Genomic DNA, 70,785 nt, shown 5'->3' on the forward strand with positions numbered 1-70,785 from the left:
GGCGGACCTTTTAAATATTTATTCTTGCATTTTTATGCTTTATGATTGAGTGAAATAGGCAGGAAGGGATGGGAAATATTGAGGAGGACATGCTGCAAAGGACCACGGGCTGGATTCAAACCCAAGTCGCTGCGTGCGAACAGGACTGAGCCCCAGCCCCGGCATGGCGCAATAAGCCTGAGTTGATATCTGTGCCGTGCTTTTAACGGCTTTCCCTCCAGCGAGCTACCTCTGCCATTTTGAACGCTCTCTTTTCATGTAGCCTATTCCGTTGGTGTTTTTCCACATTCAGCAGATCTTTGAATCTGTAGCGGCAGAATTCAGAGTCCTCCACTCTCTACTTCATGTTTAGAACATACACTTCATTCCTTTTCGTGCTGACATTTTCAGGGGTGAAATTCGCCTTGTATATCTGCATGCCCTTCTGCGTTAAATGCCACGGATATGGTGAATCTAATGCACACAAATAAATTGTTTACATTAAGAAGATATATGAAATAAATAAAAAAATTCTATGCCATATTGTATAACTGACTTGTCCTTGATTTGGTAATGGACGCAATTACTTGCATTGTTGTTCAAGCGGCACTTAATTGCAGCTTTGATGTGGCCACATTAGATGACTAGATGAATGTATCGTGTGTGTGTGTGTGTGTGTGTGTGTGTGTGTGTGTGTGTGTGTGTGTGTGTGTGTGTGTGTGTGTGTGTGTGTGTGTGTGTGTGAGAGAGAGAGTATGTGTGTTAGTGTGTCTACTTTCATTTACAGCTCCTATCTTAAATCGCTGCAGGTAAACTATGTGGTTATGGATTTATAAATAAGTAAAAGGTCAATCTGTATTTTTGTGTGTGTGTGTATTGTTTCTACATAGACCTCAGGCTAGACTGTCTTCCTGTTTGTTTACGTGTTGAATTTATCAAATTTTACCAGGAATACCCCTGTCACCGAAATGTCCTTCCTCCTATGAATAAACGTTCCTTTAACTCTCGGGGACAAGGACAGAGAGAGCGTGCGAATGTGACTCAGAAATTTCCCAGAAGATGCAAACATCGTTTTATGTCCTCTGCTATGCAGTTACCGTACATGGTCAAGTATGGCGACACAGGTCAAGTATGGCGTCAGACAGTGACGTGCACCGACTCTCCACGCATTAGAGGGTTTAAAAGAAGTGGAGAGCCACTGGAGAGAACAAAATTAATTAAGGATATTTTATAGCTAATAGATTTGGTCGAGGGACTTGGGTTCTGAATATCACCTGCGGGTCGAAATCCTGTCTTGCGAGCTGCCATTGGCCATGCGACTCCGCCTCATCACTTCAGAGCTGTCTTTGTGAAGCAAGACAACCCCACAGGGTGACTGTTCCACAATCACCGCTGAGGTTCAATGTCTGCAGTTCCTTTGAGCCAGGCACTCACAAGGTAAAATGTCAGAAAATCATATCCTGTTTTGGCCAGAGGATGTTTACAAAAAAATCCATGTAGGCCTACAGAGGGATTACTTGTAAAACAGGAATAGTATTTATTATAACATAACGGTTATTAATAGCTCAGCATGACCAACTGAATACCTGAGGAGAGAGTGATGCCCATGCAAGTACGGTGGCTGCTATCGGAGTACATAATGGCCTGTTGTGATTGCTCTACGTCCTCTCTCTTTAGCTTGAAGCCCTTGTGCAAAATAGAACATGGCTAACCTGATCAATGACCATCCAAAGAATGTTTGGATACATGCCTATAGATATGGAAAATAATTAAGGAATGGCATGTCATATAACCCAATATAACACAGTGGTTCTTATTTATAAAGCATTTTCCCCAACAAAATTTGAACTACAACATTTTATAGCCCTGCATCATGTACAGTAATGATGAGCAATGAGGCCTGACACGCTCAGTCTTTGTATTTGCGATTCAGCATACTAGCGCGACATGAGTGTGTTAGCATTGTCTGAGATGAGTTCAGTTTATGTGGTGACCCGTGGGCCAAGCAATGTCGTTTCAGTTTTGCGATGATTGATGTTGCTGTGATGTCCTTGAGTTGGTCCGGGATTTGATACCGCAAGCACTTGATAATGTTTACCGTTCCCTTCCAGGATGTCTGTGGCCACTCTAGACCACGTAGATCTGTAACTGCGTGGTTCTGTTGCTGGTTTTTGTTGCTGTTTCACACAGAGCATGAGAGTGTTGCATTGTCACTGTCTCTGATGGTGGACGAAAGCGCTTTGCCTCGGCCTCCGACTTAGGCTCTACACATTGGTATCCTCTGTGAATCATGTTTGCGTGCTTACTCTGTAGCGACTGGGGAATAACTGTTTAGGGAGCCCTCATAATACCCATTCAGTTGGTTCAGAAACAGCACTGATAGGTCCTTCATCCTGTCTAGCTCCGCCCGTTACTCTGTCCTGCAGGGCCGGACATGGGCGTGCTGGACAGACGACATGCTGTATGGATCAAGTTTCAGTATGAGAGTATGTGGTTGGTAGCCTACCAAGTTTGACCTTGAAGAGATCAGCATATTCCATGAAAATCTGGTGAGGCAGGTTGGCATTGTCATTCGTTGTTCAGTGTTACTAAGCCCATGTGTTTGAACGCTGCTTTCTCTCCGCCATGTAGAACTGTAGTGCAATTGGCTGGCCTGCTAGGTGACATGACAGGACAACTGAAGCCACAGTGTTAATCTGATTTCCTCCACATGCCAACAAGTTGGTGATTCTTCAACAGTCTATTTCCTCTCTTTTCGTTTGAATGCAGTTTGAATGCATCATATGCTATGACGTTGCATTTGCTCTATCGACATTCATTTTGTCGGGCTTGCCGTTGAAGTGGACAGTGGTGAGTGCTTCACTTTTCTCCTTTTTATGAGAGTCTGCTGTGTCAACCTCCTCCATTGTGATTTCGTCAAAATGGATTGACTCACCCAGTGTTCAGGTGGGTTTCCTCAAGGTGCTCAAAAAACACATCTACGTTAGGTTAATGCTCCTGCGGGTGCCAAGGGCCGTCCACTGTTCCTAGTGGAGCTAGTGATGGGTTTAATGCAGAGTCCTCCATTTCGTTCAGGATCAATGACGCATTTAAAAATAAAATGAATATGTAAAAGTCTCTGTGTGCTATGGTGCTGCTATGTAGATCTGCAACATGTTTTGTAATGGTTCCATTTCTTACATCTGTGACACTGTTTGCAATTTTCTCTGTTTGCTGTGAGGCTGGCCCAATTTTTACCAAAACCAGTAAAAATGTCCTTATGATTTGCAAGAGATTGTATTGATTGTCGTTCATCTGTGAAACATGATTCCACCATCAGTCATGATAATTCTCATGATCGCCATGTGATTCAAATCTTTTAAACAGCAATTGAATGTGATATGTTCTCCATAAAATGTAATGCAGACTGGTTTACTGCCAATATATGATCTGAAAACCCATCAGTAGATTTCTCCCATTTTTGTTGATTAAGGCCTTGGCCAGAGCTCTGACGAGCTATTCACATGGGCTGTACTCACACCACACTGCTCGTGGCCTGGTGTGTTGGCTGAGCCATAACTCTCACCTCGAGTGAACGGCTTCTTCGCTCCTGTCACAACATGTCAGGACGGATATCTTTGGAATGAGAGGAGAGACTTTGGCGTGAGCGTTCCGTCGTCTGTCCCCTGCTTCCTTTGACCCTCCCGCTAAAAACAAAAGAGTAGCAGACGCTTGCCTGTCGTTCTGCTCGACGTTTCGATAGAGACGGTCTGTGTGTCGTGTGTTGAACGGTAGCGTGAAGCGCGGTTAGAGTGTAGATACGTAGTAGTGCTGTGACAGTCCATGGGAGTTCAAGCTCAGTTCATCCGTGTGTGTGTGTGTGTCGAGAGGGGGCCAGAGGCTCTGGTTTTTGTCTCCAGTCATTCCGGAGCTCGTGTGGATAAATACAGGCCACTGCTGCTCTGCTTTAGATGAAAGTAAGTGGCAATGATCTGCCTGTGGCCAGTACGATTAAAAAGATTATCCGGTTGAGTTAAGATCTGGAAATGCTGCGTGGATGAGTCTGATTTGGATTGCAGTTAATAATAATAATAATCATACATTTAATTTAGAGGCGCCTTTCAAGACACCCAAGGTCACCTTACAGAGCATATAGTCATCATACATTTTTTAAAAAACAAGACATTGTGGAAAAAATAAATAAATAAATAAATAAACATAAGCAATAAGAAATAACTAAAACAAAAACAAGACAAAACAAAACAAAAAAAAACAATCAAAACATAGATCAGTTAGACGTTGTGTGCGAGTTTGAACAGGTGAGTTTTGAGTTGTGACTTGAAGGTTGTAATGGTGTCTGACTGTTTTATGTGTGGGGGGAGGGAGTTCCAGAGCCTGGGTGCTGAACAGCTGAATGACCGGGCACCCATTGAAGTGAGTCGTGATGTGGGGATACATAGTAGTCCAGCAGAGGTTGAGCGGAGGGAGCGGGAGGGAGTGTATTCTTGGAGGAGGTCGCAGAGGTAACTGGGGGCTAGGTTGTGGAGAGCTTTGTAGGTGTAGGAGTAGGGTTTTGTATTGGATGCGGTAGTGTACTGGGAGCCAGTGGAGTTGGATGAGGACAGGGGTGATGTGGTCAGATGATTTGGTGCGGGTGATGATCCGGGCGGCTGAGTTCTGAATGATCTGCAGTCTGTTGATGAGTTTGGTGGGGAGTCCGGTGAGGAGGGCGTTGCAGTAGTCTATGCGTGATGTGACAAATGAGTGAACTAGGATTTTAGTGCCGGATTGGGTCAGTGATGGGCGGAGTCTGGCGATGTTGCGGAGGTGGAAGAATGCAGTCCGGGTGATGTTGTGAACATGGGGTGCGAATGAGAGGGTGTTGTCCAGGATGACGCCGAGGCTCTTGACTTTGGAGGAGAAGGGTACTGGGAATCCATCGATAATTATGAGTGGAGCTGGGGTGTGTTGTGATTTAGTGAGGGTGGATTTGGATCCGATGAGCAGGGCCTCGGTCTTGTTTCCATTGAGTTTCAGGAAGTTCCTGCTCAACCAGCTCCAGATCTCAGTTGTGACAGTGACAGTTAACTGTCACTATTGGTAGCCTAGTGTGTTATAACTTTTTTAATCGACGTGATTTATGTTGAGACGACAGCACAAATTCACATTCAGGGAAGTATATCAAACCAGACTTTTAACGTCAACACTTATTGTACTTTGCTATTTTGTGTGTGCGTGCGTGTGTCTGCGTCTCACACACACCGTAACACTTTGTGTGTTACAATGTCAAATTGTCATTTAGCTGTAATATTATTGTCTCTTTACCCTTTCAATATTCAGGAGGAGCAATTTAAAAAAGTAATTGTGTTTCTATTTACTGGTGTTGGGATGGTTACACAATTTATAGATATTTTTTAAAGCACACATAATGTTAGCCTGTAGATAATATGCAATTAAACATCATCCACACTAAACCCATATATGTATGTATAAATATATAAATAAACACATATATATATATATATATATATATATATATAGATATAGCTAAAGAGGCTGTGTAGTTAAGTGTGGCAGATGTGACCTGTCGTTTCCGTTAGAGGTTCAGTCCTCGTCTCTTCCCATCCTTCCTCCCATCGCGGTACCCTGGTCCTGGTCGTCAGGGCGATGCCAGGATGAGAGACAGACTCATCGGCCTGCTGGCTTTGAGATGACGGCTCTGGCCAGGCAGACTCCAGGCTTCTGGCACCTGTCCCTGAATGCAATTACTTTCCAAATGGACCAATTTAGTTAAACTAAGCAGAGCCTGTCTGCTTGTTCCTGGCAACCCCCCCACCCCCCCCACACCCCCCACACACCCTGAGCTCCGATCGACCGGCAGCGGAGGCTTGGTGGATCCGTCGCTCGGACGCTGACACACGAGACACTGGACACTGGATTGTCAAATGAATTCATCAGTAAGTAATTGCGCCAGAACTATCCAATTGTTGTGCGGTTTCCTTCTGGTCGAGTGGGTTCCTGAGTCAGTGGGATGTGAACTTGTTGTTGTTGGTCTGGTTGCACGATTGCCTTGGCACAGACAGGCGTGACAAGTCCGTTTGAATGGGCAGGAATGCGTAATGTTCAACGGAAGTCACCCTGACACAGTGACGATGATACACGTTTGTTGAGTTTGAGATCACTGCAGGGTCAAGACCCGTTTCAGTTCCAACAGGCCTACAGTCTGGTAGCAAAGCAATGAAAGAACTTAGAGGTTCAATTCCCCCAAAGAAGTGCCATGTCTTTTGGCATTATGTTGCTGTTCCTAATATAATGGATGTTGACTTATTTTTCCTGAGGCATCGCTACTAATAGATTTCATTAATCCTAATCTAGAAGGTTGAATAAGGACTTGGTTGTTGCCTGTGACTAATGGCACACATGCAGCAACGAGGTCCCTTGCTGTGATAAATCACAGGAAACTTTCTCCTTTTTTGTCCAGTGTTTTTTTTTAACGGTTTAAAGAGAGCGGGGGGTTGAAGTTGGGAAGTTCCGCGGTTTCTCCTGGACAGTTAAGCTCCTGTCCCGCGTCTGATATACAGCAGCCTCTGAATCATCATCCATGTACTTACAAACAAATGGAAAGCAGCTGGGCGGGAATATTGGGATTTGCTCAGTGACCAGAGGGGATACCAAGTCCCCAGGCATCCCAATGTTCTGCCCCCAGATTCTCTGGCCATTAGGCTGCGTGAAAAGCCGAAGCAGCACTTCACATTAGAGTATTCCGGTAAAACGGGATGTCCGTGTGATAATGTTGACGGCCGAGTGGTTGTTGACAGCGGACTGAATAATTCAGTAATCGGCCATTGATGGATAGAAACCATCCTGCCAAAGGAAGCAGCCTTATTAGCTGTAACAATTAGCGTTCTGTCTGGAGGTGTTTGGCAGGTGAATGAAATGTAGTGATGGAGATGGATGGGCAAAGGAGAAAAATAGGAAAGGTGCAAGGACAATATTGTCTATAACCTCTTCTGCATGCAAACTGTAAACAGCAGGTAACGGTAATCGAGGGATCTTTAAGCTCAATTGAATGGCTCTTTAATGCTGAAAAACAGTGTAGGCAGTGTAGGTGTTTGTGTTTACGATAGTTAAGCCTACTTCCAAATGATGAGATTCCAAATGAGATTGCTCTTTCTTTTGTTGCAGCCTTTTTAGATCATGGATGGCCCGATGAATATCAAAAACAGAATTTTTGAGAAGGCTGTAGTTAGTTAAGTGTTTTATTTCGTCTCCGATTAGGGCTTTGTCTATTTACGAAAATTGTGTGGGATAAATATGAAAATATTTGGTCACTTTCAACTTCGGGTTTGTAGACCTGAATCTGCTTTGCAGATGTTTAATCAATTAAGTACTTCAGACGAGCACGATAATAACTCTGTATTGAGGAGAAATGATCTTATCCCATACGTTGACATAAAAAGCTTTTTGAACGAGAGCCAGCAGCATCAGGCTGCTTTATTCTTAGACCTACTACTTAACTTTCGTCTGGTCTAGTCTCTTCCTCGTCCCCTGCGTATGCGTGTAAATACCTCTTCCTCCTGTTATTTTGGGGGAGTGTTCAAACTCCTGCAACAAGCCTTTTTTTTAAGACTGGGACAAATCAGCAACCGTGCAGATGCGTGTAGACAGCAAGGCGCGTGTCCGCGGCGGTCACAACACACAAGGGCTTCGGTTTGGCTAAAAAAGGGAGCGTTCAGCGCACGACGAGGCGGTTCTCTGCCAGATGAAGAACGGACGCGGTCGTCGGTCGCTGAAAGACCTCCAGAAAGGTTCGTACGAGAAGGTAACTTTTTTTTTAATTATGGTTATGGAACTCTGCCTCCATGTAGGTATAATTGCGTGGCTGAGCCAGGAGCGTGTGTCTCTTGCAAGAGATAATAATGATTAAGTATGATAAAAAATGAGGAACTAATTAGTCGCACAATGCTCATCAGATTATATTGATACATTGTTTTTTATTCAGAATTGTTATTTTCCCTGTCCAATATTTGACACCTCACAGACTTTCCTGTCAATGATTTTGTGTTAATTTCCACTGTGTTGGAATGTCTTCTTTTTTTTTGCCTTTGAAGTTTGTTATAATCTGGATTTGATTCGGCACAAAGGAAAATTGAAAACAGATTAAAAAAAAAGTGTCTGTAACTGGGCTGAAAGTGATCACAGTATTGAACTAAAGTGTGTAGGCCTACCTGTAAACATTGAAGTATATGCTATTGCCCACCCTATTTACAGAACAGTGAGACAGGGGTATTATACTCGTAAACATTTAAAGGTTGTAGCCAGGTGCATGCATATGAGGTCACAGGACTGCGGATGTTTGATGATATGTTTTGATACGAAAACAATTTGAAAGGAGAGTTAAGTCTGAATTGGGTGAAGATGTTTGACACCCATCCAGAAGTAAATTGGTTAACTTCCCCTCATGTGGTATGTGGTACCCCTTATCCACCCCTTAACGACATGTGTCTGATATCACTAAGTCCCTTTGGATAAAAGCATCTGCTAAACAAATCAACAGTAATGGTCTTCAAAGCAGGAGGACCGTGAACCAGTCGTTACTTTAGTAAAACTCCACCATTTTCCGTGTAGGAACCAAGCGACTCTCTGAACTGTCAAAACCACGCCAAGGCAAGCACTTTGTCTCGTTTTAACCTTTGAGGGGTGGCTGGTTAAAACACAGCACACCCATACGTCATAGATATTTTCAGACTGTAGTGGACCCCGGCTCTGCTAGTGTAGATCTGTTGTTGCGTATCTATGTTGTCCGTATTTAATGGAATGTAATCTTCATTCCATTACCCTTGGGGTTGAGTGAAATACATATGGTTTCGTGGGAAACTGCTGACATAAAAAATGGGCAGCATCACAAAAATGTGAAAAGTTGGGGTTGCAATGATTTTTAAGAACGGCCTAACTGGTATGAATGAGAAAGATGGCCTGAGATCAACCTGCTCCTGTGTTCACTGTAGGTCACTAGTGTGTGTATTGTGGATGATCGTTATAGTGTTTACCCAGTATCTTGTTGCGGCCCTGTACAAATACACCAAAGACATGTTTGACTTTTGCTGGCGTTTCACAATGACAAACAGAGATGCGGCCGTTATCCATAAGCTCACATGGAAGAGGAAGAGCACAAAGTCAGATCTTCGAGCACAGATGGACAACATATTTAATAGAAAAACACCAAAGATTAGGCCTATGTCCTGTCACAAGCCCCGAATGTTTAATGTTTATTGTTCCCTCAGTGTAGAATGACAAATTGCAACATCAATTAACATACTGACATTCTTAATCCTGGGTATTAGCTTGTTGTGTATTACAGTAAAGCTCTATGGCTTACCCATTCGTTCAAATGGGAAACCATATGTCAGAGACAGGTTGGAATATGATGTATCGATTTCAGAGTTCCCTCGTGCTAATGGGACTCTCAGAAGGTCAAAGCTTGAATGTGTGCATCCTCTCTCTTTGCACTCTGATCCCCAAAAGGTGACCCTCCTTTTCCCATTTACTCCGTGTGGAAACTCCCAAAGATGTGTGTGGAAAATAGTTGATTATACATTTGGTTTCCGGGATGAAATCATCCTTACGGTTTGTTATGAGTCATATCCCCGCTTGCATCATCAGAGCGTGAGTGAACAAATACCCATCGATCAAATCTCCAATAAATAAATATTGATTTAAAACTGAAATGCATACTGGGGCTTTTCTGTGACCGTTTGTCATTTCAGTCGAGGTGAAACGCATACTTGGCCAGTTCTTCCTGTAACTATTAGTGCATGTTGACGCAAAAGCATTTCCTTCTCATTCTTTCCTTCTGTTAGTCATGTGGCTGTTTGGTTCGCATCTCTTGTTATTTTCCTCTGTGATGCATATCGCTACCTTAGATCGTTTCTCACCATTCCATTCGTTCCTGCAAAGGAGTTATATGCTGTATCACCAAATCATATACCATGTTTCAGCCACATAGGTGGTTTATAAAAAACAATGTTTATCCAATTCATTCTCAGTATGAATGTATTTTATAAAAAAAAGACACAGCTGTTCAAACAATTGATATTGCTCTATTTGATATACGCTTTTATGACCACTACTATGACGACAAGTGCTACCGCTAGTATCACTAGATCTTCCAACATACCTCTTTTTATTTATTTTTATCATTATCTTTATTATTTATTCATTCTCTACGCTTGGTATTCCATGAAGGACATTTGACGAACACTGTGTTTTATTTTCCAGCCTGAAGAAAGAGACATTTAAGATGAGCCAAGACGGACCCAACAAGGAGGTAGTTTATTGTTCTTCATCTTGGAGATCAGGCTGAAGTCATCACCATCCTGCTCCTACCCCTCCTTCTCCGTCCACCTCCTCCTCCTCCGCCACGATGAACGCCTCTTCGTCCCCCGCCGGCAACGAGAGCACCCCGCTGTGCTACTCCATCAACACGCCCCCCTTCAACCGAAGCAGCACGGCCTTCACCCTGTCCGCCGTGTTCAGCAGCCTGGGCCTCACCTCCAACCTCATCGCCCTGGTGGTGCTGGCCAAGGCCTACCAGCGCACGCGCAGCCGCTCGCGCTCCTTCTTCCTCACCTTCCTGGGCGGCCTGGTGACCACCGACTTCATGGGCCTGCTGGTCACCGGCACCATCGTGCTCACCTACTACCTCACGGGCTTCGACTGGCGCCAGCTCGACCCCCGCTGCCACTTCTGCAACTTCTTCGGCATGTCCATGGTGTTCTACGGCCTGTGCCCGCTGCTGCTCGGCGCCGCCATGGCGATCGAGCGCTTCGTGGGCATCAACCGGCCGTTCGCCCGCTCGGCCAGCATGCCCGGCAGCCGGGCGGTGTGCATGGTGCTGGTGGTGTGGACGTTCGCCGGCGGCCTGGCCCTGCTGCCGCTGGCCGGCGTGGGGAGCTACCACCTGCAGCCGCCGGGCTCCTGGTGCTTCATCAACATCAGCTCGCGGGGCGGCGACCGGGTGTTCTCGCTGCTCTTCTCGGCGGTGGGCCTGGCGTCCATCGCCGTGTCCTTGGTGCTGAACACGGTGAGCGTGGGCACGCTGGTCCGTGTGTGCTGCGGGCAGGACAGGGGCCAGCGGCGGCGGGACTACGAGGTGGAGATGATGGTGCAGCTGTTGCTCATCATGGTGATCGCCACCCTGTGCTGGTGCCCCCTGCTGGTGAGTTGAATGGCGGTTTTCGAGTACCCCTCCCCCCCCCGATCCCCGTTCGGTGAACCGTTAACGCAGACGTCAGAGCCGAGCTGAATAGCGCGCGTTCCTCTGTAATCAGGCTCGGCGTCGACGGTTCTCAGACGGTTTTATTTTCGTTTTTGTTTTTTTAATTAAGCTCACACGCCACTTGAGTCATTCGACTCGGAGACCTGCCAAAAAAAACGCCACGCTGGACTGAGTTCGTCTCCTCCGTTCTCCGCCTGATATTCTACACGGTGCATCGCACTAAATTTCAAACATTGCGGTATTCAGGGATCATTTATCTCTCATTGTTGACCACCACCATTTCAGTGGGATAAATGTATACCTGCCCCCCCCTCTTGTGAAAACCCCCCATCGTCCTGACAGGGCCGGTGCTGACAGATGGGCTATAAAAGAGCCACAGATAAGGAGCCCTTGTTAGTGAACCTCCATTAGCCAGCATTGGCAACAAAGCACTTTCCACTCCACTGTAGCCGGTGAGAATGTATGTGCGCAATTTTTCTGTCTGTTTGTGTTTGTGTGTGTGTGTGTGTGTATGTGTGTGTGTGTTTGTTTTTATTTGTGTGTGTGCCTGTCTGTGTGTGTGTTTTATGAAGATAAGTCCCGTGGGAGACTGGTCCATCTCCGGTTGTAGACAGAAAGAGGATATCCGCCCTCCACCACCACCACACCCCCTCCACCACCAACCACTCCCTCAGTATTTCATTCCCTTAACCCCTCTCTCTCTCTCTCTCTCTCTCTCTCTCTCTCTCTCTCTCTCTCTCTCTCTCTCTCTCTCTCTCTCTCTCTCTCTCTCTCTCTCCCCCATCTCTCTCTGTCTCTGTCTCTCTCTGTCTCTCTCTCTGTCTCTGTCTCTGTCTCTCTCTCTCTCTCTCTCTCTCTCTGCTCTAAATGTCTTCATATTACACGGTACATATGGATCTCGGACCCTGTGGTACTTAGTTCTTATACAGTAACAATATGTAATATTACATTAGCGCCAGCATAGTGGTACATGAGACCGTGGCTACACACTTCTGTTGGTCGCCATTAGATAATTGGTTTGTAATTGTATTGAATGGTGCCATTTACTGCCCTCTACTTTATCTTGTCCGTCTTGTCTGTTTAAACCAGTCGAGGGTGCGTGATTACGATGAGCGTTTCTGCAAAAGTGACAATGAAGACCGATCTTGGACTAAACGGGTAGAGACAGCGTACAGCAAAAATATCTTCCAGGCTGTTCTGGTTAAATGGGTGATTGCATTGGAACCCGGTTTTGTGTTGTGATTATGACAGTGATCCCTGAACACACGAGGCTCTGGTTTTCTGATGAGCAGATATCAAAGAGCAAAACTCCCACACACAGTATAATCCGTAAGATATGAGCACCTGTGTGTGTGTGTGTGTGTGTGTGTGTGTGTGTGTGTGTGTGTGTGTGTGTGTGTGTGTGTGTGTGTGTGTGTGTGTGTGTGTGTGTGTGTGTGTGTGTGTGTGTGAATGTGTATGTGTGTGTGTGTGAATGTGTGTGTGTGTGTGTGTGTGTGTGTGTGTGTGTGTGTGTGTGTGTGTGTGTGTGTGTGTTTGTATGTGAGCCGAAAAAAAACATTTATTTCTACGTTGGTAAGAATGTTCCCGTTCTTCATCATGTGACAGCTTGAAAGCATTTTAAAACAACAGTGGCTCTTAGAGGTTTTCTGCACATTCATTAAACACTTAAACCAAATTGACCATTGAAAAACAAATTGGCCATTGGTGTACAAACATTGCCCCTGAGTGCCGTTGTTATCCTTTGCTCTCGTCTCTAAACAGAGATATATATTGTACACATTCATAATAACAAGTACCAAATGGAATGGTTTTGGGGTACTACAGGTCTAACAATACCCATCCTCGGATAAGTTTGCCCTCTAATCAAACCAAAGCACAGTTGCTTGCTTCAAGGTACAATATTGCCTGTGCTTTTCTCCGCTATGAGTACAGTATTTGTTTGTTTTAGCTCTGTATTCCCGTCTCAGTTGAGATCGACGTGGTAGATTCCTGCACATGAAATGGCCTCTCGAGATAACTGCTTCCGACTGATGATTGTTGATCTTGTCATGTTAGATCTTGGATCTGTACACCCATAAAGCCACAATTGCGCTTAAGGGGCCCTTATGTAGACAGTGATGGATGGATCAGCCTAGCGGTTGGGACCGTCCACTGGGTATCGGCTGGTAGGTTAACCTATCCTGTCACACATCTGGTCCGACATCTGGTCCCATGCTGGTTTGAGAAAAAGGCTTGTATAATGGCCCCCGTCCAAATCTCACCCTGATGATTGTGTTGTGTTCCTCAGGCCTGTCTAACCCTGAGTATGCACCTTCCCCCCTCCCCCCCCCTACACAGACGTACATCCTAGGGTCGGCAACGACTGACCACCCAGTAGACCCAGACTTGGTTTTGTTCTACTTGCGCTTGGCCACCTGCAATCAGATATTAGATCCCTGGATTTACATCATGTGTCAAGAGTCCAGAGTGAGGCGAGTGGATTGCATGAAAAAAACTAAACACGAAAGACTTCCATCATCACGCCATCATCTCCATGTTCAGCGTCTGCGCTTCGCCCACCCCCCCCCCCCAACGCCCCCAGCACAGCTCCACATGCGTTAAAGCTCCCATATTATATATACCACCAGCTGGGAGTGGGATTAGCCGTTACAAGCCGGCATACATCTAGTTGGACACGCCTACTTGTGATGTCAGAAGAGGCCGATTTTCAAAGCGGCTTGTAACGGCTAATCACACTCACACCTGGTGGTTATAATATGTCACCTTTAACGCATCGCTTGTCATTCAACATCTGTCTCTGTGTCCGAATCCCACCGCACAGCTGCGTGTGGATCCATCTGCTTTCAGACGTCTTGGGGGTCGATTCTGATGTTTGCATTAGTTTGATTCCCAAACGACTGATTCATCGATTTTTTTTATTTTTTCCGAAATGTTGAATATTGTCATGATCACGTATTGCTCTCTCTCCACTGGGCTACTGACAACCCCCTCCCCCCCCCCCCTCCCCTCCCCCCCTCCCCAAAACTATCATCGTAAGAGTTTCCTGATTCAAATAAATTTTAAATATTTAACATTGAAATAAAATAACTGATTTTGAACTCAGGACCAGCATGTAGTTAGGATGCACCATTTTGAAAGATTATAAATTCATATTTATATTATGATGACGTTTATTATAAGACGTTTTGCATCTTAACTCTTTCACGAAGCTCGACATAAGAGTCTGTTTCTGGAAAGGGATCTTTTGGTGCCGTGAAAAGGTAAGAAAGAAGAGGGAAAGAGATGGCCTCATATTTAGTGAGCAGAGAGCCGCAGCAAAGACGGACAAAACAACTTTGTTTTAGCAACCGTCACAACAATGCTGCGATGAAATTAGCCAAGCCAACTTTTTCTCCCCCTGCCTCCCCCTCCCCTCCCCCCTTCGCGATGCAGACTAGTAAATGCATGTTGTGCATGCGTGTCTGAACATGTTTTTTGTTTTTGTGTCTCTGCTCAATTTAGTAGCGTTAATTGTTTTCCTTCAGATCAACCTGTTGCCTTTTTATTGCCTTGCATTCTCACGGGACATGTCCTCTGCTGTTTGATTCATGTCAATGTGTTTTTCCTCTTTCGTTCGTTCCTCTCTCTCCATAACTCGCCCGCCCTTTCCTCACTCACCACCTCGCCCGTCTTCAATCCACTCCACCCATTGTTTGCCCTCTCCCTCTCCCTCTCTCTGTCTCTCTCTCTTCCCCACTCTCACTTTCTCTTTTAATCTCTCTCTCTATCTTAATCTCTCTCTCTTCTCCCTCTTTCTCTGTCTCTCGAACTCTGTCTCTCTCCCTTTCGCTCCTCCCCCTCTCTCTCTCCCCCTCTCTTTGTCTCTCTCCCTTTCCCCTCCCCTCTCTTTCTCCCCCTCTCTATGTCTCTCCCCCTTTCCCCTCCCCTCTCTCTCTCCCCCTCTCTCTCCGCCTCATCTCTCTCTGCCCCCTCTCTCTCTCCCCCTCTCTATGTCCCTCTCACTTTTCCCTCTCCCCCCCTCTCTCTCTCCCCCTCTCTCCCTCTCTCCCTCTCTCCCCGCCCCTTTTCTCTCCCCTTCCCTATGTATATTCCTATCTGCCCTCCCCAATCTCCCCCTCTCTCCTCTTCCTTATTTCCCCCCCTCCCCCACCTCTCCCTCTCTCTCCCCATCTCTATGTCTCCCCCCCCCCCCTCTCCCCCTCTCTCTCCCCCCTATATCCCTCTTGCCGTCGCCAGGTGTTTATTGCGCAGACTGTGTTGTCGGGCCGGCCGCTCCAGATCCGGCGACTACTGCTGTTCCTTCGCTTTGCCACGTGCAACCAGATCCTGGACCCCTGGGTGTACATCCTGTTCCGTCGGGCGGTACTCCAGCGCTTTTACCCGAGCCTCCGCGTGTCCCGCGATTCCATCATGAGCCTGTACCCGTCGCTGCGCAGGATGACCCGCAGATCGCCGCTCGCCGGAGCCAGGGGGCGTCTGAGCCAGGATGAGCCCCCGGAGTCCATCACCGCCACCGCCACCCCCACCGCCTCCGCCCTCATCCAGGCATAGCAGCTGGGGGGGGGGACAAGGCGTGACTGTTTTAAGAAAGGGCAGCTTTCTCCAAAAGAAGGTGATTTTATTGATTTATTTTGGATGGCCCCGAGACTGAAGATGAGCCTTGCAGACGTGTTTTATGCGCAATGTGATTTCGGTTTCGGTCACTGAACCTTCCAGTCGTGCAGACCGATGGGGGTCTCAGTGGAAAGAAGATGTAAAGAAATCACGCCGACGTCGGTTATCCGACTGATCAGTAATACAACACAATATCGGCATCGTCCTCATCTTCGGAAACTTTGGAATTCTTCGGAAACTCGTCGAGGTGCATAAAATACATTTTCGGAGAGTCATGTTTTTTTGTACACGCGTCCTTTTGTACTCACGTCCTTGCCAAACTTCTCTGCAGGGTTTTCTGACCACTTAAGGACGAGATTACAGCCTAAATGGACTTGAAGGATCAAAGGGTTGTCGAAGGATCTAATCTTTTGTTTATTATGAGGATTTGAGGATCTTTCTGGGGGGTTCCTCACTACATCGTTTAGTGTGTAAAAAGCTTGTAAATATTGCCAGCTGCCCCTATTTTGCCTGTGGAATTATTTGTGTGTGGAATCACTTTGCTTTATCTGACAAGCGGAATGAATGTCTATTGTGATTGAGCCTTAGTTGACCCCTCCATTGAAGGAAATTTGACCCTATTCAGTCCTTTCTGTTTCACCAAACTCCTTTGTGATATTTTTCGAAATAAGTGTATTTTATTGTGTGGACAGTCGCCTATATTTTGACCCCTTAGCCTAGACAACAAACTTGTGTGTTAGATAAAGGAAAACCATAAATGATGACACAACACAAATGCAAGGGCCACAACAAAAATGGAAAACACACAAACCAAACACAAAATCCACAAAAGTCAGGATGAACAACTGGGGGATAGTTTATGTCCATCTTTACATGGTCGTATCCTACGTTTTAATAAATGTGTGCATTTAAATCGAGATTTTAAGCAGGATCCAGCCTTATCACTACTATGTAACCCAGTAAATCTTCTTTCACCTATCAATAACTTGTTAGGGTTTGGTTTCCCTCTAAGCTGAGTAAGCACAGAAGAGGAGATAAATGGAAAGGACTGAATTGCTTCGTCAGGTCAACTCTGGGCCCGTGCCAACCTTTCAGAGGAGGTGGAATAGCTGTGGGTGCAGAAATGATGACCCGAGGCTGCTAGCATTCAATCTAGCATTCAGAAGACATAGCTTATTAACAGACTGTTGACGGTTGCGGGATCGTAGCATTAGCGTAGCAGTCCAAGCACGTTTTTTCTACAAATGATCGAGGATGAGTCTCCTGTTATTAAATCATTATCATTCATCTTGATAGAGCAGTCCCCCATTCACTTCATGAGCCCATCAACTAATATACATACATTTGACCTAACAGGGACTTCACGGGACAGCTTATATGAAATATGAAAAATTATAAACAGACAGTATTATCCTTGTTGTTACATTGTACCAGATATTGCCCACAAATACATTTGTTTACTGTATTTTCTTTATTTTATATTAAATAAATATATGAAAGAAAATATCATGGTCAAATTACTGTTGGTCCACTGTGACCTAAGAAGAAAGGCTTTGCGTTTCCGATTTGAAGCAAATTAAACTCACAATACTGCTGTTAAAAAACCTGTGGAAGACATTCTTTATCGACTTAAATATATTATCACGCATCCCCAACGTGCTCACCTTAGTCAGAAAACCAAGTGCACTAACGTGCTCAATGATATGGGCCAGAATGGGTATGAATGTGGATAATTGAATTTGCACTTTGCTATCAGTATTAATGTATAAATGCATACATTAAAGTCACAATGTGTAACATGTCCACTGGCTCATAGGTTAAAATAAGGGATGGTGATGGATAGGGATATCCATTATGTTTTCAATAAAATCACATCCTATATACATTCTACAAATAAAAAAGTCTGGCCAGCTCGTACCACTCTCTTTTTTTAGGTTATCCATACTTTGGACACTCACAGAACCCCTAACACCCTCCTCGCCACCGAGCCAGCCGAGCTAGTTCGCGTCAAACAGTTGTATTTCCAAGTAGAGCCGGAGAGAACAGCGTAATTCCGATTTTTTGGAATTCTGAAAGTCTCCTGCCTAATAACTGGGATGGTATTCATCCTTTAATTTGATACATTTTCTTCATGAAATAATACAGTTTGTATATGAAACCAATTTCATTGTATTTCTTTTTAGTTCTTTCTCGCAAAGGGCTTCTACAATCTTCGTCCTTTGGTTAGTTGACGCCCTACATTTACTGATTAGTTGGATATCAATTTTTTTTTTGTCTTATTTTATGTTTGACTTTGACTTCTTTGTGTCATAGAACCTATATATTATCTGTTAATGTGAAATGTAAAGGCTGAAATGTACTTGCATGAAGAAAGAAATAGCATAGCATATGAGAAGCTTTCGCAAGAACTTTCATTGAATACAATAAATAAACACAATGGAAAGCAATTAAAAAAAATTGAAAGCAACTGATTGCCAGTCAGGATATGCAATGTTTTATTAACAATTACAAGTTATATATGAAAAACAAGTGGAATGTTTACGCTGTTGGAAAACAAGTCTTTCTGGAGTTGTATTCTTCTTACAAAAAGTGAGGAAAAGAAAACGGCACACAGTGTGCCTGTTAAGAACACTATTAAGTTGTTACGTTGTGATGTTTTCATCTGTATTAATATTTATACATCAGGTCAACACCTATTTACATTAATGTCTTGAAACACAGTAGCGGCTCTAAACGCACCAAAAGAGCCCCTGTCAAGAATCAATACTTAACTTACTAACATTTTAATATTAAAAGCCCCCCACTTGAAGATGAAGACCGTTATAACTCAGTGGAGAGAATTGATGGAGATTGACCAACACATTACATCTCATTCGCCAAGGTCAACCTTAAGCTATCCAATGTAAAGTTAGCATAAAAGTTAGCATGTTGTTTTCCCCCCCTAAACCCTAGTTTTCGGCTGGTGGAGGAGTGGTGTGGCTGGGATTAACTGTATCTAGACGTCACCCCGTCTAGAGTATTACCCCACTATTACAGCACACAATAGCGGGAAAGCGATAGGTTGCGTGTGTATGGTGATACTTTCCTCGTCCAAAAAACCATCTGTTCTTCTCCGGAGGTCCAGTTATTTGTTTGAGTCTTGGCTGCCGTCAACAGAGACTTTTAAAGTTGATGGAATGGTCGGAATGTGTTAAGGCCAGACCTTCTGCAACCTCTTTTCTTGCTTAGCCGCGGAAACATCTAGTGATTGCCTCTTTTGGGTGGTTTACTCTGACTTATGTCAAGTTCCAGCAAAGGACCTAGACGTCTTTTAGGGGAGGGGGGAGGGAAATAAAATATACAATGTCAGAAACTTGTTGGAAACCGGCTTGATATAAATACAAATAATCTTCTTGAGGTTGTAAGATATCTCTTCTATAGATATATGGTCTACTGTTTTAATGTGTATGCATGCTTGAAGGGGTGGTCAAAGTTCAACATTCACTAAACCTGTCAACTATTCTTAGTTTAATTATTAAAAAAATAACATTTAATAATTCTATCATTAATAAATTATTATTCCTTCAACGATGATCAATTCCTGATCGTTCTCCGTAAATTAGTTCTAAATGTCATGTGACCCTCATAACTCTTTTACGTCCATTCGAGGGAGCGTGTGAAGACCGCCGGATGAAGTCCTTATAGTTTCAGATGGCCTTATCACACTTCCTGCTCTGCCCCATGGCACTTGTGTTGATTCCATGTGAACTTTTATGGTTTGTCGACAGGACATTGCGTAACATGTCTAGCATTGGCTTAGGGCTGAGTATGTTTGTTGTCAGAATTAGATTCAATAAGATTACTACCACTGTTCATGGAAAGTGAGCGACCTCTAAACTCTCTCTCTCTCTCTCTCTCTCTCTCTCTCTCTCTCTCTCTCTCTCTCTCTCTCTCTCTCTCTCTCTCTCTCTCTCTCTCGTGTTTGTACCTGTCTCTCCTCCTATATCACCTTCCCCCATTTATCCTCTCCCCCTCTTCTCCATCTCCTTATCCCTCTCTCCCCTCTCTTAACTGCCTGCCTCCTCCCACTCTGGTTGTGTCTCTCTGTCTCTCCCTCCCTTCTCTGTCTCTCTCTGGTTCTGCTGGCTCTCCCCCTCCCTCTCTCCCTCGCCCTCTCTCCCCCCCCCCCCTCTCTGGTTTTGTACCTGACTCTATATCCGGCCGTTCTTGACGTCTCCGATGGCGCCCCACACGTCAAATAGGAAGACATCCGGGAAGGCAAAGTCCCCCAGGACCGAGTCCAGGGCCTCGGCGAAGTCGTCAGGGTTTTTCTTGTCCTTCCCCGCCTCCACGATGGTGGTCGCTGGGGAGAAGGAGGAAGAGGATGAAGACGATGACAAAGACGACACATGTAAGGGTGCATTCATGACTTGAGGCAAGATCAACCAGGACCAGAATGCTGAAGTTCTGCATGTCCTCCCGCGCCTCCAACTCAAATCTAGAACCATTGTTTTAATAAGATTTAGTCCAAAGTTAAGGACGTAAATACTTTATATCCAAGCCTTAAATGTAAGACCTTTTTATGGTTGTATTCATATTTTCAAATGTCTCAGTCCAGCAAGATTACTTTTTTTTTAACTCTTAATAAAGGACAAAGGAATACACTGACTTTCCTTCCGCAGGCAGTTTTACATCACATATTCAACTGATGTGAACTGCCTCTAAACAAACAATCACTCCAAAGATAGCCTGTATGTGCGTGTGTGTGTATGTGTGTGCCCCCCCACCCCCCCCCCCCCCCCCGTTCTCCTCATCCTATATGTGGACTAAACATCCATTAAGCTCTCTGTGTACAAAGGACACTATTCCTCCGAGCCCTGGGAAATATAGCCATTACTAGATGACATCAGAGGAATGCAACCTTGCAATTCGTAAAGAAATGTATAAACAGTGTCTCTGTTAGACATCAGACTATTCCTTATAGGGCATGTTCTGTTCTCCCTTGACTCCACAAGTAACGCTGAATAGAGTGGGGAAAGTGTTGGTTCACTTTCCGGAACACCCCAGCATGCCTAAATTTGACTCCAAAGGTTCAAAATGTTTGTTTGTCTACAAGAGGACCCACTAAGGGGAGGGACGGCTGATGGAACTTTTCAATTTAAAAGATAAGCAGATAAAAGCCTTTGTGTCTTGAATCAGATGTCACTTGAAAGCATGCTTAGATTGTGCCTCAAAAGGTTCAAGATGTTTGTTTGTTAACAGGAGGGTAGTTAAACTAGGAGGTGGGACAGCTGATAGGAGTTTTTACTTAAAGCGGCACATCAAAGTATTTGCGGTTTGGTTCGGATTTCACTTGAAAGCACTTAAAATTTAACGTAAAAACTCCAGTTAAACATGAGGGGTGTGGAGAACTCTACAAACATTTAATTGATAGCAGGAGTCGGCAAGGCTATCCGAGGAGAGACTAATGTCATTATTGTTATCAGTACATCACACACAGGACATCACAGCCAAGGGGGCTGAAAAAGAAAAGCTTTGATAATAATAATAATAATAATAATACATTTAATTTAGAGGCGCCTTTCAAGACACCCAAGGTCACCTTACAGAGCATATAGTCATCATACATTAAAAAAAAAAAAAAAAAAAAGATATTGTGGAAAAAATAATAAAAATAAACATAAGCAATAAGAAATAAATAAAACAAAAACAAGACAAAAAAAAAAAAAAAAAAATCAAAACACTGATCAGTTAGACGTGTGCGAGTTTGAAAAGGTGAGTTTTGAGTTGTGACTTGAAGGTTGTAATGGTGTCTGACTGTTTTATGTGTGGGGGGAGGGAGTTCTAGAGCCTGGGTGCTGAACAGCTGAATGACCGGGCACCCATTGTAGTGAGTCGTGATGTGGGGATACATAGTAGTCCAGCAGAGGTTGTAGAGAGTAGTAGTGGTGGTGTTATTAGTAGTAGTAGTGGTGGTAGTAGTAGTAGTGGTAGTGGTGGTTGTAATAGTAGTAGTAGTAGTAGTGGTGTTAGTAGTAATGGTAGTAGTGGTAGTAGTAGTAGTAGTAGTAGTGGTGTTAGTAGTAATATTAGTAGTAGTGGTAGTAGTAGTAGTAGTAGTAGTAGTAGTGGTGGTAGTGGTGGTGTTATTAGTAGTAGTAGTGTTGGTAGTAGTAGTGGTGGTGTTATTAGTAGTAGTAGTGGTGGTGGTAGTAGTAGTGGTGGTGTTATAAGTAGTAGTAGTGGTGGTAGTAGTAGTAGTGGTAGTGGTGGTTGTACTAGTAGTAGTAGTAGTAGTGGTGTTAGTAGTAATGGTAGTAGTGGTAGTAGTAGTGGTAGTAGTAGTAGTAGTAGTGGTGGTAGTGGTGGTGGTAGTGGTAGTGGTGGTAGTGGTAGTGGTGGTGTTATTAGTAGTAGTAGTAGTAGTAGTAGTGGTGGTAGTAGTAGTAGTAGTAGTGGTGGTAGTAGTAATAGTAGTAGAAGTAGTAGTAGTGGTGGTAATAGTAGTAGTGGTGTTAGTAGTGGTAGTAGTAGTAGTATCTTACCCAGTTCCAGATCTCTGATGCCCATGTAGCTCTCCAACAGGTCATCCACCTTCTTGGTGGCCTGTTCCTCAAACTCATCGGGCTGGCAGGGGAAACACTTGTTATATGTATGTATATACTTCTTGATTTAAGGCCATAGCATCCATCATTAGACTCAGAACATATCACAGACTTGAACCACAGGGGCCTGAGCTTGTGGTTTATAGTGAGTGTGTTATTGTGAAGATATGCTTGTTTATTGTATTATAAACCGATTACTCTTGGCAAAATATGAAATCTACAAACAGTGCATAGCGATGTGTCTGGGTCTTAGCTTCCTTTGCTCTGGTCTGTGTTTGTGTGTGCTTGTTTGTGGTGAGGGCCCTTGTTTGTGTTTGAAAGTGTGTTCGATTGAGACTGGCCTTAGGGCAGGGGTGGGAGAGGGTGAAGGGTTGTATACAAATGTGTGAGTGTGTATTATTGTATCTGTGTGAGAAAACTCGCGCACATATAATCAAACACACTGATACATAGATATACACGCACACATCCAACGCGTAAACACACTCATGCATACACACACACAATAAACTTGCACACATATATTTGTGTATATGTGTGCGTGTGCGTGTGTGTAATCACCGTTTCCTGGACGGTCGCGGAGCCTTTGGAGCGTAGACGCAGTGTCTCTTTTCCGTTCGCCATCTTCCCCTCGCTGGACTTTGGTGCCCTGGTCCTCATTCCGATCATATCTGGACCGCACACGCACACACACGCACACACGCGCACACGCACACACACACACACGCACACACACACACACACACACCCACACACACACACACACACACGCTTTAATTCGCCGATGGACATCAAGACAACAGTTTGTTTTCACAGACTTTAAAGGGGAATTCCAAGGCCATTATACAATTAACATTCATTACCAAAAATTTACTTTTCATGTTTAATTTTGTGAAGAGTGAAGGAATCAATAAAATAATAATGTGTTTTTTGTATTAAACTAAATTATTAAGCTCAAACACATGATGTTCCTATAACTATGTGGTATTGAACTATTCCATAGTAGAACAAGGCTTTTCTCTCGCCGCTCTGCCCCAACCGGAGCCGGCGGCCATCTTGTCCCCAGCTCTGCTGCTAGGAGAAGGGTCCAGCTGCAGGCTTGGGCGTTTCCGGCATGACACAAGAACGCCCATTAGGCGTTCCTGGTAGCTTTTCATCGACCAATCACAAGGTGTTTCGAAAGGCATACTGGGTTTTGCAAGGCATACTGCGAAGCACAGTCGCAAAGCATACTATGCTTTCCTTCCTTAATGGCAATTTTACCTCTCTCGTTAGATTTAGCAATCACGGAGCCCCCACTTGGCTAACGTTAGTTCTATGCTACCCGTACTTGAATCTGCTGTTTGAGAAAATCTAACTAGCGAATGTTCCGGAAGTTGACAGCCGTGCAAAGAAGAAGGGGTTCGGTGTTGACGGTGAAAGTTAGGCCGGTTTATAGCAGAGTTTCCGTTGTCCGTTATTACGGTCATTGACCGGAAAAAAAATTACGAGGACCGACAATTCTAAATGTCCCCGGTCAGAATGACCAGTGGCGACTGGTCATTAGGGGCAAGTCGCTACTCTCACAAGAAAAAAATAAAAGAAAAAGAAAATGAAAAGAAATATATAGATATAAAAAATAGAATATATATATTTTTATATATATATATATATAAAAAATTCTCTCCCCAGAAAGTACTATAAAATAACAAGTTTGGCGCTTTTATTGAATTTTTAGTCGACCCTGGCTTGCTTCTTCCGGCTGAGTTTGTCTGGAGGTGCAAGAGGGGCTCTAGCCCCACCAGCCCAATGCAATGTGTATTGGACTGGAAACATTGAAATGCGCATGCTCAGAGTGTTTCTCTGTTCGATTATTTTTCTTCCTGGTGGGGCTAGCCGCTAGCCCAATATGTCCATGGTGTGGACTTGGGACCGTTAAATATCCCAGGATGCATTTTGCATTTTGCATTTCGCATTCCTGTTTTAAAATATCATTGTGTAAGCTATAAAATAGGCTATATAGGAACATTTTAAAAGTATAACAAAGATGGAGGCCTATTCAACATATTTGCATACTATTGTCTTGAAATGAAAGAGGGGTTTTGTTTAACATAATTTGTTCATTGTATAAGTCGCTGATGGAGGAAACCCATCGCAACGGAAATCCCGGTAGGATCAATCTGATTGGTGTGTGTGTGTGTGTGTGTGTGTGTGTGTGTGTGTGTGTGTGTGTGTGTGTGTGTGTGTGTGTGTGTGTGTGTGTGTGTGTGTGTGTGTGTGTGTGTGTGTGTGTGTGTGTGTGTGTGTGTGTGTGTGTTTGTGTGCGTGTGTGTTTCTATTCTATTCTATAGTGTTACCCTTTACGTTTCATTTGATAAAAACGACAGTGTTACCCCTTATTTTTTTTTCCATGATGACTGATGAAAAACAACAGTGTTACCCCTTATATTTTATTTGACAAGGACAATTATTTATTTATTTTCAAATATGTTTTTTTCATGACGACCAATAAATTACGACAGTGTTACCCCTTATATTTTATTTGACAAAGACAACAGTGTGACCCCTTATTTTTTTTTCATGACGACCAATAAAAAACAACAGTGTTACCCCTTATGTTTTTTTTCATGACGGCCGATAAAAAACGACAGTGTTGCCCCCTATGTTTTTTTCATGACGACCGATATAAAACAACAATGTTACCCCTTGTGTTTTTTTTCATGACGACCAATAAATAACAACAGTGTTACCCCTTATGGTTTTTTCATGACGACAGATAAAAAACGACAGTGTTACCCCTTATGTTTTTTTCATGACGACCGATAAAAAACAACAGTGTTACCCCTTGGGTTTTTTTTCATGACGACCAATGAAAAACAACAGTGTTACCCCTTATGTTTTTTTTCATGACGACCGTCAAAAAACGACATTGTTACCCCTTACGTTTTTTTTCATGACGACTGATAGAAAACGACAGTGATACCCCTTATGTTTTTTTTCATGACGACCAATAAAAAACAACAGTGTTACCCCTAATGGTTTTTTTCATGACGACAAAAGAAAAACAGTGTTAACCCCAATGTTTTTTTTCATGACGACCAATTAAAAACAACAGTGTTGCCCCTTAAGTCTTTTTTCATGACGACCAATAAAAAACGACTCATATTTTATTTGACAAAGACAACAGTGTTACCCCTTATGTTGTTTTTCATGAAGACCAATAAAAAACAACAGTGATACCCCTTATGTTTTTTTCATGACGACCGATAAAAACGACAGTGTTACCCCTTATATTTTATTTGACAAAGACAACAGTGTTACCCCTTATGTTTTTCTTCATGACGACCAATAAAAAACAAGTGTTACCCCTTGTGTTTTTTTTCATGACGACCAATCAAAAACAACAGTGTTACCCCTTATGTTTTTTTTCATGACGACCAAAGAAAAATGACAGTGTTACCCCTTATGTTTTTTTTCATGACGACCGATAAAAAACGACAGTGTTACCCCTTAGGTTTTTTTTCCTGACGACGATTTTGCCGGGATCCGAACCTGAGCTGTTTGGAGTATTAACCTCAGAACTTATCAATGCACCATCAAGACACTGACTAAAGTAAACACAATTGTTATACTTGATTTTATAATTTGCATGAAATTGAGATATGAGCCAACAGGGGCCATCTACCGGACTTGAACCCCGGTCTCCAGGGGGTTAGCTCACAGCTCTCTCCACTGCACCACTGAGGCGATGACAATACACAATGACGACCGATAAAAATTGACAGTGTTACCCCTTATGTTTTTTTTCCTGACGACCGATAAAAAACGACAGTGATAGCCCTTATGTTTTCTTTCATGACGACCGATAAAAAACAACAATGTTACCCCTTATATTTTATTTGACAAGGACAATTATTTATTTATTTTCAAATATGTTTTTTTCATGACGACCAATAAATTACGACAGTGTTACCCCTTATATATTTTATTTGACAAAGACAACAGTGTGACCCCTTATTTTTTTTTCATGACGACCAATAAAAAACAACAGTGTTACCCCTTATGTTTTTTTTCATGACGGCCGATAAAAAACGACAGTGTTGCCCCTTATGTTTTTTTCATGACGACCGATATAAAACAACAATGTTACCCCTTGTGTTTTTTTTCATGACGACCAATAAATAACAACAGTGTTACCCCTTATGGTTTTTTCATGACGACAGATAAAAAACGACAGTGTTACCCCTTATGTTTTTTTCATGACGACCGATAAAAAACAACAGTGTTACCCCTTGTGTTTTTTTTCATGACGACCAATGAAAAACAACAGTGTTACCCCTTATGTTTTTTTTCATGACGACCGACAAAAAACGACATTGTTACCCCTTACGTTTTTTTTCATGACGACTGATAGAAAACGACAGTGATACCCCTTATGTTTTTTTTCATGACGACCAATAAAAAACAACAGTGTTACCCCTAATGTTTTTTTTCATGACGACAAAAGAAAAACAGTGTTAACCCCAATGTTTTTTTTCATGACGACCAATTAAAAACAACAGTGTTGCCCCTTAAGTCTTTTTTCATGACGACCAATAAAAAACGACTTATATTTTATTTGACAAAGACAACAGTGTTACCCCTTATGTTGTTTTTCATGAAGACCAATAAAAAACAACAATGATACCCCTTATGTTTTTTTCATGACGACCGATAAAAACGACAGTGTTACCCCTTATATTTTATTTGACAAAGACAACAGTGTTACCCCTTATGTTTTTCTTCATGACGACCAATAAAAAACAAGTGTTACCCCTTGTGTTTTTTTTCATGACGACCAATGAAAAACAACAGTGTTACCCCTTATGTTTTTTTTCATGACGACCAAAGAAAAATGACAGTGTTACCCCTTATGTTTTTTTTCATGACGACCGATAAAAAACGACAGTTTTACCCCTTAGGTTTTTTTTCCTGACGACGATTTTGCCGGGATACGAACCTGGCTGTTTGGAGTATTAACCTCAGAACTTATCAATGCACCATCAAGACACTGCCTAAAGTAAACACAATTGTTATACTTGATTTTATAATTTGCATGAAATTGAGATAAGAGCCAACAGGGACCATCTACCGGACTTGAACCCCGGTCTCCAGGGGGTTAGCTCACAGCTCTCTCCACTGCACCACTGAGGCGATGACAATACACAATGACGACCGATAAAAAACGACAGTGTTACCCCTTATGTTTTTATTCCTGACTACCGATAAAAAACGACAGTGATACATCTTATGTTTTCTTTCATGACGACCAATAAAAAACAACAGTGTTACCCCTTATGTTTTTTTTCATGACGACCGATAAAAAACGACAGTGTTACCCCATATGTTTTTTTCATGACGACCGATAAAAAACAACAGTGTTACCCCTTATGTTTTTTTCATGACGACCGATAAAAAACAACAGTGTTACCCCTTGTGTTTTTTTTCATGACGACCAATAAAAAACAAGTGTTACCCCTTATGTTTTTTTTCATGTCGACCGATAAAAAACAACAGTGTTATGTTTTTTTCATGACTACTGATAAAAACAACAGTGTTACCCCTTGTGTTTTTTTTCATGACGACCAATAAAAAAAAACAGTGTTACCCCTGATGGTTTTTTTCATGACGACCGATAAAAAACGACAGTGTTACCCCTTATGTTTTTTTTCATGACGACCGATAAAAAACAACAGTGTTACCCCTTATGTTTTTTTTCATGACGACCGATAAAAAACGACAGTGTTACCCCTTATGTTTTTTTCATGACGACCGATAAAAAACAACAGTGTTACCCCTTATGTTTTTTTCATGACGACCAATAAAAAACAACAGTGTTACCCCTTATTTTTTTTTTCATGACGACCGATAAAAAACGACAGTGTTACCCCTTATGTTTTTTTCATGACGACCGATAAAAAACAACAGTGTTACCCCTTATGTTTTTTTCATGACGACCGATCGAAAACAACAGTGTTACCCCTTGTGTTTTTTTTCATGGCGACCAATAAAAAACAAGAGTGTAACCCCTTATGTTTTTTTAACCCAGTCGACGAATTTGCCGGGATCAGAACCTGAGCTGTTTGGAGTATTAACCTCAGAACTTATCAATGCACCATCAAGACACTGACTAAAGTAAACACAATTGTTATACTTGATTTTATAATTTGCATGAAATTGAGATAAGAGCCAACAGATGCCATCTACCGGACTTGAACCCCGGTCTCCAGGGGGTTAGCTCACAGCTCTCTCCACTGCACCACGGAGGCGATGACAATACACAATGACGACCGATAAAAAACGACAGTCTTACCCCTTATGTTTTTTTTCCTGACGACCGATAAAAAACAACAGTGATAGCCCTTATGTTTTCTTTCATGACGACCGATAAAAAACAACGATGTTACCCCTTATGGTTTTTTTCATGACGACCGATAAAAAACGACACTGTTACCCCTTATGTTTTTTTCATGACGACCGATAAAAAACAACAGTGTTACCCCTTATGTTTTTTTCATGACGACCGATAAAAACAACAGCGTTACCCCTTGTGGTTTTTTTCATGACGACCAATAAAAAACAACAGTGTTACCCCTTATGGTTTTTTTCATGACGGCTGATAAAAAACGACAGTGATATCTCTTGTTTTTTTTTTCATGACGACCAATAAAAAACATGTGTAACCCCTTATGTTTTTTTTCATGACGACCAAAGAAAAACAACAGTGTTACCCCTTATGTTTTTTTTCATGACGACCAAAGAAAAACAACAGTTTTACCCCCAATGTTTTTTTTCATGACGATCAATTAAAAACAACAGTGTTGCCCCTTAAGTCTTTTTTCATGACGACCAATAAAAAACGACTTATATTTAATTTGACAAAGACAACAGTGTTACCCCTTATGTTGTTTTTCATGAAGACCAATAAAAAACAACAGTGATACCCCTTATGTTTTTTTCATGACGGCCGATAAAAAACAACAGTGTTACCCCTTATGTTTTTTAAATGACGACCGATAAAAAACAACAGTGTTACCCCTTGTGTTTTTTTTCATGACGACCAATAAAAAACAACTATGATACCCCTTATGTTTTTTTAACCCAGTCGTCGATTTTGTCGGGATCCAAACCTGAGTTGTTTGGAGTATTAACCTCAGAACTTATCAATGCACCATCAAGACACTGACTAAAGTAAACACAATTGTTATACTTTATTTTATAATTTGTATGAAATTGAGATAAGAGCCATCAGGGGCCATCTACCGGACTTGAACCCCGGTCTCCAGGGGGTTAGCTCACAGCTCTCTCCACTGCACCACTGAGGCGATGACAATCCACAATGACGACCGATAAAAAACGACAGTGTTACCCCTTATGTTTTTTTTCCTGACAACCGATAAAAAACGACAGTGATACCCCTTGTGTTTTCTTTCATGACGACCGATAAAAAACAACCGTGTTACCCCTTATGTTTTTTTTTTTATGACGACTGATAAAAACAACAGTGTTACCCCTTGTGTTTTTTTTCATGACGACCAATAAAAAACAACAGTGTTACCACTTATGTTTTTTTTCCTGACGACCGATAAAAAACGACAGTGATACCCCTTATGTTTTCTTTCATGACGACCGATAAAAAACAACAATGTTACCCCTTATGGTTTTTTTCATGACGACCGATAAAAAACAACAGTGTTACCCCTTATGTTTTTTTTCATGACGACCGATAAAAAACAACAGTGATACCCCTTATGTTTTTTTCATGACGACCGATAAAAACAACAGTATTACCCCTTGTGTTTTTTTTCATGACGACCAATAAAAAACAACAGTGTTACCCCTTATGTTTTTTTTCATGACGACCGATAGAAAACGACAGTGTTGCCCCTTACGTTTTTTTTCATGACGACCGATAAAAAACGACAGTGATATCTCTTATGTTTTTTTTCATGACTACCAATAAAAAACAACAGTGTTACCCCGAATGTTTTTTTTCATGACGACCAATTAAAAACAACAATGTTGCCCCTTAAGTCTTTTTTCATGACGACCAATAAAAAACGACTTATATTTTATTTTACAAAGACAACAGTGTTACCCCTTATGTTTTTTTTCATGACGACCGATAGAAAACGACAGTGTTGCCCCTTACGTTTTTTTTCCTGACGACCGATAAAAAACGACAGTGATACCCCTTATGTTTTCTTTCATGACGACCAATAAAAAACAACAGTGTCACCCCTTATGTTTTTTTTCATGACTACCAATAAAAAACAACAGTGTTACCCCGAATGTTTTTTTTCATGACGACCAATTAAAAACAACAGTGTTGCCCCTTAAGTCTTTTTTCATGACGACCGATAAAAAACGACAGTGTTACCCCATATGTTTTTTTCATGACGACCGATAAAAAACAACAGTGTTACCCCTTATGTTTTTTTCATGACGACCGATAAAAAACGACAGTGATACCCCTTATGTTTTCTTTCATGACGACCAATAAAAAACAACAGTGTCACCCCTTAAGTCTTTTTTCATCACGACCAATAAAAAACGACTTATATTTTATTTTACAAAGACAACAGTGTTACCCTTTATGTTTTTTTCCATGACGACCAAAGAGAAACAACAGTGTTACCCCCAATGTTTTTTTTCATGACGATCAATAAAAAACAACAGTGATACCCCTTATGTTTTTTTCATGACGACCGATAAAAAACAACAGTGTTACCCCTTATGTTTTTTTTCATGACGACCGATAGAAAACGACAGTGTTGCCCCTTACGTTTTTTTTCATGACGACCAATAAAAAACAACAGTGTTACCCCTTATGGTTTTTATCATGACGACCGATAGAAAACGACAGTGTTGCCCCTTACGTTTTTTTTCATGACGACCGATAAAAAACGACAGTGATATCTCTTATGTTTTTTTTCATGACGACCAATAAAAAACAACAGTGTTACCCCGAATGTTTTTTTTCATGACGACCAATTAAAAACGACTTATATTTTATTTTACAAAGACAACAGTGTTACCCCTTATGTTGTTTTTCATGACGACCGATAAAAACAACAGTGTTACCCCTTGTGTTTTTTTCATGACGACCAATAAAAAACAACAGTGTTACCCCTTATGGTTTTTTTCATGACGACCGATAAAAAACGACAGTGTTACCCCTTATGTTTTTTTCATTACGACCTATAAAAAACGACAGTGTTACCCCTTATGTTTCATTTCATTAAAAAGACAGTGTTACCCCTCATGTTTCATTTCATTAAAACGACAGTGTGTGAAAAACAACAGTGTTACCCCCTATGTTTTATTTGATAAATATCGACAGTGTTACCCCTTTTGTTATTTTCATGACGATAATAAAAAACAACAGTGTCATAGATCATTTGTGTCTGCAGTGGGATGATATTGGCTGCTAGGGGTCCAGTAGATCGACATGGGCGGGGCCCGCCAGTCATTCAAACCCTCTAATTAACAGCTGTGATTCCCATCTCCTCCCAGGCTATCCTGCTTTCTCCTGCGTCAAATTTTAGAGAGTCGCTTGTGATCAATCACGCAGTGCATCCGTGAGCCTACAATCAGTCAGGGGAATCAACATTGCTGATGGCAGGAGATAAAGAGAGAAGAAACGAGGAGGTCAAAGAACAGACGTCACAGCTTGATGTGCCCCTGGGCAAGGTATTTCACCCAGACTGAGTAGCGTGTGTGGGTGTTTGCCTGCTTGTGTGTGGCCGAGAGTTACCCGGCCGATAGGCGGGTAACTCTACCCCCTCACCATAAAGTGTTTCTGCACTAGCCATTCATTTGGTTACCTAATTCAAATAAAAAGTGTGTGTCTTGTCCGAAGAGTTAACAAACACCTGTGATGTTCGATTTGTTATCTTTGTTTTCTAAGTGTGTCTTGGCCTTAAGCCAGGTTCTGTTGGGCCAGCCAATGTGTCTCCTGATGTTAAGTATTTACACGCTCGCGTTTCTGATCTTCTGCTTGTCTCTGGTACACTGCTTTTGTAATTAGCGTCATAAATCACATTGCGTGTGAAACCTAATCCATCATATCCAAACATCCAATTAGTGGGGGCTATGCAGTCACCGTTGCTAGGGGGAGAGGCGGTGGTTGTTTTAATTATTAACCGGCCCTAATTGGCTTTCACAGACAAATAAGCGATTTGATTGACAGGTGTGTTCAGTGAAATAGGTTGTGCGTGTCGGCTAGGGTCACGCATGCGTCTGTGTATTGTCTAGTTATATAGATATCATGTCCAGTGGTAAATTCACTTTCACAAGGAAACCTAATCATACACAACCTTCCTATTTGCTTTGTATTGTGCTGAAATATAAGGGCCAACCCTAATGCAATGTATTTCACTATTCTGCACTATAGGGGGTTCTTGGGACTTTTGTTTCACCTCTCTTAAAGTAAGTTAAGATGATGGATACTTTAGAAATGGAGATGGGGTGATGGTTCACATTACAGTGATCATTGAGGAAATCCCCTTTTTAGATTAACCCTGGTGTTTATTGTTGAGTTGTTGTCCTGGCTTGCATAAGTGCAGCTTCAACGCTTTGTAGTTCTGTGAGTGTTCTGAGCGATATTGTATGCAACAGGAATCTACAGCGATGGGAAGGATCATGAGACCCCTCTTGGGCCCCAAGCCAACATCTCTATTTTTTCCTCTGGATCCCGAACAGACCTGACGCGCCCTAACCCTACCCCGTACGGAATACGCTCCGAGGGGTACTGATTGGCCACAGGAAGTGACCTCACGTGTGGACTGCGTTTCCTGTCTGATAAGCCCGGGCCTGGGATTAATGAACACGGGGAGGTACATGCACTTCAACTAAACGCTTTTGTATACTTTTGCATTTTAGAATGTACGTCCGGCATATAAAAAAAACTAAGGAAATTGAGGTGTGGTGGGAGCAGCCCAGCAGGCAATGTGTATCCTGAAAGACTCGTTCTGAAGTGCTTTTGAGCAAAGCACTTTGGATGTCCGACGGGAGTGGAACTCCAAAGACATGCAGCGTAACGTTGTTGCCCCCAGGAGAAAAAAGCGCAATTCAACACTGGCAAAACATGATCAAATGAACTATGAAAATAGGAATTGTGTTACTTGATGTCATGATAGGGGTGGTGATATGGGCATGATATGGGCTTCACTATCTCAGGGTGCATGCTGAGGTATAGATTTGTCATACACAATTGCTCCTCGGTTTAAAGTAAGGGCCAGGGCTCCCAACTGCGACCAAATGGTTGCATTTTGCGACCAGAATTTGAGAGTGTGCGAACGAATTTTCCATCTGGTCGCGCATGTGCGACCAGTAAATTGCCCTTCTTTTTTTTTTACACGTTAAACATGGAAGAGGCGCGTCAATGAATCCGGAATCTTTAGCAGGCCAATGAGTGTAAGAAGGATAGGGAATGGCGCTAATGTGTCGAGGGGGTCCTAGAGATTATCGAGCACGCGTAAACGTCTGTGCAAAGGAGAAAGATTTCACAACCAAACCGTTGGGATAGATGAGAATCACAATAAAATGTGACACTGAATTTGAAACAGCACATTGTAATTTCTGCATATATTATCAAAATAGTTATTAGTAATACAGTGGAAATTAGTAGAAATTTGAATATTTGGTTGGCATGTTGATTAACGGTGTGTGCCCCTAAAATTTCTGGTTGCACCCCTAAAATTTTCAGTTAGGGGCCACAGTGCTCCTAGTGAAAAAAATAAGTCTGGAGCCCCTGAAGGGACTACGTACAGCGAGCTGTTCATTATCAGGAAATCAAACCCAGGCCGGGGGCTGCAGGACTCCGACGGGAAACGTAGGGGGGGTCTTGAGTCATGCTGTGATAACAGGCTGCGGAATGCTGCGATTGACCAATCAGAATTGAGTATTCATCAAAGCCCTGTACTTATATGCATTACACAATGGTTAGTTCTGACCAAGTTATTTGATTGGACAAGAGGCATTCAATTAGTCTGACACTATCAGACTAATATGCAAATGCATATTAGTATGGAACATGGATTTTCAGGGGCGTAATCAACGGATGCAGAACAAAAATGCCTCTGGACACAATTGGATAGAACCTATAACCAATCAGAGCAGCGAAACGTGTGACACATCAACTGCAGCCATCTTGGTTGTTTATGAAAATAAGATGCTCCTCTTGGCGGTCTTGATTTCAAACACGCTCCTAATTAAATAAACGGTTGTGATTGGCCCAGATCTGGGCCAGGTCTGCTGGAAATCTGTCCAATAGAGAGAGGACCAGATGCATTTGCGAGAGCAAATAAAACATGAGCGAGCAGATTCATCTGGTGTCCAGTCTAGCATTCCATTAGTGCTGATAGAGAGTATAAAAGAGACATGTTGGCAGACACTTATTTCACTGGCTGCACAACAATAAATACAGAATAAATAATAAACATTCAGAAAAGTGTACATGATACAAAGTATAGCTGGCCGGCGATAACGTGCAGACCTAGGCATGGTAGCATTCCAGAGAGCAGGGAAAGGAGTAATAAAAAATTAGACTTCTGATAATAATAATCTGTTGGACCTTATTACTTTAAACTAATTCATGGTGCTTGTAGAGCTATTGTATAAAAGCAATATCACAAGGACGCCGGGCTGTGATTAGCTGTGGTTAGGTTACTCACAGCCACTCAAGTAGGCTACCTACGCCTGGACTGTATCCCAGCCGTGATGGTATTCAGTATACCAACACTCCCTCCTGGGTGATGTTGAATAAGGGGCTATGTGTGAGGGAATGCTGCCTCTCCAAGCAACAGAGGACAACATTAACTCTATTTTGCTCCCTCACTGTATACAATGGCTGGACAGTTTCTAGCACGGAAGTGTGGGGCGAATGAAAGGTGTACGTGAGGAAGTACACACTTAATCACACTTAATCACTGTGTGTGTGTGTGTGTGTGTGTGTGTGTGTGTGTGTGTGTGTGTGTGTGTGTGTGTGTGTGTGTGTGTGTGTGTGTGTGTGTGTGTGTGTGTGTGTGTGTGTGTGTGTGTGTTTTTTTGGTAGAGTGTAAGTTTGGCTTCCCAGCAATTGTTCTGCAGTATATCTGACAACTATTGTTTAAACACACTATACTTCCTACATTTTCTCAGCAGTAGTGGTCAATTTCATCTTTATAATGACACAATTACATTAGGTTAGGTCATTATATTTCTATATTAGTGTATGTTCATTTGAAAGAAAGAACTTGCGAATTAAAAATAACTCAGTGAGTTGAATGTGTGTCATGTGGCTCTAACACTTTGGCAAGACCCTTTGAAACGTCTGTGTCTGAACCTTTAGGATGTTTATAAGACAAGTCTCTGAACATACACACACACCCCTACAGCATTATACCCGGGATGAATTACAAGCTGGACAAATATAAACATTCATGACTTTTTTTAAATTAAATAGGCCTACATGCCGGAATCCCCTATGGTTACAAGCATTTTTCCAGTTAAATTAAGATAATGGCTAGGGTTGTTTTTCTTTAGGCCTACATGGTTCATTTTAAGTGAGAGAGCTGATACTACTTGTAAGTACAAACCAAGGTTATTAGTAGGCCTATACAGTTATTTTTACATTTACATTAACAATTATATCTAGGGCATTCAGCAGACACTTTTATCCAAAGCAACTGTACAATATGTCCAATAAATGTACAACAAGTAAATTTGTCAGTGGAAATTAAAACAACAATATATTGCTGTCGTGCAGTAGGAGTTTGGATTCAATTGTTTGCGTTGACTCAACTGAACGGGATGTAGTGATCGTATCTGGTCAAAGGAGGGCGCTGCATCCACAACTATGTTTCTACAAATTAAATGTGACCCGATTTTCAGTAAAAAAAAATAAGGTAAATCTGTAAAACTACATCGTTGGTGTTTCCCATGAGATTATGAGTTTATGATATATCTTATACGACGACATGGCCACTATATTTACAACGGGTCAGCGGACAGAGCAAGGCACCCCGTCCCTCTCCACCAGCTGCTTACTCCAGATGTGGACCAAGCAGAGGCTGCTGCAGAAGTCGCGTTCAGCTTTTGCATATGTGGCACGTCATCGTGCTCATTTGAATAATCCGGATGCTGTCACTAGAGGGCGCCAGAGAATCAGGCTGGACAATTCAGACCTTCTCTACTGGGCCTTCAGCTTGTTCATGCAGACGTGCCTTTAATTATAGCTACCAGATCACCTATATTTTACAAAATATAAAATATAAAATTAATAACACTGCTAGTGAGCGTAAAAAATGTGTCCAAACTGTAAAAAACAATTCACTGGTGTGTGTGTGTGTGTGTGTGTGTGTGTGTGTGTGTGTGTGTGTGTGTGTGTGTGTGTGTGTGTGTGTGTGTGTGTGTGTGTGTGTGTGTGTGTGTGTGTGTGTGTGTGTGTGTAAAACTTAAATGAAGTGAGTACACAAATGATGATTTGTATTGAAATAAACTCCACTGCCACCCTGGGTGGGCGAGTCGTGTCTCCCATCAGGACTCACCGAAGGCCTTCTTGGGTTCCACCAGCCGCAGGGTGAACGGCACCCCCCGCGGCTGCTCCTTCAGCATCTTGGCCACCTCGTAGTGCCGACAGCCCACGATGCTCTGGTCGTTGATGGCTTCGATGTGGTCCCCGACGCAGACCGTTTTCAGCTGGTCTATGGTGCTGCCTTCCTTTATTCTCTGGAGGAAAGGTCAGTGCAAAGTGGTGTCAGCGAGTAGCCCAAAGCTAAGCTAGGCGGTGACAAACGAGACCGATAGCAGAAGGTTAAATCACCAAATCACAAAGGAATTTTGGGGATTAATAAAGTTGTCTCTCTCTCTCTCTCTCTCTCTCTCTCTCTCTCTCTCTCTCTCTCTCTCTCTCTCTCTCTCTCTCCCTCTCTCTCTCCCTCTCTCTCTCTCTCGACACAATTCATGAAAATATTATTACAATTAAGAGAAATTCCTTAAAAGGTCTGTTCTGTTATATAATCCTAACTGTTCTTATGTCCCGTTGTAACCCCTAACTGTTTTATGATATCGCTATCGTCATTGTTTCCTTATCCTCCACCTTGATGAAGGCGTAGCCGGCTCCGTTGTCCGTGATGGTGAGGCCCAGGGCGTCTTCCGTCTTGGTCACCTCGACCTCCTTGGTCTCCCCCCGGACGTGGGCGAAGATGAAGTCCTCCAGGCCGATCTGCCCCCCCAGCAGCTTCTGCATGTCCACCTTGTGTGAGTTCAAGGTGCAGAACAAGATCTAAGGAGTGAGAAACCAAAACAGAGCTTAGGTCGCTTTGAGAAGGAGGGATCATGGTTGGTAGAGAAGATGAAGAGAGAAGCAAATTCATTCAAAGTGGACCAAGTTACATAGGGTGCGATAAGGAATAAAAACGTAGGAAATGTAGTGCTGCCATATGGCCCTGTATCCACTATACCCTGAATCCACTATTTAAAGGCACCCAGTGCAACTTTATGTAAACATTCAATGAAAAATAAACATTCAATTTCTAGTCTTTTTTACACGTAGTAAGTTTCAATAACTCCATACCATTAAATATCGACATTCAAGGAGCAAAGATGAGACGTCGCTGTGTGGTGAGAACTGATAGAAAATCGTAAACAACAACAATCGCCGGTGGGGAGAAGCCATTTTTCCATTGACTGGAAGCCTGCTTTATTTATTGTAGGTTACAAAAAATTAAGAAAATGGCGGCATTGTTGTTGTTATCGATTTTCTATCAGTTCTCACCACACAACGACGTCTCATCTTTGCTGCTTGAATGTCGGTATGTAATGGTATGGAGTTATTGAAACTTACTACGTGTAAAAAAGACTAGAAATTGAATGTTTATTTTTAAGCCTCGAAAGTTGCACTGGGTGCCTTTAATTGTGGAACAGAGCTTATACTCCTGCACCCCTTACTGTGTAGAAGTCAGAAGTCCCATCTGTGTAGATGTGAGTCAGTTTTATAAATGTTGTATTCACTCGATTTACATACGTCCACCACTTTGTTGAACACTAGAGGGCAGCATGGTTTCAGAAACCTGCACAGGTAGAAATAGTATTTTCTTGAGAAATTGAAAACGGATTAAGTCAGACTTGAAAACACACATAGGATTCGGTAATAACTTAAAATAGTTGTCATTCTATCTCTGATGTTTGTTTGAGAGGAACTTGTGTTCCATCAAAATAGCATTGTTAAACTCAGTCAGCAGGGGCAGTGGAGTGTCAAGGTTTGGATGTCTCAGTCAAAGATAAATAGCCTCTGCCCTCCTATTATGTCAGATCCCAAAGGTATGCCACCGGGTGCCTACACAGACGTCCTTGAGGCAGGCCTCACCACTGCTTCATTAAGGAACTGTATCTGAAATCTCTGTACGATTTTTCAGATAAAAGCATGGTAAAAATAAATAGTCAATACAGAGTTAAAGTAAATGCAAATGTTGTAACACTGCATTTACATTTAATGTTGGTGGTATTTCACAACCAAAAAGACCACACACACACACACACACACACACACACAGGTGATTCTCAACGAGACGTTGTCAATGGAGTGATCTAATTGGTCTTTCATTGCCGTCTGAGTGCAGTTCAAGGCCATGCTATGTGACTGCCTGAAAAAAGGTCATCGGTTGCCAGGAAAAGCATGATCAAAAGATCCACGTCTTAGCTTCACCAATCAAGCATGTTCAATCAGGCTTCCCATAAACTCTCTGAGCCTGACTTCAGTCACTCACTGGATAAGCCTACTCAAAGGCGATAGAGCCATGGGGGTTAATGTTTCTCTATATTGTTAATGTAAACAGATTTACAATGCCTGCGTGCATTAGTCGTCTGTGTTTGTATTGTTAATCGGTGCGAAATTATTACCAATCTGTTTGAAGAGATTGACAATCCGTGCTTGCATTTGTAATCCGTGTGAACCACAATTCATGTAAGGCCTAAATGTCTCAAGTGTACTCGTACAGACATGAAAAAACACGGTTGGTCCACCGAATACAACTTTTAATAGACACGTTGTTGTTAACATGTACAGGGTTTCCGCCAGAAAAGGTGTTAGTTAAGGTGGTGTAGTTTTCCGGGGGGAGAGGCGTGTGATGCTTCGGTGGCCGCCCAAGCTGTGGGAACCCCTGATGCATATGATGTAAAACGGTTTATGGCAATGCAACCACGAAAACAGTGAGGGTCAGCCAGGTATACCAGTGTATTGTATGATGCATTTTTAAGCGCTGAGTCAAACGGGAACTGGGGCTCTGAGTGTGCCGCCCTAAAAAAAAACATACAATTGTCCCCGAAAAAAGGTCAGGCCCTTGTTCTGTATTTTGCGGCTTGTAAATGGCTGTGAAATGAAAGTAACAGCTGAGCATCAGTTCCTGTACAGCCCCAGTGCATTTTAAAGGTTACCACATCAATTTCCTACGAAGAAGACCTACGTTTCGAACTTCCAAGCCTGGGTCGTCACCTTGTGGAATGCACTGAAACCCAATACAACATATTTTCATAATTGTACACGACCAGCTCTGTTATAAACTATAAGACCATATCAGCCACCAATTCATTCATTTGTTCATCAGTGAGGGTTTATTTCATTTGTTTTAGCCGCATACTACATATATTATGTCAAAATTAGCTACTTATGTTGAGTAGGCCTTTTTGCTACAGTAGGCCTACTTATATAGCCATCGTTTCAATGGCCTATGTAAAGAACATAATATACTGTGATCTGTCTGTTAATTTGTTCAGCTCCTCATAACATAACTTGTCTGGTCGTGAAAGTGATTTCATATCATATGGCATTGCAGATTAATCATTATAAATATATAGGGAAGTACTATAATTCTTTGATTTAACAAAATGTCACGTATAGTGGATCTAAAGGAAACTTGTTAAAAGCAGGTGTAAACAGCTTTGAATGTGTAGCTTCAGTCTCTGTGTGTGCTGATAAGCCGGTCAAGGTCACTTCCTATGGAATATATGCAGACACATATCTCAGCCATTCAATTCATTTACCCCTTCGCGTGCGACTGCTTGTTTTGCACCAGCGTGTTAGACTGGCCTTGGCAGCACCGCCGCCGATAAGCATGCGATAAGACCAATGTCAGCCTCTTATCTTAATGTGTATTACCTGAGGATACGACCATAGTGTACATTATCTCCTTCTGTGTGTCTTATTTTCCACCCTCCCCCTGACTCACTCTCTCTGTCCATCCCCCTCTCTCTGTGAATATATATATAGACCATATATATATATACACACCTTCCACACACGCATCCAGCCTGCACACACACACTAGGTGTCTGATAAAAGAGTAATGTAGCTTGTGACCACACATTGTTACTAAATCATTCAAGAAATCCACTTTCCATTTAAACTGAATCTGTTGAATGACGTAGCCGGACAGAGAATATCCAGAACATTGAGTTCTGTTCCATTTAGCTATGGCAGTTGTATTTAAACGAATGTATCCACACAATGACAAATTGTGTTTTGAAATCAAAAGGATCATAACAACATGTTCTGTTCAGATGCACTGTCAAAGTTATTCTTTTAACTTGTTCATGCTAAGTTGTTCCAAAATAGATATAAAAAGTCAGATCTGTTTTGTCCCCAATGTGACCATACACACAGCATTATAAATTGCCTCAGCCATCTATATTCATTTAAAATCTTCAGTGACACAATACAATTAGTACAATATTTAACGCAAGATGCTGGGTTCAAAACCCTTGATGCACTGCGCTTCACATGAAGGTTTCTTCCAATCTTATCAGTATGATTCCCCTTTATCTGCTGTATGTGCAGAAGTGGGAATTAACGAAAACGTTGTTACTGTAATTAAGTATGGTTTTTAGTCCTGTAGAAGACGTTATGGAATTTCTAGCAAAAAAAACTCTAGAAAAACAGAGTTCCGCTGCTGAAATTCAAAACTGATTTGTTCATCGGTGCAAAGTACATCTTCATTTAATTTTTTATTTCATTTGAAGTTAGAATGGTTCAAACCCAAACAGTCTTTGAATTATATTAATATGATGTGCGGTTCAGTTAGCTTTGCACAGAAACAGCATGTAGAATGTCCCAGGGATAGCCTACTTCTTTACTTTTATACTTTGAATACATTTCAGAGCCTGTAATTTTCCACTTTTACTTAAGTAAAGAAGTTGAATCAGTACTTGTACTTTACTAGAGCCTTTTTATAAACAAGTATCTGTTCTTCTACTTGAGTGACGAATGTGCACTTTTGCCACCGCTGCCTACTCCGTCACCCGTCAAACTAAAGATCATTTTTAGTTTATTTATTTGCATTATTGATCCCGACAACGGATCGAATTAGTGCCGGCCCAGACAGCTGGTGGCGCCGAGGTGTAACCCTCTTCAGCGAGCGCATCATGGAAACGCTGTCGGAAGAGCCGAAATGTAACACCTTCCCCCAGCACCAGACAAAACCCGACACAGACCTCGACTGACCACCGCGCTTACAGTGCTGATTACTACCGTATCATTATCACCGTCAATCATACATTTAACCAAAACAATGCCACGTACAAAACAAACAGCAAGCCGTTATTCTGGTTATTGGTTATCATATCTCAGCAGGGTTCAAAAAGGCTTTTGTTTTTGCTATCTGCCAAACCGGAAAAAAGCCTACCTGCCAATTAAGCATTTTAATATGTAACCCCTGCAATGTTTTACCGGCCAGATGATTCGATCTATCCACCGTTGGCTTTCAGCTTAATTTTTACCTGGCCAGGAAGTGCGGTCAACCGTGAACAAAACAATAGCTCTCTCCTCAACCCGGGTGAACTCTTAGCTTGTGTAATATAAATTAAAATGGATGCCTTACCTCAGAGGCGGAGATGTTGAACACCTCTGCGATTTTGGCGTACAGCTCCTTGACGTTGGTGAAGCCGCTGATGCGTCCCGTGGGGCTCCCGTGGGCCAGCTGGGTGTGGAACACGAGCCTGGGCCTGGGATACTCCGCTGGGCCCGCCAGAGGTGGCGACGGAGGGGGCAGCGGGGGTGCCGTGGGTTCCGAGCCCTCCGGGTTAGGGCCGGTCGTCTGGCTTTGGGCCTTCGGTTCGTCATTTGGGGCCCCTGTCACCGGAGCCGCTGACGCCGCCACCGCCGCTGCAATCGCCATTGTCTCTTCCTCGGTCTCGGGGCTCTTGGCCTCTCCGTTCTCCATGGGCTCCGTTCTTGACCGTGGTCGTCCTCGTACTGGAGCCTGGGTTGTGTGCTTCTCTGGCCGGGGCGCAGAGAAACTGTCCCTGCTGCTGTCGGGAGCACCTAGTAGAACACCTAGGGCAGCTCGCTGGGGGCGCTGAATTAGTGATGAGGGTAGCTAGGTAACAGCCGCAGGCCGTAAAGAGGCCTTGCTTGTCCCCCACAGTGGAGGAACCTGAACCGTAGTAGGCCGGGGATCATGTGAATGACACCCGAGCCCTGGCTAATTCGCGCAAGGAGCTTCTTTATAACACAAGACATCGTTACGTCAAGGTGAACAGACTCAATCAGAGCGTTAGACGTGCTGCACATGAATGATGAGTGTCTGAGTGTAGGCCTGATTAGTCAAGTGTCGACTATTAGGGAAGTTGTTTTACTATATTGGTGAATAAGAGAAAGGGGGAAGGATGCCACATGGGAAATGGATGCAGACAATGTGTCAGTGTTGGAGGTAAGGTGATACCTTATAATAGGTGAGAGGCCCCTCCCCACCAACCCTTACCCCACACCCCCCTACAAGACCTCAACCTTATCGGAGGAAGGGTCTGTATGGCCAAGCCATGACCTTTTTCACCTCTGCACACTGACATGAACAATGGCAGATAGCCTGATGCACAGGTGTTTCATGTCTGACGCGTCTCAAAGGGCTTTACAGGGAAACGTTTAGTATTGTGGCGACCCGCGTATGGGGATCCTGGGTGTTAAGTGTTTTCAGTTGATGAAATGGGGTTTTAAAGTCTTTGTTTGTTGGTGGGTTGAGTGGGGGTTGATGGGTTCGGGGTGTTGTTTAGTTGTGTGTTGTTCAATGCTACTATGTATTTATCGTTATACATCGCTGACTGTGTCAAGTTTGTTCATGTTGGGTGTGCTGTTTTCTCGTGCGTTTGTGTGTGGATTAAAAGTAGCCTGCAGTCGTGCGGTGTATGGGACGCAGAGCTACAGTTGAGTTAAAACCTGACTGCGTGTGCTTCTTGGTTGCCGCTACAGTATGTTATTGTGGAGCGAACACAATGTTGAGGCAGAGGGCATGTTTTTTTTTTCAGACATTGTATCAATATATTATAATCTGCTACATTCTCTCCAGTTGTATTTTAGAAACTTTCGGGTCTGAAAAAGGCAATTTAATGTATCTGATCTGTAATATATTTGACTAAGATCCTTTCTCTTGTTATTCAAGGTCTACATCTAAAATATCTCTATTTTTATGTGTAGAACTGTTGCACTGGAAACTATTGATCACATGTTGCACATGTCATGATGTTGCATATGATGACGATTTTTGTCATCTCCCTTTTGTCTCATGTGATCCACGGCTCGTACGATGTTCTGGGAAGGTTGAATCAAAAAACAACAGCATTCTGTCTGCCCTTGCAGACAACAATTTCCCATGTGGAAATTCCTGGTAATCTCATGTTTTTCCATTAAAGCCATGGAATTTTCTACCCCCCTAATCTCCAAAGAGATTTATATTGAGGTTTCCACTAAGGACTGTCAAGATAATTTACTACAACCAAGTGCCCTTCTAAATTATTCAAAGCATCATCATCATATTTATCACATTTTGTCTTTGCATTCGAAGGACCATGCCAGGAGTATTACCCTAAGTGAGACTATAATGGAAGAAACTAGCAAATTTTACTTGTTTGACCTTATTACTTGCCTTACTATATTATTATACAAACTCAGCAGAAAAAGTAAGGAAATTTGTGTTTTGTTGATTATTCCTCTGTGGTAACAATGCTTTTTGGCAATAAATCTACCGTTGGAAAGCCTGTATAGTTCCCTTAAAGGGTGCTCCATTTGTAAGGAGCATGCACTCCTGGGATGAGCAGCAGAGCTGAGTATGTGAGTTGCGCCCATGAAAAATTTGCCAAATCTTCTCTGCCAATGCCAAACAGCCTATTCTGCCATTGACTTGTTTGGTGTTTGGTGGGTTGGATGATTGAAGTTTGAAGTAACAAGACATGTTGCCAATTTAGCAATTCATTAATTTCACAAACAGGAGCCTCAGTAGCGTGTAGAAGAACCATACACAGCCACACAGCCTGGCACCTCCTCCTCATGCCGGACTGGACTCATCACTGAACATAACGTTCCTCCACATGTTCAGGTTCCAGTGCACGTGTTGCCGACATCAGTGAATACGGGCCTGATGGTGAAGGGCAGTCATGGCAGGACTCCTGTCAGCCCTATGAGACCGGAGATTGGCTGCGTGTAGTCTGTTCCGGATTGTCTGGGCAGAGAGCCGTCGGCCATATCGTCCTGCAAACCTTGACTGCAAATCTGTAGAAGACAGCCTACGGCACCTAAGTGCTGACAGGGTGATGAAATGGTCTTCTTGGGGTGTTGTCTTCTTGGGCGCCCACTTCGCAGCCTGCCTTTGACATCCCCGATTATATGGAACTCGGCCTTCAGTTTGGAGAGGGTACAAGGCTCACTCCAAATAATGCCGTAACTTGGTTTTGCGGAATCAGGCCAATCAGATGCCAATCAGGCACCTGATTGGCAGCACCTGGGGGTACCAGAAGCTCAAAACCAGTGTCAATAGCAACAGCAAAATAACCTGTTTGGCAATGGCAGAAAAGATTTGGCAAATTTTTCATGGGCGCAACCCACATACTCATCGCTGCTGCTCATCCCACAAATGCATGTTCCTTACAAATGGGGCAACTAAACAGGCTTTCCAACGGTATAATATTTATTGCCAAAAAGCATTGTTATCACAGAGAATTAATCGACCAAACACAAATTTCCTTACTTTTTGTGCTAGATTTATATAACACAAGCACCCTTCACACAAGCATGCATCCCGCATACATACACTACGCCGCTAACTAGGAGTCTGAAAAAAGAGAAGATGATTACACGTGACAAAACTCAAGAAATACATTTTCCATTAAACGACTCAGTTTACAGTTTTTTTCAAGTGCTTGAACACTATGCACATGCTTAGACCAAAGTAACACAACTTGAAGTTTTTGTTACTATACCTTAAACACATGTAACCATTCCTTAAACCAAAGCGCTGCTCTGCAATTTAGTTGCTATCCTGCAACACACTTGCTCCTTTCTGCAACACACTTGCTCCTGCCCACTACACACTATTTCAAACCTAAGACACTTAGATCAAAAATGACATCTCAGTATATCAGTGGGAAAACACATCTATTCAAAATACTAAACACATTGGTTAATTGAAAACACTTAAATACACACCTCAAAACACTTACTTACAAAACTGAACACCTATCAGCCAGCTACAAAAAGGCCAAAGGGCAATTGTGCACGTCCCGGGGCAGCGCGGGGGAAATATATCATTGTGTGCTGCGACAAGCCTTCGAGGGTAACTGCATCATCATGCAAAAATAGGTCCCTACAATACCCAACATATCATCACACTTCTAGATGCACTTCATGATGCAGCTGAACAGGACAGATCAGAGCAGCCCAGGTTTGTTGTTGTCTGGGATAATGTTCATTTCCATCGGGTTGTTTTGGTCCGTAACTGGTACACCAACCATAAACAATTTGAAGTCGTATACTCGCCATTTCTAAACCCTATAGAAGGTTTTTTTTCGGCTTGAGGATGTAGTGTGTATGACCGCCAACCAAATGCCCGCATGCCTCTTCTGCAGGCAATGGAACAGGCCTGCGGAGACATTGAGGTAAGGTCAATCCATGGATGGATTCGGCACACAAGGCGAGGATCCATAAGCCCACCCACGCACAATTGCCGTGTTTTTCTGTGTTTACAGTACAGTTGTGAATTTTTCCTTAATTTTTGTTATATATTAGCTTAAAATGAATTTACTTTACTAATTTACTAATTTTAAGTACAGTACTGCAATGTACAGTATTGAGTATTCAATTTTTTGGTTGTTGTGAAAACGTGCCTTCTGTGGAACTGAATAAAGACAGTGAATATGGAAGACTGCAGTGTTTTATATAAAGTAGACTAGTGTGTTGCTGCTGATCTGAAAGTGTATTCATATGATACAAGTGTGTATCATTTTGTCATAGTGACATTATAACAAAGGATTGTTAGGTTTTGATAGAAGAGTTTCAATTTGACATAGATGTGAATGGTATATTTCTCAGTGTTGTGTCTTATTTGCTTGTGTGTTGAGTTTTGACACAATAAGCCAAGTTTTGCACAATGTGTTCAAGCAATTGAAAAAATCTGTAATGAGCTAGAAGAGAACATCCAGTTCTGTTCATTTGAGTTTTGGACGCAGTATTCAAATGAGTACATACACACAATGACGAATTGTGCTTCGAAATCAAGGGGACAATAATTATACAAAAGATTATATTCTCGGATTCTATTAATATCGGGACCAATTTAAACAGAACAATTAATAAACAATAGTTAAAGTGACATGAATCTGAACAAGTAAGCTGCAGACAGTTACCTTCAAACAAATGGCTTCAAACAAAGACAATCTCTTGCTGTTGTGAGGCATCGGTGCTTAAAAACTATTTAATAGAATCCATATTAAAAACATGGAACAATGAAAGTACGCCCCGTTATTAGACCAAGTGGGCCAGTCTACGATGTCCTTCTGGAACCTGCATGGTCAGCGCTCCTTCACAGCTGTGCTCTTGAGGAGATGCTGTACTTCCTGCGTCATGACAGCCTTATTCTTAGGCCAAGGTGCCACCGTTATCCCAAGGTCACAAGGCTGATAGTGAGGGGGAGCAGGAGGATTCTGTACAAACATCCACAGCACTTTCTAACTGATTAACACTCAATTAAAGGTAATCTCACTTTCACCTTCTCGTAGTACATAGGTGATGGGACCTTCACATAGTTTGGCCTGATGCTAAGTATGAAATGCCCCCCAAAAGGAATGGTTGGTTTTTATGTAAAGGTAATATTTAAATGGTGCAGAGAGTGATACTTGAGTGTTATGAGCAGTATAAAACAAAGTTACGTTTATTTTTTGAGCACTTTAACGAATTTGAAATCTCAAACAGCAATGCCAAATGCCAGTATCAGACACAATACAAGTATTCGGTTATATTTAGTATGTCTTTCTTATACAATTATAAAGTGGTTGGTTTTTTGGGGGGATATTTCTGACCAAATATCCACATGTGTCAATATTTACCTATTGACTAATTCGGTGGTGAGAAACAGGCTTCAATAGATCAGCAAAGGGTGAAAAGTTCACAAGAGCTGATTCAGAGTGTCAATGTTGACCCCCGTGCGATATGACAGTGAACTGTGTAAACATGCATGAGTCTTCATACAAACTATATTAAGTTACCGCACTAGACGGTTATAGACTAATGGAATTGTTTAGGGTGTTCCAAATTTTGGTGCGGTAATTCCCCATTATACTCAGTCAATGCTATTCCGGCTAGAAAGCATGAACTGATATGTGTCAACGCCATCTGCTTTGTCAAAATGTAACAGTAGGGGATTGCCGTCCCAGAATAGCCCTACCAAAATGGTCCAAGAATCAAGGATTCAGGAATATGCGGTTGTCATTGATCTCATGATCTCCACACTCCCTGGTATTTCTCTGCTGATAATGAGGTCTCCCACTCAGCCCGGGCGCAGCCTGACTTCCTCCATAATGTCGGCTCTGTTCACCCAAACGGACGATAGGACTGGGAGGCAGCGGGCCAATTGTTGTCTGTGTGTGTGTGTGTGCATGTGTGTGTGTGTCTGTGTGTATGGGCATATGAGTGGCAGCATGTGTGTGTGTGTGTGTGTGTGTGTGTGTGTGTGTGTGTGTGTGTGTGTGTGTGTGTGTGTGTGTGTGTGTGTGTGTGTGTGTGTGTGTGTGTGTGTGTGTGTGTGTGTGTGTGTGTGTGTGTGTGCCTGTGTGTGCCTGTGTGTGTGCGTTCTGCATGTGTTTATGCGTCTGTCTATGACTGTGAGGGTGTGTGTGGCTTCATGCGTGTGTATGCAGGCGTATGTATGGTCGTGTGTGTGTGTGTGTGTGTGTGTGTGTGTGTGTGTGTGTGTGTGTGTGTGTGTGTGTGTGTGTGTGTGTGTGTGTGTGTGTGTGTGCATCTCTGCGTGTGCACTCACACGCATGCTGGGTCATGAGGCTGCACACTGTAACCTCTGTTCTGTTGTGGAGCAGGACCTGAGAAGCAGTCCAGAAGAAACACCAAAATGTGCACAATGTTTTTCACAAAATAAGGAACATTTTCCATCTTTTGTTTGTTGTACCCTTGTTACAGAGAAAAATGTTCTATCTGAGTGAACATGTATGTATTCAATAAGCACCACGTGACCAATGAGTGTGAACCACAACAACGAAACATGGCGCAACTTTCTTTGCGCTGTGTTGTGTAACGCTTTTCCGTTGAATGCGTTGTGTTCCGGGGTCATTCGGAGCGTAATCACGCTATAGTGCAGCGTGACAACAGTGTGGTGTGTCTGAGACTGCTAGGTGGCATGACTTGAAGAATGAGCCCGGAATGTGAATCAAAATCCAGTGGCCAGTTGTTGTTGCATGGCGTCAGTTTGGAATATGTTGGGATGGGCTGATAAACCTACTCATTAATGACATTGGATAATTAGTCTGCTTCATGAATGAATCGTACGTGGTCAAGACAATCTTTCATATTTTTGCCTACAAATCCCTACCCTCCCCATGCTAGCAACATCCCTGCTCCAAATGATATTGTCCTTCATTCTGAAATGTCATTTAGAATCTAAAACTGAAAGGAAATGAGGTGGACACATTGAGCATTTTGCGTTTTCCCTCCAGCCGCTTCTCAAAGCAAATATTATACTTCCACCTGTTTTGTTCTTGTCTTTTATAAAAAAAAAAAAGACCTCATACAGTTCATATTTGCGAAAAGCAAATAAACTCCAGCCTCCAACCATTGGTGTACGCATTAAGGAATTAATTGATATGTCGCTATGACGGTGACGTATAGTATTTTGTGTTTTTCATACCTCTGTTAATTATATATAAAGCAAGTATGTAATTGATACCAGTAGAATGTTTAGTGGAGAACTTTTATAAAGATATGTTCTCACTCTGGAGGAGATAAGGGAATTGTTTTCCCTAACTGCAGGACTATCTCAATGTCCTGATAAGTCAGCAACCCTGGCCTGTTCATTCCGAGGTTTGGTTTACAGTATCATACTAAAGACCAGTACATCCTTTCTCTTTTAGCCTGTGTTCTCTCAGTTTGTAGGCATTGTTTGTACTGTTGGCTCAGCAAAACTTCACCAGCAGGCTTTCAAGATCAATAATTTATTAAATCTAAGAGGAATATATAAATATAAATATATATAATTATTGTTTATTGAAAAAATGTTTTTTTAACTACTGTGAACTAAACTAAAACACAACCACACAGTGTGGACTGGTCGATCACTTCATTCTTATTTGTAGAACAATATGTTTACCAATGCCCAGGGTTTTAACTATGAAAATTTTACATGTTGGACTATTGGATGTTTAAAAAAAATCATAATTAAATATTATTTTTACTTTATTGTTATACTCTTGCAGCACTTGAACGTCAAGAACATCAATCATTGTAGGCTATCTCGTTGATCTTAAATTAGTAATGCACATTACTGTGCGTTATGTGCAGCGTTTTCTCATGCAAGCTATTATTTTGAGGCTTGGATTATAACGCTCGGATTATAAATGTTGATTGACACGTTGTTAAGCACAAAATTATGTCGACTGAAATTCATTCACAGGCCTCCCTTGTACATAAATATGACCCCACCTATGCATATAACAAGGCCCCCATATAAGGCAATGGGCGGTCGGCTGCCCGTTTCTCATTGGCTGAACAGACTGACATGACTTTTTTTCTACAAATCCGCTCGATTCCATTGGTCGGCAGGGTTCGGCTGATTTAGGCGTATTATCTTTATGAGCCATACACGGCGAGAGAGAGAAAAAAAGGCTCAGCCCGAGCCAAACAAATCCACTGGAAGAGTCGGCGTGGAGAAGGCGAGATAACAGCCGGGCCAGGAAAGAATGCTTGAAAACAAAAGAGAACGCTTGAAAACCTTCCTCAGGAAGATAGACGAGAAGGCTATCGTCAGGATCAAGCACTTCATGAAAGAAAGGTAATTAAACACACACCAGTTCAGCGACCACCGGGACCTCCGCGCTGGTCCCCAGAAGGTGTGGACGCTAGTACCGTTAGCATTGTGTTACTTTAAGGGGCTTATTTAAGGCTTCTTTATGTATTTTTCTGAGGCATATTATATTAGTTTCGAGGTTTTGTTTAACAAGACTCCAACATAATGTTTTCGTTTCGTTAAATATTCCTCACATATAGGCAATGAAATATACTTGGACAGAGTTAACGGGTTTGAATGGATGGTCTGCCCGAGGTCCACTGCTTCTTCGTGTGCTATGTGTATGATTTTGGTTTTAATGGCAGTCCCAGATGGTTAATAGGTTGGAGCTGTTATATGTGCTTCAGATAATGGGCCCATGTCAAGTTTTTGTACATCTTTTAGGCTTGTAAATAACCTTCAGCCATCTTGTGACGTCAGCATCATCCGCCACACACTCGTTGATTCACTTGCCTCTGGGTGTGGATGGTACATGATGTGACATAACGTTATCCCCTCAAACATCCACCTCACCAAGTCTACCAATCCATGATATGGGTCGTGTGTACGTAAAACCCCTTCATCAATGAATGTTTCTATACGTTTCAATGGCGTGTGCCGTCAGAGGGGAAAAAATACAGATATTGTAGTGGTGAAGTCCAGATTCAGGTGCCCCTCCCATCAGGTACACTTATTTTTATGAATGCATTAAAGAGGAAGATGGAACTGATAACCGGAACACCAACATTTCCAATAATGTAGTTACACATTGAATTACTGTAAATATGAACAGCCCTATAAACTGTTCAAACACAAGAGATATTTTCCTGTACCTGTACTACTATATTCAAATGATTTGATCACAGCCTTGGTTGGACCGTGCTGGCGCTGCTTTGCAAGCTTTTTATGGTTGTATGTGGGTCATATTGACATCATTGCGGATAATGGCTTCACGGTGGTGGATCAGCCAGCTCAATGAAGATCCAGGGTGGATCAGCCTGGCAGTCGACTGGAGATTTACTCCTGGCACTCGCGCGCGCACACAAGACATGGCCCTTGCTACCACGCAGTGTTTCTCCATGTCTGTTTTTGGTCATCGCTAATCAACTGATACGGCATACTCGATGTATTTCGGGTGTATGTGGGCTATATTTAGGTCAGAGGAACCAACCACAGGTGTCCTGTGCCCTTGTATTGGGGTATTTTGGCTGCTTCCTCTCGGCAGAAACCTTTTCACTGTCCATTGGCCAACCCTCCCTTTACCCCCGAATCTCCCCCTAACGAGAATTGTGCGTAGGTATTGATGGCTGAATTAAGATAACAAACTGTGGGTTAGCCTAATGGGCTGATGATGGGCTTATTGTGCCAAAGGGTTCAAATGGACACATGCATACAACGAAAATGTATGGGTGTGGCAGGGTCTTGTAGCATGATGACCAAATGGCTCTGGGTTTCACAGCTACTTCAACATGACCAATGACTTGGGGTGTAGGAGGTGACATGAGTGTGTGTGTGTGCGTGTGTGGGGGGGGTTGTCACTTCCTTCTTCCACATAAAGGGACGCAATACATGATGGCCGGAAGCATTCATGTTGTAAGAAAAAAACAATGGTGCCTCAGGGTATGGCAAATGTGTGGTGGCATTGACTTTGGCATTATTTTTCTCTGTCACTGACTCCACAAATGGTTGCTGTGATGCATTAGCATTAATGTGCAGCTGGCTTACGATTTGCTACTGTACAGTTTAGGTTGATAATGATTGGCTCCTTTAACGCAGGAGGACCGATGCTCCTACCTTAAAAATCGAGAACCAGCAACAACCATTTGAGCATTAGAAAGAGGCTAGTAAAATTGACCTATCATGTAAACAAATGCCCTACAGTAAGAATAAAGGGAGCTTGTTTATTACGAAATATAACGAGGGCAAAGCTGTTCATTTTCTAAAATGAAAAGCTTTTACTTCTTTCTAAATTGTAGCATTTAAATCAATTAGCTTATTTTGCTCTTTCGACCAAAACGACATCTTAATAAACTTAATGTTAAGAGAGTTTAATATTTTTGTTAATTTATATAGGTTATATGATTCCCAAAATCTTCAATAATGTTAAGTCCAGATGCATAACCTTGGACTCTGGCGTAGATAACGCCTGTGCAGGAGAGAAAGTTGACAAAAGGCAGATATTTGTCTCACTCTGTGAGTGAAAGCAGAACGCTTGAGAAATTGGCAATATAACATTCACCTAAAAAATAAAGGGTAACAAAACACATGGGTGTACCCAGGAAAATCTATTGTTTAAATGCCACTAATTAATATTTTGTAGAGGCACACGTTTTGCTTTATCGGAGGTTGCACATTGTGCGACTTATTGAGCATATTGGTCGCACTGCATGTTTGTAAGTTTGAAATGAGGTTGTCGTATCACAGCTGGTTATTCAAATTCTTTCCCTCTTTGTAGCGTAAAATCCCCCCCTTCACCCTTTTTATAGAAAGATGAAAAAAATATGAAAGCATTTTCACTTCAGTATGTAGTCACAGATGGCAGAATCCATGCCAAAACGCAGCACGCCACGTCTTGTGGGAAGCCCTCCTTTCAGGCCGTGACTTGGCCAGCGTGGATCTGAGCCAGTCTGTGAATGGCTGGGCGCGGCCGCGTGTGTGGCGTGACAGTTGGCTCCTGGAAGCCGCTCCTCCTCAGCTGCGGCTCGGGGATCCTGCTCGGAGACCAAACGGCAAGTTTAATTTACAGCTCTATGCGAGCGAGTCCAACATGGAGGTCAAAAACAGGCTTCCACGGTGGTACCACGCAGGGGCGGTTTCACTACTGCCGACCCAGTTGGGCGGTGTGCGAAATGAGTTTCTCTGCGCCCCGTGCGCAAGCCGCTGCCGAGGGCGCTCGCAGAAACGGTCTATTTTAACGGGCAGCGCTTTGACATCTGACCTCTTGCACAGGCCCGTTAAATACAACCCAACTCATTTCACATGGCGCCGCAATTCGTTCATTGGGTCTGGTTCCTGGTCTTGCCATGCGAGCCCGCCCTCAGAACCTGAGGACTGTCCTTGTATAGATGCTGAACCTGTGCTCCTACCTTGCTGGATTGAAGGGTAACTGTACTCTCAGTTATTCACTTGGTCTTTTTCTGTGTTTGAGTTAAGCCAGTCCTGTCCCATTGGCGCTGGCTCATATAGAGGCAGTCTGTACAGCCCCGGAAGTTTGAAGTGAGCTAGACTATACAAAAGGTATATTATGCCCATGTATTTTTTTATTTTGTCCCCATTTATGAATTGAATGTAAACAATGTTTGATTATGTGTTATGTATAGCTAAAATCTCACTCTACTGCCATGTGTTGACGTTTGAACTGAAATGCTTATTTGATGAGCCTGATAATGGATGACTAGCGGTCAAGGCAAAGTCTACAAGATTACCTCAGGTGAAGGCCAAACCTCCCGCTGTTGTAATCGTCCACTTGGATGATACCCTCGGCAATGTTATTTTGTTCACATCCCTTTTCTTCGCACTGCATTTTTTTTTTTTTTACAAGCTTCTCCATGGCACCATGCGTACAGTAGTTGTTTACCAAGTGGCCTGGCTTTTTATTTTATTTGGATGGCTGCTCTCTCCATATTGGTATCAAGTAGTTCCTTCCTGCACGCAACCTGCCTCCTGCAGGACCTCGCTGGAAACGGTGACGAAAAGAAAGGCCTTCTCTGTGTCTGGCCCCGGTCAGCTGCCAGGAGGTGCAGAGGGTGGGCTCTGCACGCATGGATCGCATGACTTCTCTCTTTGACACACACTGGCACTCTGTTCCCCTTGTGGCAAGTTGCCACAAGTTACATGTCGCCGACTGGCCCGGCGCCCCGTCCTCTCTTCTGAAGCTGAGTGCACACGGGCACACGCCCGGGACAATGTGTTTTTTTCATTGTTGGGAGAATTGGCTTTATTTTATTCCCAAAAATGTGGCCAGTTGTCTTGGCAGCACCTGGATGCGTGCCCTGGTGAATTCAGCGTGGATGTTTGGATTAGATGCTGTGCTTCAGAGTGGGCCGTTTTTAGATTGGTCTTAAAACATGTCCTGCATCTTAATGCGTGCATATTTTCCAGTGCATGACCTCAAAGCGCAGACATCGGATACGTGTTAATCCTCCTCTTTTGGCCGGATGGTGAACACCACTAGAGGGTCCTCTTGCACAATGTTTCCACCATTATCAACCAGCGCCGTAGATCAAGGACTTCATGTGTGGCGGTGTGATGTCTTTGTCATCATGCACCAGTGTGACTTTCACCCTTTTAAGTTGGCAGGCCCACTATGCTTAGTCCTTTGATGCTGGGAGAGAGGTCTAAGATTCATGACTGAGCGACTGGTTCCGCAAGAGCAGGGGAACGGGGGGGTGACGGAGGAGAAGGACGCTGCTGCCCAAGACCTTAGCTCCCCCCTGGGCAGCCCTACTGTGTTTCATGTAGTACACCACACCCAGACACGTCCCAGCAGGGGCAGTGATTTAAGGGTACAGTAAGCCCAGTTGTATCTGTAAACCATCCCATCGGTCACACGGCTCTATTTTTAGTTTCTCAACCTCCCCTTATTATTATTATTTACGAGTCAAATGAAATGGAATTCAGACTTTAAAACTACTTCCAGCTGTTGCCTCTCACAAACATCCCGGCGTGTGTCGAATGCTATACATGTCATGGCCCCTTCAGTTCATGTTTGTCCTGGTATTGATTGCTTTGATGGTCTATCTTGAGGTTATCTGCTCCCAATGGCTTCCGATACAGCATAGAGCATGGGTTTTCAGGTGCGGGTCATTTCAGGGAATAGGAAGGAAAAACACTGCCAGTAAGATAAGGGAGGCCAATGTGTTTGGCCCTAGCAAACATTGCACAAGCCTTATTTGTAGGGTAACATGGAGAGTTAACACGCGGGGCAGGCTTGCGCAGATCGGAGGATTTTGGTGGAGGTTTTAATGGCCTTTTAGGATCTTTATATATGCTGTTCTAACAAGCATCAACTGGTTTTCCCTATTTGGATCACGGCTAGGGTGGGGAACAGTGTAGCGGGAAGAGGAGCACTGCCTACCAATTCTATAGGGGATTTCTGTCTCAGCTCTCATTGTAATAAGGAATGCGGGATTATTATGTTTTACGGTTGTTCAACAAGCTATTGTTCAACAAGTGCTTCACACAGGGTACAAGGAAAAGATTTGTCTCGCGTTGGAACAATTTAGAAAACGGTCCATGACGCGACGCATGTCATGGGCAGTGTTTTCTGTACTTCCAACGTCGCAATCAAATCGACCTTTGCACCACTTGAGCGATCAACGGTTCACTGCTCGCTTCAGGGAGCAACGACTGGTCGGTGGATATGAAGCCAGGGCTGACAACTCTCAATCGGCAGGGCAGGATGTGCCTCTCCAACCCTGGAAGTTTAGACAGGTATGGGCAGTTGTAAGTCGTTCTTTGGGGGGAATTTTGTATCTGGGTTTAAGTGTTGTTTCAGTACTCCATTGGTGCGTGCGGCGGAGACTTGGAATTGTAAGGCGAGGTAGGCGCCGGTGTGCAATGATGAGACTGGTCACTATTAATGGGATCGATGGGATCACCTGCATACCAATAACTAGATGCAATGAATTTCTTTTGACTCATCAAAATCTCATATTTACAGTATCCGAATTGTACCAAAGCTAAGTTAACATGGCGACGTCTGCAGCTGATGGAGGTTGAAATCGGCTGGATAAAAAGCCCTCGGTGTTGTGAGAACTTCCTCACATTACTTTGAAATGTCTGTGGCTCCAGGCTCACTCGACGCCACGTAATGGTTTTTCTTCCCTTTCTCCTGCGTGGCAGTAAATTCCTACTGTAACCTTTACACAGCTCAACCTTACTTTCGTGGTTCATCTTATGACCTGTCAACGGCACATACTGTTGGAACAGGAATGTAGAAGATGCAACACGAGAACAAAGTAATTAAGGACAATTGAGTTACTCCCTTTTTATAAAGACGGCATTTCAACAAATCTTTCACAAAAACACCTGTTGGGAACTCAGTACTACTGTTTGGTAACAAGTTGACTCACATGATATTGATGATTGAGTAATGTTGTATATTTCCATTATACCTTTAACCTAACTATGACTCTTTATTACTAGATTTTGATATGATTATTTTTATCTAAAATGCTAAATGTATTTAACTAAAAGCTTTGATGCCTAAAGTCTCTTAGAAAACTGCGTTGTCAGTCTTGACTCTTATCTAACCATTTTATGATGGTACGATGTCTGTGCGTGTGTGTGTGTCAGTCATTTTCCCTGCAAATCTGTTTGGGGGAGTGTCTTGGGCTGACGTCAGCTACGACGGAGTGTCACACCACCGTGAACACAAAGCCACTTCCTCCCAGATCTAGCTCGAACTCGTCCAGCTGCTTATCTCTGCCAGAATGAGGCTGGTTGGAGCCCTTGCCTGACCAACGCTGTCCTAAAGCCTGGACTTCTATCTTTTGTATCTGTTGGATTACCTTTTTGGTTCCTGTGATTGGACTATCATGCTGTGATACCAGGGATCAAAGCCTAGGCAAACTTCTTTGTTGTGTGGTTCATATCTTTGTATTAAGGAAGGGGAAATGGATTCAGTTAGTAGATATATGAGTTTTCGCTCCTCTAAAAGATTGCTGCCACAAATGTAAGGAACCTCGGATTGCTTTGAAGCTTTTAACCTGTAATGCTTTGGTGTTTGTGAATTCCTGTGGTCAAACTGCTGCCTTTTGCATAAAGTGCACGGCTCATTTCTGGCAAATGTCCAAGCATTGGCTACCTTTTTGTTAAAATCCCTGTTTTAATATTTGGAGTTGTGTCTTGCAATTGGTTGTTTAATTGTTAAACTTTGTTCAAAATCATTGCAAGTATTTCTGTCATAACTACAGTTTGGAGTCATTTTCAAACGCAGCTACCACAATGTGGTGTGATGAACCATTTTATTGTAAGAACCTACACAAAGTTATAACGAGAAGCCTTAATGTGTTGTTGGCATTGCTGCAATATTCATATGGATTACTTAAATTATTGTAAGGTGGTCCTATGAAGGACATTATGAACATTAGGCAAAGCCCTTATCTTAAGATATCTTTGTAATTTTCCATTTCATGTCACTCACAGAAGGCTACAGTAAGTTATGTTTCCTCAATAAGCCTTAATACCTGTGATGCCTTCCTTTTGTGTACACTGGGATTCAATACTGTAAACTGTACTAGCCTAATGTAATTCAAACCTGTAGCCAAATATTCAGTACACCTGATTGCTGACCATATAAATCCCTACTGTTCATTTGTCGGCCAGCTTCCTCAAACATCATAATAGGATTGCTGGCAGTATTTAGCTATTAGCTTCCTATCCGTTTCCACGCCGGCACATGCAGTTTAGATTCAACGAATGCAGTTAATTTTAAATTACAAACGGAAAGTAAAAGTCCTCCCCCCCCCCAGAGCAATGCTGCGGTATCTTGCGGTCTTCAAATTCCGGCGGCCGGCTTCGTTTGTTCGCCGACTGACTACGTGCATCTGCACCGGCGGTGTCGCTTTCAGAAAAAATGCAAATCAGGCCCCTTGCTGCTACACGGGATACCTGTGCGTTCCCACCGGTGTGATGTGCAGGAGTCGCCTTAAAGGTCTTGTCAGTCATGTTGACCGTGTCCCCCCCCCCCCCCCCCCCCCCCACCCCTCCTCCTCCTGTCATGTCCAGCAACTACCCAGAGTGTGGCGGCGGCGTTGGTGGTGGCGGCGGCGGGCTGCCGACCAAGGTGAAGAGGAGCAAGAGCAGCCTGGGCAATGGCAGCTTCAGGAGGAAGGCGGAGTCGATGAAGGCGCTGAGCCTGGAGGATGCCGCGTTGGACCCCCAGAGGGAGCGCAGGCCCCTCACCAGACAGCAGCCAGTCAGGTACTGCCATGCACCACCAACCGCTTTGATCGCGCCGGTGCGGACGATGGCGTAGGCGTTGAACCGCCATGACTCGCTTCTTTACCGTTGAGCAAGTCGACACTCGTTTGAGATTCGTCCTGGGCTGTAAAGGTCGTTTCCTTGTTTGCATTGAGTGATGCAACGACGACTATTGTTTAGTGTTCATACATTGAATTTGATAGTCTTGTTAAAAAATATCTGTTTCCTTGTACAGTCATTCCTGGTTCTGTTTTTCAGTATGGGGTTACTCTTAAAGGTGATCGCCTACTGCTGAAATCCACCAGTTATTTAGGGGAAAGTTACTGTTAAAGGTGATCCACTGCTGAAATCCACCATTATTCAGGCTCAACATGTTCATTCTCTTGCAGGTCACAGACGTTTGATCTGGATAGCAAAACCTTTGAGAGAACCAACAGCAACGGACCTCAAAGTGTAAGTCTATGTACCTCACCTGTTGGCCTGTTTTCATATGTTGGGACCTGCCCAACATCATTTCTATCATCATTAAAAAGGGCAAAAAGCCAACGGCTACGAAGGCATTTGTGTGGTTGACGCATGACTCCTAAAGCCTCCGTTGAACCGTGGCGTTGCCACAACACACAGCACACGCTATAACATGCACCGTCTCCTGTGTTCAGAGCTTCGTCAAGCACAACAAGACATTCCACAAGCTGTTCCCGGACATTCCCGAGGGAGAAGACTTGATCCACGGTAGGTACAAGGAAGGAAACGCAGAATTGTTTTTGAGTCATGCAAAAGATAATGTGTAGTCACGCCCCAGTTGGTCTGCAATTCGTTCATTTGTTAAACGTAAGCGTCTTGTTCGCGTCCTAATCTGTGCGCTCTACTCCTCCAGCGTACATCTGCGCGTGGCAGAAAGAAGTGCCCTACCACGGACGACTGTACATCACAGAGACCCACGCCTGCTTCTACTCCTCGGTCCTGCTCAAAGACACCAAGGTGAGCTCCAGCACAGCCCCCTCCCTGCATGTTTGTGTCGTTGGTTCCTGATGTCGGCTCAATTCTTCCTGAAGTCATGCAAAATGTAAAAAAATGATTTAAACGTAGCTTCAATTTCATCTTTCATCCGGATACATGACTGTTATTGTTTGACCTGAGGCAGCCGGTAACACTTCTCCCCCCCTGTGTGCTACAGGCGGTCATTCCCGTGTCCTCCATCCAGAAGGTGAAGAAGCAGAACATGGCGCTCCTGGTTCCCAACGCCCTCTCCATCCGCACCAGTGAGGGAGACAAGGTACGTGCCCAGCTCGCCTTTCAACGCCCCAAACAACACGGTTAAGACCCAATGCTGACACTTTCCAACCTGACACAAAGCCTTGTGTGCAACAGGGCGGATGTTATCTGATTTACGTGGGAAGGGTGGTTGTTCAGCCACTGTTGATCTGCGTCTCTGACCTAGTTTAAGTTATGACTTTTTTGTTGTTGAGGCTCATGTGTTTTTCTCTCCCTTTCTTTCTCTCTCCCTCCCTCGGCCGATGTCTCTCGCTCGCCTCGTAGTTCCTGTTTGTGTCTCTGAGGAACCGTGACGCGTGCTACCAGCTGCTCTGCTCGGTCTCTCCTCGGTTAGAGGTGAGTCCTTGGGATTGTTCGTTGGAGCTGCAAGAAATGCCCCAAATTGATCCTCGAAACTGTGGTCCGAATGATGTACTCGGCTCCGAAACGCTCATCAACATAATGTATTTTAAAGATGTCGGGGAAAAAGGACTACAAACTAGTCTTTTGTAATCAATTATGATTTGCTTGCCAAATATTGGTCAATTGTCAAGATTTGTGTGCTGCTATATAAAGTCTCTTTGCTGTTTTTATGTTTCTTGATTGCTCTTCAGGCTCCGTGTTTTGAACTTGGTACTAGTATAAATAAGTATACTTAATTATGATGCGTCTTGTTGTTTACAGGCGGGCAGCACCAATAGCAGTTTGATCTCGTCTTCAGCGGAGAACAGTGAGAAGACCAAACTAGTGGTGAGCATCCTCTACTTCACATTTCATAATTATGAAGGGCTAACCTCTAACTGCAAGAGGCAGTGCACATTTTTGTGCATTGCCTCTTGCACTTTTACTATACTATTAAATCTGGTTGGTGTTCATTTATAAATTAAACATTTACTGGTAACCAATGGTCTCATAACTATGCCGTGTGGACCAATGTGTGATGCCTTCACAAAAGTAGAATCGCACAGAAGTAACATTTACCAGCCTACATGGTAACCATCCACACCCCCGTTCTTTAATGGGAGATGCTGATCCCAATACTTCAACGTACCACAGACCTCTACTTCCCTTGTGATCTTGGCTTAAAAGTCACACGACACACTAGCCTAGTAAAACCCACCGATTTCCACCACGTCACTGACGCGAGAAACCGTGGGCTTGGTGACATCCTCACTGACTCACCGCCAGACACCCGCCAACGCCGTCTCCTCTCGGTGGCCTTCCCCTGCTCAGGATGTTGGTACTGCCTCAGTAACAACATGTTGCACCCCATGTGCCAAAGCAACCTTCACGTGCCATTCTTTACATATTAAGGCAGCCCTGCCTATATATGCAAAATGCTTAAGTGACGTGGAACAGGCTTTCCTTATTCGTTTATACACCCGTAGTCCGCAGCGTTGAAGCAAATGCCGCCCTGTAATTAAGGTAATTCGACGAGATGATAACACTAACAACATTGATCCTCGGTCTACAAATCACATAACGGGTATATCTTATCAGATCGGCGTGGCTATTGCGGTTCATGGTTGTCTGGGAGTTGAGCACTAGCCTCCATATGTCTCCCAACAAAGCTATTGAATCGGACTAACCTGAGGCAAAACCCCTTGCAGGTGTTCTCATGCGCTGCCCTTCTCCCGTCCTCCCGACAGAACTCCAGCCAGTCGAGTCTGGACGACAGCTTTGACCACCCCGACTCCGCCGCCCCCCCAGGCCTCCTGCTGGAGCCCTCCCCGACAGAAACCCTGAAAGGTGAGCTCCAGCTGAACCACTCGGAACGTCATCGTGCCGCGAGCGAAAGGGGATCACATCGTATCGCCGCTCAAACCTTGTGTTTCGTGTTTTTGTTGTTTCATGACTTTATTGGCTGAGGGGGCGTTCTGTTAATAAGCACCTCATCATCTAAGTTCAAGCTCGTGTCATGTGCACCTTAGCGGAGCGATGAGCTGCAGGCATTAATAGCGACCAGCAGCTTGTGTTTCATGCTTCCTCAATGGGTGAATCAATGACTAACAATGGCTCAACCTGTTGTCTCCCAAACCCAGTGCCTAATGGGAGCCTTCCCTCCCCGAAGTGTCGGCTCACACCGCACAGAGACCTCTCCTCCTCCTTCTCCTCCTCCTCCTCCTCCGAGCTGCCCATGGAAGAAGGTAACCCTCCCTCCCTCCCTCCCTCTTCTCGCCAACAACACAAAAACAAACCAGCACAGTGTGCTTCTGAACCCTGGGGCTGATCGCTGCTAAATGATGACGCTATGGACATTTGATAGGAAGCATTTCTTATTTAAACAGGTCTAATGATCCTTAGCCACGAACAAACTATCTGTCTGGTGCGTATGCATTTTTTTCAGAGGGAGTGTGTGTGTGTGTGTGTGTGTGTGTGTGTGTGTGTGTGTGTGTGTGTGTGTGTGTGTGTGTGTGTGTGTGTGTGTGTGTGTGTGTGTGTGTGTGTGTGTGTGTGTGTGTGTGTGTGTGTGTGTGTGTGTGCACAAAATGTAACCATTGTGGTCGCATACATTCTCGAACCGAAATGAGGTCGCCAGCTGTAAAGTCTGGGGACCTCTGAACCATTGTGAAAGGAAGTGGTGCGCTTAACCAAGACGCTCTGGGGGTCGTGAGAGCCCAGTCACCGAATATGTTTACTGTCTTTTACAGACACCGCAATGCAGGGAAATTGCTTTCTTTATTTTTTTTTAACTGCATTCGTACACTACCGGTACCATTAGCATTCAGCAGAAGCTTCTTTCCAATGCGACTTGCAGCGAATTTGAGACGCCTATGGAAAATCAGACCGGGGGGGGGGGGGGGGGGGGGGGGGTTCAGTGTCTCACTCAAAGACACATAAGAGTCAGGCTGCAGACACTGGGGGTTGGAATCCAGAACCTAACCTCCCGACGTGTGCGTAACCGGTGCCCTTGTCTCTCTCTGTCTCTGTCTCTCTCTCTCTCTCTCTCCAGGCGGGTGGTGGATGTGCAGTGTGACGCGGAGAGCTAGGTCTCTGCTGTACCAGAGAGAGGCAAGCACCCTCAACACACTCCTGGTCATCTACCTGATCCTGTGAGTTCCCCCGCCGCCGCTCCCCTGCGTACCTCCCTGCCTCTCCACGCCCGTTCTTCCACGCGGTTGTGTTCACTCCGCTATCGGCAAAGTCTCTGGGGGGGGGTGAAGACGAGGGACTGGTTCCTTCTGAGCCTCGTTTTAATTAAGTCGATTCACTAAGGGATCCAAGACAACCCAACCGATGCGTGGGGTAGTGTTGCATGACGGCAGGCCTGCTCTCATTCGCTCACTTCAGCCTCACCTGATTGCAAGCCCCACCCCTTTTGACATGGCAGAGATATGAACATATTTGAAGATTTGCAATGAGGTCAACCTTTTTTAGCTTGAATCCTATCTCATGCGAGCAAGTCTCTCCACTTTGTCTGGAATGTTGTGTTTAGCTAACGCCCTGGGAAGTAGGGTTTTGAGAATTGGCTGTTGATTATAACTATGAATCGTGTGTGTGTTACCAGGGTAATGCTACTGCTGCTATCGTCAGGCTACATCGGCCTGCGCATCGTCGCGTTGGAGGAGCAGCTGAATCTACTGGGGGCTCTCCCAGAGTTCTCTCTGAACAGCGGGTAAGGCTCTCTTTCTCCCTCCTCTTTTTGGAGTCTCTTGGGCTGTCGAGGTCCGGAGGCACCTCCTGTGTTCACATGTCAACACGCGCGGTCGGATGGCTGTGTTCAAAACGGGTCTGCAAAGCGTTTCATTCAGTTCCTCTTTTTCCAAACGAACGTTAATTTCTACTCGTGGAGTTGAAGGTTTTGTTTGTGAGCTTCACGTCGTAGTTCGATGTAATGGGTGCAGTCTCTCGGTCACGGAATGTAAATCTGCTGCTGTCGAGGTTGTGGCATCCAGTGTTATTTCAATACTAAACTGGTTCTCTCCCTCTCTCTGCTGCTCTTTAGGTATCAAGACACATAGCCCTCATTGGCTGAACCGGAAAATGACTTGAGCTGTGATTTGGAGGACCACTACCCTGCAGTAACCAATGGGAGGGATTGTTTCTGATGCATTCAGACTGTCCCCCCCCGTCCGTCCGTCCCCCCGGACATTGCCCCTCTGGTCGCTGGTTCGGCCTGCAGGAACAGCGGGCTAACCTGTGCAATCTCCCACTGACACCCTGCTGTGGAAACACTGGGGTACCCCCCCCCCTCCTCCTCCTCCGAAGGGCTAAACCTCATCACCTTGTCCTCCACCCGAGATGGAGCACACCGGGCTGGGAGAATGGACCCCCTTCAACGCTCCGGAGCTAAGCCGACATGCGTCTCATGCACACCCACATGCACAAGCGCGCGCACACACACACACACACACACACACACAGACCCTCTGCCTGGCTGCAGTGGGCGTCGGTGTGGTTTCGTACCAAAGCCAAATGACTCCTGGGAACACGTGCCACGGCGTTGACTGATCACAGATGTTTTCTAACGGCGACTCCTCCCCTCTGTTCTTCCTACGTCGGGAGTCGGTTATCCCTCCTCTTCTACCGATCGCACCCTTTCGATCCAGCGCTGCACGCAACCAAAGATGCACCAGGTGCGAGCGTGCTTTGCATGGGGTGCTGGGCGACGACCTCTCTATGGCTTTTACCCGTGTCCTCTTTGCATTTCCTCCGACCACATCCTCCCCAGTGGGTAGCTACACAAATTTGCCTTGTGTGCAGTCGGTCGCCAATCATCGGGTACTCGGGTCTCAAATGACGATTACCTTAAAGTTTATAAACTGCTAGCATCAGATCCGCCCAGAGGTGGGTCTCGGTTCTCTACAGAAGGCCTGCACCCCCTCTCGTCTTCTCCCCGTCGTTAGTCTTTAATCCTAGAGTACAGTGTTAATCCCCCCCCCCCCAAACCCAGCATTGGGAATGATTTAATTATTTAATGATCGATGCTTGGTGGGTTTAATTCCCCACCGCTCTTGACCTGGGCTTCCGATGCACGAGCCCACTGAGACCGAAGCACGCAAGCTGGACTTGGCTTTGCTGATGGGCTCTGGGTAGACCACCCGTCCGAACGACCACTTGGTCGGGGACAGCGGTTGTGGTTCTAAGACTTATTGAGGCTCGTCGCTGATACTTTATCCATGTATCGACAGCGTTGTGGTTTAGGAAACGGGGAGGGAACGTACAGGCCTCCAGGGTTCTGGTGAAAGACCTGGATCATCAGGGGGCATTTTAACCGGGATGTTTATAAAAATGACACCGATACTGTATTTGCAGAGATGGCACCGTATGTGTGTGTTGAGCGTCTGTGATCTCATTTTTAGCCACCTGAAATGGGACCAGATCCTTTTTAGATTTCTAAACTATGAAAACCACACTGTTATTGTGAGGTCGGAGGTTTCAACTAAAAGCAAAAACGTGGTGGTCCAAAAAAAACTATTTCAATATGCAAGGAGTGATTATGCATGTATATATCTAACAAAAAAAAAGTCTTTTCTATCGTGTCGTTGTTTTAAATTGAAGTTGGGCTTGTCTCGACAAGAAATGGCGAGGGTGAAGAAGCTGTGCACTTTATTGAGACGTGTGATTCGCCCGTCCTGACCCCAAAACACGTCCCACCTGGGCAGGAGAGGGTGGCCGTTTGTCCTGCGTTTATTTTTATTTTCTTCCTTTTATTTCTGTTTTCTCTCGACCTTGCAAAGACTTTGTTTGTTTTTCTCCTCTTTTTTTTTTTTCTTCTCTTTTTAAATTATTTGTCACTCAGGGGAGGTGGGTGCTGATGTCGACGAGGGATTTTGGGGGGGGGTTCACTCCTAGCACCTCACCTCTTGTCACCGACCTGGCGGTCTGATTCTACCCTCCGGGCTAAATGCACGCTACATTGACCCTCGCCCGGGTACGGAGCGCTAAATGAGAGCCTTGTCCTCGCTGAATAACCACAAGGGGGGGGGGGGAGGGGGGGCTCTCAGCACTTTGTCTGCTTTATCTTGTTTATCTTTTATGTAACTCCATTTTTACACGTCTCAGATCCTGCACCATCGCGTGACTTTTAAATCAGTTGTTCCCCCCCCCGCCCCCCGGTGCAAAACGAAAGTACTGAAATCTAATCCTGACCGAACGAAGTATGGCGCAGTACTGTCGGTTCTCAAAACATCAACCCTGCCTCCCACTAGGTGGCATGGGGTAAGCACACACGAATCACTGCCCTCAAAGAACACAATGCAACGAGCTACACGACGGAGGCAGTATGTGATTTTTGCACTATTCAAAGTGTTGTTAACCAATGATTTGTACCGATTTCGTTGTCTTTAATTCTATGGTCATATATAGATATATATTTATTTGCATTATGTCATGCAAAGTGGTCTCTGTGAGATGGCTTTGTTATTGTTTAAAATAAATCAAGTGTTGGAAGAATTACATAATGCTTTGTGTGTGTTTTTTGTGTGTGAGGAAGAGGTGGATCTCACTCTTTGATAATATCTAAAAAGCAATTGGCCATGCAGTTCAAATAGGCCGATTGGTTTATATGACCAGGGGAACTATTCACTCATCTTGACACAAACTCCAGAGGCTGTCTGGACCCAGACTGCTTGATGCACGTGAGAATTTGTTAAACACAAGCTTGCTGGATCAGTCTGGTTCCCAGGCTAGAGAATTTGAATACTTCGCACAAAATGTAAATTTCTACTGGAAAATGTGTTGACACTGCAGCAACAATGCGGGACCCGTTTCCTACTCTCGTGAAAGAAGGAAACGTTTGTTATTCGTTCAAACTTCTGCAATTCATATATTTTAAAAATAATTTGCATTACTTTAGCCTCTGAATCTACTGAGAAATTGGTGACTATTTTATTGGTCACCAATTGGTTTATTGGCATTTTGTTTTTAATACATTTCTAATTGTAGGTCCAGAGATAATCTGCGCTGTAATTAGAGATGTCATGGTCTTTGATGAAATGCTAATTATTTCCTGTAAAGCAGGTTCACATTAATGATTACTAAGGATTAGCGGTTAGCCTAGGAAATGCAGACTCGCTATACTGGTTCTTTCAGCACTCTTGTTGGGAAGTATTGCAATGTGTGTACAATTATGCTAACCAATCAAAGAACTTTCCCTTCTGGTTCAATTCGATGTAGGAAATCACTCGACAACAATATCCTTCTAATCTTTATTCTATTCTAGAAAACCTTCAAAGCTGTGACCGTTGATACTTTATTTGCGACGTAGTAGCTAGTTCGTTCAACAGTTGTGCCGCTCCGAGCAGGATTCAGGTGTCCTGGATGTTGGGTGGAGCCGGTTCTCCGACCGTCTTCTGGTACGCACAGAGCTGGAAGGCGCCTGTCCACACGGAGCCGGAAAAACGGTTAGAAACATCACGTCCACGAGATCTATCAGTCCGGAGGACCAGGAGGCCTTACAGTCTGAGGTTGCATTTCTTGTGTCAATGAAAAGAACATAAGGTGAATCTCACACATTGAGAACGCGTAATGCAACGAAACCTACTGTATCAAAGTATAAAGTATTGTAATATACATATGTCTATGTACCCTTTTGCATCATCCTATAGCTGTTAATGTTCCCCTAGATGAGGGATCTTAATTTATAAAGAATATCAACACTCAAGGGAATTCTTGGGAAAATGTAGAGTTTTGCAATGAACAGAATGGAACACGTTATACATGCGTGACTCTCGTATCCAATCTGAAACGTATATCTATTTGTTTCACCTGCAGCGAAGGACAGAATGATGGCCACCCAGCCTGTGATGTAGGACCAGGAGAAGCGCCAGTCCATGAACCTCTTGCCGAAGAACGTGACCGTCACACCAGTGTAAATAGCCAGGGCCAGCAGTGCCAGGAACCCTGTGGGGTCAGGAAACAAACAGCCGCACACTTCAATAAACAGCCCACGCAATGCATGAAAGTGTGCCATAGGTTAACCACGCAGCCGCCTCGCGCCTTTCCTTTGTTTCGCGTTTAATGTCGCCTGGGGACAATGCTAAACGTATCGCTCACGATAAGATAGGCTGCATTGTCCCCTTTTAATACGTTTCAATGTTTGCTTTTGCACTCAAACCCATCACAGTCCTTATTGTAATGATATATTGGAACGGTTTGGAGAAACAATAGAGCTCTATTTTGTTCCACCTTTATACCTAAGAATGGGAGACACCGTGTGTGTGTGTGTGCATGTGAGAGAAAAAGACACTGTGTATTTCTTTGTGAGAGAGAGACACCGTGTGTGTGTCTTCGTGTGTGTGTCTTTGTGTGAGACGGAGAGTGTGTGTGTCTGTGCGTGTGTGTGTGTGTTACCTGAGAGGATCAGGGCGATGCCCCCTGTGCGGACCCTCCTGCTCTTGGTGCCGTTAGCGAAGGCGCTGAGGCCCAGGACCACGCCGGCGAAGCAGCTCAGCACGGCCAGCAGCATGAAGGCCCGGGTGGCGTCCCAGAAGGCTGAGACGCAGCGGAGGCACAGAGGTCACGCCTTAACCATCGGTCAGACACAGAAACCTACCAACGCTGATCACTGTCCTTCCCGTGTGTGTGTGTGTGCTGTTAGCCCATCACTATCCTTCCCGTGTGTGTGTGTGTGTGTGTGTGTGTGTGTGTGTGTGTGTGTGTGTTGTACACTTATCACCTTCCTTCCTGTGTGTGTGTGTGTGTGGTGTGTGTGTCGTACCCTTATCACTATCCTTTCTATGTATGTGTGTGTTGTCTAACCCTCACTATCCTTGCCGTGTGTGTGTGTGTGTGTGTGTGTGTGTGTGTGTCTGTTTGTGTGTGTGTGTGTTGTACACTTATCACTATCCTTCTATGTATGTGTGTGTTGTCTAACCCTCACTATCCTTCCTGTGTGTGTGTGTGTGTGTGTGTGTGTGTGTGTGTGTGTGTGTGTGTGTGTGTGTGTGTGTGTGTGTGTTGTACACTTATCACCTTCATTCCTGTGTGTGTGTGTGTTTGCGTGTGTGTGTTGTACACTCATCACCTTCCTTCCTGTGTGTGTGTGTGTGTGTGTGTGTGTTGTACCCTTATCACTATCCTTTCTATGTATGTGTGTGTGTTCCCTAACCATCACTATCCTTCCCGTGTGTCTGTGTGTGTGTGTTCCATGTGGCCTTCCCCTCAAACAAAAGCCGTCCACCACTACATCCCATTTGTTAAAGACGGTTGATGGAGCTCGGTCGACCAACAGATCGACCAACAGCAACGCAGACGTTCGGCGCCGACTCACCCACTGTCATGGTGTGGGCGTGGCATTTGTGATTGATGCAGAATCTCCAGAGCCCCTGATTGGCCGAGCTGCCCGAGTACCGGTACTGCATCCAGAAGTCGGTCACCGTGGAGACGATGAGGAGCACCAGGGAAACCACCCCGCAGAGCGTGCCCCCTCCGGCCAGCGTGTAGAGCATCGAGGAGAAGCTTCGGCAGGCGCTGACCTCCTGGAAAACAACTGAGGAGAGGTCAAAGGTCATTCTTTTGTTTTTTTTCTGCTCATGATTTAGCTTATGAAGCGATTGTGAAGCGTCTTTGAGCACTGGGAAAAGCGCTATATCAATTTGATCTATTATTATTATTATTATTATATAGGATTTCTATCAACAGTATACAAATTTGTCTGCGGAATACTTTTCCATAACCCTATAGTTGTTTATGTCGACCACATTAACACTTTTAAGAGATGGATGAAAAAACCTGAACCTTGAGACTTATGTAGGCCTACTTATTGTCCCAAGATGTTATAACAGTCGTAATTTGTTTGTGTGCTATTATACATCTTTATAATTGAATCTGTTCAGCTCCTGGAGGATTTCTCTACGTTCCTTGTATTGTTTCTCTGTGGGCCTTTTTCACGCGGCGGCCATCTTGGTTCTGAATGCTAGCTGTGAGCTGGAGCTCATGTTTAGAACCAAGATGGCCGCTAGGATGGTGAATAAGGCCCATTCTCTTTAAATCTAGACAAACTGAACACAAGGCCATGCCCTAGATGGGTGCACTCATCCACAGCGCTGTTATTAACTCGGGAGTTAATGTTTCAGTGTATATTATGGTTTTATAATATATCATATTATTATATGTTGACGTCGAAATCGTGTCAATATGGATATGGCAAAGCCTTCAGGCTTAGTGGTCGTAGAATATTGGCAGTCGGCGAATTTAAATATATATCCGGTCAACGTGAAAAAATAATAAAGTAGCAAAACAAAGGCAACAAAACAGTTTGGCCAACATGGCCTCCTGTCAAAGGGAGTGCTGATGGCACAGTTCACAGATCCATTGTTACTGACTAAGTCTCTTCAATGACCCCCACACTCCCGGCCCCAGGCCCAGCAGCAGAAAAAGCGGTCAGCATTGTTGCTCTGCCACTCACGCATGCACATGCATGCACATGAGCTGTTTGCACTTTTCAAAAAATCAGCACTTATTTAAAACTACAACACATTGTTGCAGTGTTGGACTTAGCTTTAGGATGAGTTCAACAACTCAACACAGAATTTCCTGACAGCTGTCAAATACCTCAAACTTAACTTCATGAAGTAATTTTTGAACGGATACTTTTTGATGATGGAAGAACATATAATGTAGTGAAACCCGGACCAAGCCTCAATGTATAAAGACGATTATTATAATATTAAAATATGTTTACACAGCCTTTTCTATCATCCTACATCTGTAAAAGTTCTCCCAGGTCACACTTCTAGACGATAGATGTTAATTTTAAGGAATCTGAGAATTCTGACCCCTCTCCAAGGAAAATTGTAAAACATCACACAAGTTTTGCCACAAATTGAGTTAAAACAAGAAGAATGAATGTGGGGTACCTTACTGTTGCTAGGTGAGCTGCTGTCTCTCCTGACTCTCCCGGGTTAGTGGCTTG

At 43.7% G+C, this 70,785-nt stretch overlaps 4 protein-coding genes across 10 annotated transcripts; 2 read left to right on the top strand and 2 right to left on the bottom strand.

The window, feature by feature from the left end:
* The first annotated feature begins 6,922 nt into the window (after positions 1-6,922).
* Positions 6,923-19,762, top strand: tbxa2r (thromboxane A2 receptor). 3 transcript variants are annotated; one of them, XM_056603997.1, is made up of 4 exons: positions 6,923-7,766; positions 10,237-11,176; positions 13,577-13,710; positions 15,476-15,750. In XM_056603997.1, exons 2-4 carry the CDS (start codon positions 10,382-10,384, stop codon positions 15,651-15,653), a joined length of 1,107 nt encoding a protein of 368 aa, XP_056459972.1. In that variant the 5' UTR covers positions 6,923-7,766; positions 10,237-10,381; the 3' UTR covers positions 15,654-15,750. The 3 variants fall into 3 exon arrangements, with proteins under 3 accessions (XP_056459972.1, XP_056459971.1, XP_056459970.1); XM_056603996.1 differs by lacking the exon at positions 13,577-13,710 and having other exon boundaries at positions 6,924-7,780; positions 15,476-19,762; XM_056603995.1 differs by lacking the exon at positions 13,577-13,710 and having other exon boundaries at positions 6,924-7,766; positions 15,476-19,762.
* Positions 18,333-38,420, bottom strand: gipc3 (GIPC PDZ domain containing family, member 3). Its single transcript, XM_056603998.1, has 7 exons — positions 38,389-38,420; positions 37,538-37,723; positions 36,987-37,167; positions 22,999-23,108; positions 22,378-22,459; positions 20,038-20,195; positions 18,333-19,160 (listed from the first exon to the last, which is right to left on the bottom strand). The coding sequence occupies exons 2-6, from the start codon at positions 37,685-37,687 to the stop codon at positions 20,044-20,046; spliced, it is 675 nt and encodes a 224-aa protein (XP_056459973.1). The 5' UTR covers positions 37,688-37,723; positions 38,389-38,420; the 3' UTR covers positions 18,333-19,160; positions 20,038-20,043.
* A 12,140-nt stretch (positions 38,421-50,560) lies between these two features.
* On the top strand, positions 50,561-66,733 carry si:zfos-943e10.1 (GRAM domain-containing protein 2A). 5 transcript variants are annotated; one of them, XM_056603937.1, is made up of 13 exons: positions 50,561-50,753; positions 58,479-58,673; positions 59,063-59,126; positions 59,333-59,405; positions 59,551-59,654; positions 59,851-59,949; positions 60,213-60,284; positions 60,612-60,677; positions 61,538-61,676; positions 61,970-62,074; positions 62,881-62,980; positions 63,436-63,543; positions 63,874-66,733. In XM_056603937.1, the coding sequence occupies exons 1-13, from the start codon at positions 50,662-50,664 to the stop codon at positions 63,887-63,889; spliced, it is 1,233 nt and encodes a 410-aa protein (XP_056459912.1). In that variant the 5' UTR covers positions 50,561-50,661; the 3' UTR covers positions 63,890-66,733. The 5 variants fall into 5 exon arrangements, with proteins under 5 accessions (XP_056459912.1, XP_056459916.1, XP_056459913.1 ...); XM_056603941.1 differs by having other exon boundaries at positions 61,577-61,676; XM_056603939.1 differs by lacking the exon at positions 50,561-50,753 and adding an exon at positions 54,597-56,180.
* A 344-nt stretch (positions 66,734-67,077) lies between these two features.
* On the bottom strand, positions 67,078-69,325 carry lim2.2 (lens intrinsic membrane protein 2.2). Its single transcript, XM_056604289.1, has 4 exons — positions 69,142-69,325; positions 68,223-68,363; positions 67,638-67,772; positions 67,078-67,248 (listed from the first exon to the last, which is right to left on the bottom strand). Exons 1-4 carry the CDS (start codon positions 69,317-69,319, stop codon positions 67,178-67,180), a joined length of 525 nt encoding a protein of 174 aa, XP_056460264.1. The 5' UTR covers positions 69,320-69,325; the 3' UTR covers positions 67,078-67,177.
* Positions 69,326-70,785: the final 1,460 nt, after the last annotated feature.

The sequence above is a fragment of the Gadus chalcogrammus genome, chromosome 12, assembly GCF_026213295.1.
Source record: "Gadus chalcogrammus isolate NIFS_2021 chromosome 12, NIFS_Gcha_1.0, whole genome shotgun sequence".
Lineage (NCBI taxonomy): Eukaryota > Metazoa > Chordata > Actinopteri > Gadiformes > Gadidae > Gadus > Gadus chalcogrammus.

Excerpts from the sequence above, each read along its gene's own strand:
- tbxa2r (XM_056603996.1), top strand. The coding sequence starts at position 10,382 with ATGAACGCCTCTTCGTCCCCCGCCGGCAACGAGAGCACCCCGCTGTGC. Across the intron at positions 11,177-15,475 it reads TGTGCTGGTGCCCCCTGCTG|GTGTTTATTGCGCAGACTGT; the intron begins GTGAGTTGAATG and ends TGCCGTCGCCAG.
- gipc3 (XM_056603998.1), bottom strand. The coding sequence starts at position 37,687 with ATGCAGAAGCTGCTGGGGGGGCAGATCGGCCTGGAGGACTTCATCTTC. Across the intron at positions 37,168-37,537 it reads CCGGCTACGCCTTCATCAAG|AGAATAAAGGAAGGCAGCAC; the intron begins GTGGAGGATAAG and ends CCTTTCCTCCAG. Across the intron at positions 23,109-36,986 it reads GGAACCCAAGAAGGCCTTCG|ATATGATCGGAATGAGGACC; the intron begins GTGAGTCCTGAT and ends TGTGCGGTCCAG.
- si:zfos-943e10.1 (XM_056603937.1), top strand. The coding sequence starts at position 50,662 with ATGCTTGAAAACAAAAGAGAACGCTTGAAAACCTTCCTCAGGAAGATA. Across the intron at positions 60,678-61,537 it reads GTGAGAAGACCAAACTAGTG|GTGTTCTCATGCGCTGCCCT; the intron begins GTGAGCATCCTC and ends AACCCCTTGCAG. Across the intron at positions 62,075-62,880 it reads CGAGCTGCCCATGGAAGAAG|GCGGGTGGTGGATGTGCAGT; the intron begins GTAACCCTCCCT and ends CTCTCTCTCCAG.
- lim2.2 (XM_056604289.1), bottom strand. The coding sequence starts at position 69,319 with ATGCTCTACACGCTGGCCGGAGGGGGCACGCTCTGCGGGGTGGTTTCC. Across the intron at positions 68,364-69,141 it reads CGCCCACACCATGACAGTGG|CCTTCTGGGACGCCACCCGG; the intron begins GTGAGTCGGCGC and ends GCTGCGTCTCAG. Across the intron at positions 67,773-68,222 it reads CATCGCCCTGATCCTCTCAG|GGTTCCTGGCACTGCTGGCC; the intron begins GTAACACACACA and ends CTGACCCCACAG.